Below are 62,952 nucleotides of genomic sequence, written 5' to 3'. Positions count from 1 at the left end.
CAGCAGGAACATTGGAGATCTGGTTATTATCAAAATACAGCATGAGTAAGGAGTGAGGCAGTCCCGTTGGTAGCTTTGTAAGTCGATTGAAGCTTAAGTCAAGATACAAAAGAGAATCCAGGCCTTTAAAAGCCCCAGAAATAGAATCTGCTTTCAGCTGGTTGTTCTGGAGGTGAATGACAGTCAGATTCACTAGACCCTCAAGTGCACCGGGATTGACTTTTGTGATCTTGTTGTGACTTAATTGCAGGTCATCCAGAGTTTTGGGGAGTGGTCCAACAGCTTCAGTCAAATTGTTGTAGTTAATGTGAAGTTTCTTCAGATGCTTTAGTTTAGAGAAGACTCTTCCCTTGATTTTTGAATTTTCCAAACGGTTGTGATCTAGTATCAGCCACTGTAGTTCTGTTACATTATCAAACGTGTTCTCTTCGATGCCCTCAATCATATTGTTTCGAAGATAAAGGTATTTTATTCCACTTGGTACAATCGGAATGGTTTTCAGTTTCAGATTGTCACAATACATGGCAGTAGGGTAACTTAAAGGACAATTACATTCTGGGGCACAGACTGCTGCTGACGGCCCAAAAGGATCATAACCATAATCGTCTGCAGGACCATATTCATATTGGCAAAAAATGCCACTAATCAGCAACAGGAAGATGGGTAGGGAGTTTAAAGACATCTTTGCAATGTGTCTTGTCCCTGTATGGTGAAAGGGAATAAAAAATTATAACATTAATTTTTTCTCCTTTTTGGCAATACTTGAAATTTTACCACATAAAGATTATAATTAAAACCTAATTAATTTGTTTCCTGTTTAAATCTATGAATTAAGAAAAAAATTATTAGTTTGTTAGCATTGCATTGTTATTACTATAAACTTAAAATTCCTGTCTTCTTATAATCTGCCTTTGTAATGAAAAATTGCAGGCCATTCAGCTGTTGTAAATAAAAGATTCCTTATATCTTGCTGCATTCATTATGTCACAACAAGGATGATAAAGTCCAAGTGTTTTAAACTTGACACAGAGGAGTTTTCAGTTTTGCTTAAGGCCATGTCCAGAGGCAGTTCTGCCATTTAAATTCTATCAACCAATCCTAGTATACTGAATTGCCTCATATCTAAATAACATGTGGCAATTTGACTGAAGTTTGAAAGATCCAGGGAAGTTACAAACTGGGGGAAATGATCCGCTGTATAGTGTGTGGTTAAGATGCCTGTATCTTAAAATATCTTCTTGTGGATCATGTCCATTAAAACATGGTCCACTACGTTTCATATTAACCTAAAGAGAAAACTAATAGAAATATACAGCATATTCTCCTGGGTGTGTCAGACAACTGGCGCTGCATATGTGTGCACGAGTATATCTAATATGGATCTGCAGTGGATCTGAAGTGACTGAATTTCAGGTAGTTCAAATGGTTTTGCAAATTCTATATATAACAATGTGTTGATTACATTGTATGACCTTTCTAAAACAATAGAACAATAAAGCACTGCCTTCACATAGTTGGGCTTCCAGTTCATGTACATTCAGTGTCCTTGGGGATGTTTTGCTGTGAACCAATATGAGTGGTGTCACCTTACTTTTTAAGGGCATACCTTTATTATCAGATACTCCACAAAATGCTGATATGTGAATACTATTATTTGCTTTTATTTCTTACTACCTAGATAGATGTTGTGTTGGAAAAGTGGGTCTAGCACTACTGAAGACAGTGAGCTTACTTTTATTTTCACCAGTAAAAGACAAGGCTCAGTACTCAACCACTGTTCAGAGAGTGAGATGATTAAGAAAACCCTTAGAACATTCTTGTTCTCAAGTAATTACAGAAAGTATGTGAAGCCTGTAAACAGACCACCAGACATTGATCTCAGATCTGGGCAATCTTCCAACAGAGTAAGTTAGTCTTGCTATTGGCATTGTCTAGTGTTACACTGAGTACATACATAGTGTTAAAATGCAAGGCCATAGCTAAAAAATCTTCTCTAATTCCAAATTTTCTTTATTAACTTGATAAAAGCCACATCACATTCTCTTCAGCTAATAATCTCAACTAAAGTACTTCTAGGAAGGGCCTATTTTTCTCATGCACTATTGCATGAAGATTTTTTTTTAAATCTTCTCATGTTATCTCTAGTCACCCACAAAGTCCCTCTGTTAGATATTAAGCTGCTGTCCACTGAATAAGGAGGATGATTGCATATCTTTTCCGTGATGTTGTTCCTATCACATTTACCTAATTACAAAGCCTAGCATAGTGCAATCTATGAAATATGAGTTATCAGTGTAATTTCCTTTGTCTGTTCTTCATTATTGCATGAGAACATGCAAACTCAACCTTCAGTCCCCTGCTGGTATAAATAAGTACAGCTTCTCCAAAATAAAAGACTCTGCAGTTCACAATTCAGCTCAAAATCTGGTCCTGTTTAGGTACTAAACATTAAGGATGGAGGATAAACTGCTTCTGTATTCAAAGTATAAGACAGAGTGTAATGAATTTCTTGGACTACACTCTTTGGCCTTACAGTGACATTTTTACACACCTGCATAATTTTATAATCTTACAGATAAAGTAGCATAAACATCCTATATGAAATCCAAATTCTATTGTTCTTATAGTTTCAAATTATATTGGCAATGCTAAATTTTATTACTGATATAATAGGCTGACAGTTCTTTTAAATAACATAACATGTTTAACAGCTCAGCAGAATCCTGGAAGTAATTTTAAAAGTTAGATAGCAAGTGTTTTGAATTATTTTATCAACAACATTTTAAAATGTAGGTGACAATTCTGTAGTGCAAGGGCATATGAGAGTGTGTGTGAAATAAAATAGCACAGTAAAGTACATATGTAGTGTAGTGAACTTTTTTTATTCATCCATTTCCCATTCACGTATCTAAATGTTTCTCTGTCAGGAGTGTAAACGATAAATAAATTGTGTACACATGCTTGTTTGTTACATTGAACTATATGAATCCAAAAGATAAAATCAGAATACATACTTAGACATTTATAACATAAGCATTCTTGAACTAATTGTCTGTGTTTATTCTAACCAGTTATGTTTTAAAATACCTGTGAAAATATTTGTGAAGTTGCTCAGGCAACTTGCCAAAACATACTAAATGGCAAATCCACGATTTTGGAGAAATGCTTACTACAGTAGAGTAGACTAACTATTCAAGCTCTTTTGGAGCTGGTCTATACTACCTTAATTCTAACATTGTTGTAAAACAAAATAGATATAAGCTTATCATTCAATCAGCCTTAAGCTAATATACCTTAATTCTGCAATATGACATCTTAGTTTGCAAAAGGTTTAGTTTTTAAAAAGTTTCAATAGTATATTTAAAATGCTCTTTTAAATTAACTAAAAATTTAAAAATATCTATAATTTCCTGTCATTGTTTACTTGGTTAATTATTTAAATATTAGGATACCTTGTCTTTTTGTAAAATGAAGAAAAATGATTTAACAAATGGAGTCTGTGCAGCTCTTACTAGTAGATTATGAATGAATAAATAAGCAGTGAGCAGTCTTACAGATTTCTTTGTACTGTACATCAACACTTTTTTTGAAGTAGAATAAAACAGACTGTAAAAAGTGCAACAATGGTGCACAAAATATGTGAGGTTGTTTTAAGGAAACTGAGAAAGCAAATCCACTAAGCAACTGCTGATTTGTGTTCAATTTACAAATTGGCAAACTTATCCTGACATGTTTTCACATTCCCATTACAGCTACACTTAAATAGCTGAACATTACAGTTAAAACATGCAGCAGCACTTACCTTACTGCCTTGAAGCTGCTTTCCTTAATTCCCAGAGCAGATGCAACAGGGGACTGTATCGACCAATATATGCTGTAAACAGTGTCAGGAGGCAAAAGTTTGCCAGATCCTCTGTGTTACAAGAGAGGGGAAAAAAAAAACCCTAGTCACGCTGTTCTCTGAAGCTGCTATGTCATCATGGTGATCTTGTGGTGTGGCATGTACAACAATGCAGCTTTCTAATGAAATGCAGGTGGATGCCATATTTTGTACAAGGACAACCCATCTGTTATTCCTGGGGGATGAGAGAATGATCGGTGTTTCACAAACCTGAGAAAGATAAACCCCTAGCCTTAGCCTTATACAAGGAATTTTTTTTATTATTTTAAAGGGAAAACATTTTCAGTTGTAAAAGAAATTACAAACAGACTTTTCTTTTCAAACTTACTTTATACTCCTAGACATGAGCTAACAAATAACACTGAGATCTCAATGCTTCTGTGCTTCTTCAGCCAAATGACTCATTCATTTTTCTGCTTTTTTCTTTAACTATCTTATGTCCACAGTAAAATATCCTTAAAAAAGATTTAGCGTAAGGAGCAGAACCAAGGCTGCAGGATTATTTTTGAATTACAACTTTTTTCACAACATTAAATACCGAGTTCAAAGTTTCTTCTGTAAAGCATTGGAATTTATTTGGTCTGGAGATTTTCTTTTGTGATTGAATGTATGTTTGTTTAAGAAAAACACATCCCAGGAATGATTTTTCAGCAGTTACTGTAAACTCACTTTATACATTTGTTCATTTTTGCACTTAGAGCTTTGTCCTGCTTTTCAGAATCTGGAACTACTCAGCTTTACGTTGTCTGTTTCTTATTCCATGGATGTAGTTCAAGAATGCATCTTAAGGCTTGGATGAGATGTTATTTTCACCAGGCAGTGCCAAAAAATAATGTACTAAGACAGTAACTCTTTAAAGCGGGTCTTAATGTTTCCATAAGAACCTTTCCTTACCTCTAAATGATGGATGTCTTCCCTTTTATGGGACACAAGCTCTTTCTTATAATGTTGGATGGAGACAAATATGAAATGTGTATATAGAAAGCATGAACAAGCTATTTTAAAGTGTCATTTGTGTTTAATTGTATTTTACTGTAATTTTTGTAGGTACAGATAAAGATTTTTAGTCTGCTTTGAACTGGCTATCATCATGAAAAGTCATGGCTGTGGATGCGGCTGGGCTGGAGAACCCTAGCAGCTTCCTGAAGAAGAGGAGCCTGGATGTGGGCAGCACCAAAATCTGCTGCTTATGCATCTGGGCCTCCATCCCAGTGCAGATTACTGGAAGCTGGGAAAGGCCTGGCATAGTTCACTGCCATTCATTGAGAACAGGGAAGATGCCAAATGATTGCAGACCTTTGTGCTTCTGCAATAACACAATTAGCAAACAAATTTGCTCAACATAGAGAACAAGTGCCCGTGCAGCCCACAGGGAGTGAATGTTACTCCTTTGATGTTCTGACATCACGTCTGTCCCCTTAGTGGAAGAGAACCGTTTACACATTAGGAAACACACTGATGACAGACCATAACCGCATTACTATTTGAACGATGCAAATAAGTGAAGGCGGAGCAGAGGGATTATGAGAGTGGATTAAGCTAAGTAGGTGAAGAAGTGTGCATGGCATCAGAAAGAGAAATGTAGAAGTGGACAAAGCTGTTGTTGTTCTGCATGTGGACAGAGACCAGATGGAATATCTCATGCATAGTGTGATACTTTTCTAAAAATCACTTCATTAGTTTCAGCTGAACAAGGGAAACCTAAATGGTAGCCTTGATTTCAAATGGGGCAACAAGCAGGAGCATTTAGCAAAATATCAATTGGAATAATAAAAAAAATTAATACAGAAAAAGATGCCATTTAAGACAATACTGAGGTTTGCTTTGTGGAAGGAGGTACAACAAGCTAAGCACTGGAACATAATATTTGTAAAGACAATTTTAAATTTCACAGGACAGGCACTAGTGGTTTCTCTGATTAAAGATGTGTTTTGAAGTGGAAGATCAATATAATAAAACATATTTTGAACTTTCAGTAATAGATGTAGTTTAACATTTGCAGTACATATAGAATTGCACATTGGTGACATATACAGGATAGTGGAGGCTTAATGTTCTTGGCACAGTTATATTTATGCATCAGTTGTTTATTGCATTGATTTCTGTGGGTCCAGTATACCTGCTTTTTCTCATTCTATTAACAGAAATACAAAACATGCATATCTTTGTAATTTGTAGAAAAATCTTATTAAATAAATGTGATGACATTTGCAATCAACATATGGTAAAAGCTTGGGTCACATAAAGTTCAGCTGAGACTTTTACATTCATATAGTTCCTGCCTTGCTGACTGTTTTAAATTAGCTATATGAATTGCACAGTCAGGATGAAGAAATCACATTCTTCCCAAGGATAAGGTATAAAACAATAGATATTCCCTTTTCTTTAATAAGTACTTTTCCATCTCTCCACTTTGTTATTTAATACTGTCTTTTCAGCATCATTTTATAAACTTTCCTAATCTTACTGTTTTGATTCATGAAGCAATCGCCTTGTAAACCTCTGTTTGGGAGAGCATGTAGGGACTAAGGCCCAGGAAATGGAGGTATGGCTTCTTCTGCAGCAAAGGGTGGGAAAGTGGTTGGGTGATTTCTTCCTTCCGGCCCTGTTTTATGGTTTTGGGGTTTTTTTTTGGTAGCTCCCAGAAGTCACTAAATGGCATGTGAACAGATTCTAGCTAATTTCCATGGAATACATTAAATAATGTGTAAATTCACAGATGACAACTAAGTTGAAAACCGGTTATCAATATGCTTCATATCTAACAATGCTAGGACATATTGATATTTCACCTTTACAGCAACTGTGCTCCTAACAAAGCCATCTCAGGTTTTTTTCTCCAGAATTAATGTTTTTCTTATATCTTTTTTTTTTTTTTTTTAATGGGAAATGTGATCAAGACTTATTCTCACTGATTTTCTTTGCCTTGTGACACATGAGCAGAAATGTTCCTTTTATTTGATTCAAAGCTCCTTTCTTGTTAATTCATATTTTCATGGCTGGAGATGGCCAAGAAGTCTGGTAGGCTGTAGTGAAACCAGAGCTGACTGCAAGTATATCACTGATGTTGGTGAGATCTAGCCTTCCAACATTGTTGAGACAGGTTCACTGTTTTATCTCTTCAGTCATCAGTGATATCCTCTCTGCCTTTTCTCTCCTGTAAAACTGTCTTCTTTATAACTTTTAAGCACTTCTGCATAAATGGAAACTCGTCCCAATCTGTTTGCTTTTAATCCCCTTTCTCAAAAGAAACTTCAAGTTATTAAAACTTAATAGGTATTATCTAAACCAACAGCTTCCTTTCAGTCTTAAACCTCTGTACACATCTGTAACACATCTAAGAGTAGAATATCTGGATCATAGAACTATATAGCCTCAGCAAAAGTGCTTGTGGAACTTTTCACATTGCCACAAGTAGTGAATTTTGAACTGATCACTCATAATTTAAATTAAATATTACTCTCAAGATGAAATGAGGGCTAGTTATTTAATTGGCTATTAGCCATTTTAATTGGCTACCTGTAACAAAAGGTAAAGAAAACTCCATTAAGGGAAAAAGTTATTCCATGGACACCATACAGGAAGCCACTTAACTATGAAGAGGTAGTGTAGTGTTTATGCATGATGTTTTCCATATCTTTAAACAGTGAACATATAGCCTATTAGCCTATATATGGTGAATAAATAAAGATACGATATTGACTCAAATCTCCAGTAGTAATTAGTTACATGTTTTTTGTGAAATCTTGCAGCAATTTAAAAATACTGAAGACTGACTCATATCAAATGAGTTCCACTAAAAACAATTCAGTTCCAGATTCTGAAGGCTGTAGGTGCTTATTATTTTTTCATCTGAGAACTTCCATTCCTCCAATTTGAAATTTTATTTGTTCAGCCTCTACTCTGCACTTACACGTTAAGTGGAAAGTGTTAGAGCACATACTATAAGCATTACAAAATTTGTGGTGATCCAAATGCTTTTTTTCCTTTCTCCTAAAAAGGAAATAACAGCTTTGGAAATTTACAAAAATGGTAATAGTGGTACAACCTATTAGCAGACCACAACAGATATTTTAGTTGAGCATGAATCTTTGTTTTTGTCATTCTGAAAAATTGCTCACTGTTTTTCTTCAAGCTTGACAGTGTACATATTCAAGTACTGTTAGCAACCTGTCCATTGCTTTTCCAAATGTTTTTGTACTATACTGTAGTTAATGTGGTTCAAATTGTCAATGGCAAAAATCCTGTGAGTTGATTCAAAACTTGATCAAAACTCTTTTATGATAAAAGCTGCAGAGATGAACGCAAGATGCTGTTTCTAAAACATATTCTAATATATGTATATATGGTACTTTGTGTTATAACATTTAAAATGTGCTGACCTAGGTATAAAAGAAAGTCAGGTGTCCCTGGAACATGAAGCAATTCAAATGATTCCTAATGTAAAGAATGTAATACCAACTCAAGGAGGTATCAAATTTGTGGGAAGGTTGTAGTTACAGGTAAAAATTATAGTAACAGCTGTGTACTTTAAACAGTACAGATAATTTATAGGAAAAGAAACAGGTGGATTTGGCCAACTTGGCTAGTTCACTGCCTATTATTTATATATATTAATGCTGTACCAGTGTGGACCTCCTTTGAAAATCGTTGGGTGGTAAACATCTCCTCCTAATCTAAGCATTAGCAATGTCTGTCTGCTTTAAAATCACTACACTTTGAGGTGAGAAGGGATGCTGCATCATTGATCTCAACCTGCTGTATAAGACAAACCATTTAAATTCACCCTGTTGCTGTGCTGAATTAAACAAAACACCTTATGGGTCCCTTTCAGCTTGAGATGTTTTATGTAGAAAGCAGCAGTCTGGTGTGCAACCACATACCTCTTAGCTTTGGACATGATGTCCAGACAACCAGCATGAAGCACTTGGGTTCTGCCACTTGATACAACCTTCTACTGGAATATATCCACTTGGTAATAAATTGTCTTTGCCATGAAGATGTGAGAGTTTGGGAACCACTTAATGTGCAGTTTTTTAAAGTACTGCTCACTGTCATTTTAAAAATGAAACATCTTGGAAATATCTACTGCTAGTACCTGAGACCCTGTTATCCACCAAGTCTGCAACCTTCTGAGCAAGTAAAGGCTTGTTAGGTAGTACCTATTAAATAATTAGTTATCTATTAGTATCTATTCTGCAACTGAGTTTTATTTTTGCCTTGTTACTAACACACAGAGAGACACTATTATACACACTTAATATCTCCTCATTCTTCATGTCTCATGCTTTTCTTTTTCACTTCCAGTGTATTTCACTTTTCTACTGAAACAAGCACTCTTATGGTTAAAAGTGGTCCTTTTGGTCCTAAAATCAGGGAGGAAAAGTTATTTGGTAGGATAATCTCTTAAATTCTTTTTAAGTATAGGTACTCTTATTTTTCTTCTAATTTTTTCCTCCCAGACAAATTTTCTCATCCTTTTCCTGTTTGGGACATTGAGCTCCTCTGAAATACTGGCTGGAAATATGCTTTTGACCATATTAAATGGTCAGCTTTGGCAACCACCAGATTCCAATCCAGTGATTAACTTGCCTTAATTCATCATAAGGAGGTCCAGAGAAGATTTACCTCATGTCGTATGCAATACCTTTTATCTTAGGAATTTTACAGTGTTGAGAAACTCTACTAATGCTTTATTATGAGCTGCATGGCACAGCTAGAAACATCTCACAACTTCCTCATTGGAAAAGCTATGTATTTCATAAGTTACTCCATCATATATCTCGTTAAGGTTACCTCCACTTCTCTGGGAAATGCAGGCCACCTTTTTTATAAATGGTCTCAGATGCTGTCTCTCACACTTTGGTCCTGAGAGACAGCAGACATGAATGTCTACATGTGTGTTAGAAGCCCAAGCATTCTTCATGGTCAATGAGGACCTTGTAAATAGTTATGGAGCTTGGAGAGTGATTCGACTCTCTAACACAGACATCGTAACAGTATTCTGTTACCTAAATGTAGGCATCTAGTATCATTTGAGATGCTCAAAGGTATCCAGATCATCTGTATAGTTTATGAGAAAATACTTACAGACTTGTCCCCTTTCCAAGTGACAGCTGATGACAAAGTACAATACTCCACACCGCTTAATGGCAAGGCATCTGCATTTAGACAATTGCCTGTTGTCAAAGGGCTTCAATCAGCTGGTGATGCAAAGGCATCTACTGCTGACATGACCTGGACTGTACAGCATATCCAAGAGGGTCTGGCGGCTACGAATCAGGATCTTGAGGAGACCTGTCCTGTCTTAAAGTAGTGTCAGAAGGACAGGCACATCTAAGTTATCTAGAATGACATTAAACACTTGTGTTTTGGTACCTGAATAGTGTCCTTGGAGCTTCAGTCCAGGAGATAGCCAGTTTCCTAAGTGAGGTAATATCCTCACTTTGTGTAAACTGTCTGAACAGTGTTTTTTCCAACAATTTTCCCTGTAGACTTTACTTAGCTGAGTATTCAATACAATGTCTGCAAAGAAATGGCACAAAAATAGAGCCAAGCAAAATGAGATGTACAAGCCTGGAGACAGTCATGATCTACTCCCCCACAGGTATTTTCCATTTTCATACCACCTCTAAAAATGACAATAATAAAAAAAGGAAAAATAGGGAATTTTTTGAAAGGTCAAATAAAAATTTGGAAGACAGTCTTCTTCTTCCATGAGATCATCACCAGAGTTCTTATGAACAGTTTTCTTTTGGTTTAGTCAAGCAAAGATTTTTCAATAGATTTCATATATAATTATGTAAGTTACAGACAAAAATAATTTAAGAGATTTTGTATCACAAGCTTTCATAAGCATATTTTGAATTGACACAAGAGTGCTTAAGGTCTAATTTGCTCTCCATCTCACCTGAGGGACAAGCTGTACCAACATTTCTCTCATCCTGTGTTGCTTAAGGAGAATACACCACTTGCAAAGTATTCTTGTTTTCCTCCCATAGTTTCTAAACCTCTGTCTACTTAGCCTGACTCTATTTCTTTACCTCTTTGTAATTTTTTTGGACTTCAGTAAGCACTGGAGTAAGTAATTGTAGTTGAATAATTAGGTATCTGTAGACTTATGCACATGTATGTCTGTTAAATGGCAAACTGATCTGGAGCAAAAACTGGAATGAAAATCTCTCTCTTTAGCTTCCCAGCAGTCTTTTTCGTGTTCTCTTAATATTTAAAATTACTTTGCTTATATATGTTATACTACAAAACAGAACAGCATTTTCAAAGATGCTGCATATTTTTGGAATAGCAATATGAAGGTAATCTAAGGGAAATTTCTTTCCTTCTCTCTTCAAATGATGGTTTGTAATTTCTTTTGGATTGTAGGTATGGAAATTAAAACTTTGCAATCAAATATTGTAACTCCTCCAAACTCTCAGCCAGATCAAAACTTCATGTTATCAGCTGTTTAAAGATACAAAAAGACAGAAATAAACTTTGCCATGAAGGGCTGAAGGAAGCATTACAGATGACTGAGAAGAAAATATTAGGAAAGTATTCAGATAGTCAGCAGGTAACAGCAATGCCAGTATTTGGGTATTGCTACCAAGACAGTGCACTGGAGGCAGCATCACACAAACCAAGACTCCCTGGCTCCCATCCATGAGCTGATTCACCAACTGGAGAGCCAAGGAGTGAACAACAAGACCCATTCACCTTTCAGTAGTCCCATATGGCCAGTGCAAAAATCTGATGGAGGTTGAGGTTAACAGTAGACTATCATGGCCTGAATGAAGTGATGCCATCACTGAGTGTGGTTGTACTAGGCATGTTAGAGTTCCAACATGAACAGGAGTCAAAGGCAGCCAAGTGGTATGCAACAATTGACATTACCAGTGTATTTCTTTTTATTCCTTTGGCAGCAGAGTGAAGGCCACTGTTTGCTTTCACATGGAGGGGCATCCAATACACCTGGAATTGACTATCCCAGGGGTGGAAGCACAGCCCTACCATTCATCATGGACTAATCCAAACTGCAGTGGGAAAGGCTGATGCCTTTGAACATCTACATTACATCAATGATATCATCATATGGGGCATCAAGGCAGAAGAAATGTTTAAAAATAGAAAAAGAGTAATTTGCATTCTTCTAAAGGCTGGTTTTGCCATAAAAAAAGCAAGGTCAAGGGATCTGCACAGAAGATTCAGTTCTTGGGAATAAAATGGCAGGACATATACCATCCTGTGCCTATGGATGTAGTCAAGAAATTAGCAATTATGTCTCCACCAGCTAACAAGAATGAAACACAAGCTGTCCTCAGTCTTGTGACTTTCTGGAGAATGCATAATCCAGCTTGTAGTCAGCATGTGACCCCTCTCTATCAAGCAACTTGAAAGAAGAATTATTTTGAGTGGGGCCTTGAGCAACAACAACCCTTTGAGCATAACACACAAGAAATAGCTTGGTAGGTGTTGGATCTGTCTTGGGAGGACCAGCTGTGAAAAATGTACTGCAGCTGGGGAGCATGGTCTCACCTGGAGCCTCTGGCAGCATAAGGGTGAGCTATCTGTAGCTCAATGGGCCCATGAAACACTGGAACATGTAGGGAGATGTGCCACATACTGATGGGTTCATCAGAAGAAACCCAAGGTTGGTGATTAGGGTTTTGGAGCCAGGGGTATCAAGGATCAGGAGCCCACTACACCCCAACAGGAAAAGAGATAATAGCAACATATGAGGGCGTTTGAGCTGTTTCAGAAGTTGTTGGTACAGAAACACAGCTCTTTTCGGCACCACAATTGTCCATGTTACACTGGATGTTCAAAGGAAAACATCCCCTCTACACATCACACAACATACATGGAGTAAGTGGTTAGCACTGATCACACAATGAGCTCAACTGGGGAAACCCAACCACCCAGGAATCCTGGAAGAGGTCACAGACTAGCCAGAAAGCAGAGGTTTTTCAGCACTGGGAGGAGGTAGCTCATGACAAGAGGCACCACCGTGTAATGAGTTATCAGAAGATAAAAGGTGTTATCCTTTGTTTACTGATGGATCCTCTCACGTGGTAGGAAACCATCGGAAGTGAAAAGTTGCTGTTTGTAGTCCCGTGTGACAAGTTGTGGAGGTCACTGAGTCAAGTCAGTTTGCAGAAGTGAAAACCATCCACCTAGCCTTAGACATTGCTGAACAAGAGAAGTGGCTAGTTCTCTATCTCTGTACTCACTCCTGACTGGTGGCTAAAGCCCTTTGGGGGTGGCTACAGCAGTGGAAGAACAATTGGCAGCACAGGGATAAATACATCTGGGCTGCTGCATTGTGGCAGGACATCTCTGCTGGTGTAGAAAACATGGCTCTAAAGATATGACATGTAGATGATCACATACCCAAAAGCCACACCACTGAAGAACATTAAAACTATGAACTGGTAGACAAGGCTGACAGAACTGCAGTAGTTCAGGTGGACCTGATCTGGGATTGTAACGGTGAGCTATTAGTAGCTTGATGGGCCCATGAAATACTGGGACATCTAGGGAGAAATGCAACACACTGATGGGCTCATGATCGAGGGGTGGACCTGACCATGGAGGCCATCACCCAGGTCACTCATAATGTGCTGCGATCAAGTGAGTCAAACGAAACCGGTGTTGGTGCCCAACAATCAAACATTCTGCTTCTCCTGCCTTGAGCACCCATCTTAACAGACTCCAGTCATAGCCTGTTGTTATGAACATTTGGAGGAGTAGAGGAATCCCATGGAATTATCTATCTGTTAAAAGACAGCAGATAGTAGTTAACGAGAATGTATAAATTCCTATTTTCCAGAAATAAGATCTGATTCCAAGCTTTAACAGAGTAATAATTTTAAGTGGAAAAGCTGGTTTCACATAGAACTGCTGACACAAACAGCTATAGCCGTACCGGTGAGCAACACTATAATTTAGGTCATGTTCCTATCCCATAGATAACTTCGATAATATGGCTAGCCAGTTGCGGTATAGCAAAATCCACTGCTCCTATTCCAATCTCATGAAAGCAGAATAAGCCCTTCTTTTTTCCAGACCTGAGCATCACACATTTGTAATAAATTTGCTCATGAACAGAAGGGTTTTACATTATGTTTTAGCAGTTAAATCCTTGCATTTATTATGGAACTTTTAGCACAGCAATAATTGAATATCGCTGCAAGTACCTGGTGTCAGAAAAAAATATAAACAAGGCAATCACATTAGAAAATCCACATCTTTTTTTTATTCCTGCTTTTCTCCTACCTTACTGAGGTTTACTCCTCTCCCTTTCTGGGACTTAGTAAAAGGAGGGTTCTGAGGCATGCAAATGTTGAATGAATTATGAATGAGCAAGGCTGGTTCTGAGCACAAGTGAGCAACATCCTCATGTGCCCAACATCCAGAACCATCAGAGGTTTGTGTTGTCTCAAATTAGTGGCTTTTCCAGGGAAGTCACGTGAGGGTCATACTTGCAAGCAAGTGGAGAACAGATGTGCAGGTGATAGCCCACAACATTCTGATTCAAAGCATTGGGAAAGGGAAGAAAACATTTGCTTTACCAATGAGCATGACATCCATCTCCCGAAAGCCACCACTAATGACTTGTCACATATTCACATGCCAAACTTTTTCAGAAATGTCTTGGAAAACAGCGTTTGGGCTCATAATTTGCTCATTGAACATTTTACTCCATGCCTACATGCCTCCCTCAGCCTAGTAAATGTCAACTTGTCTCTGTCTGAACTGCCTGTTAAGCTTGGATCCAAGAGTGTCCCCTGAGAACAACTCTGTGCCCTGAGCACACCAGCAGGCTCTGACTGCCCTGAGCAGCCTCATCCACATTCTCCAGACATGACGCTTCCTTCCATTGGCCCAGCAGCTGTATTTAAGCTGAACCTGCAGCCCTGGCTGTGTTGTGGGTATGCTGTGCCCAGTTTTGTACCTGTCATTATCTTACTGACTCTTATCTCAGCTTGACGTTGGGCCTGCCTCCTCAGTGGACATCTGTCACTGGATGGTTGGCCAGCCCTGGTTACAATCACCAGACTAGCTCTGCTCTTCTTCATTTGGTGATGTGGGACTGTGTATGAGGTTGCTGCCTTGTCTTGTGTAACAGCTGGCTCCCAGCTTGCCTTCTCTTGCACAGTATGGTCAGGGCAGCAAGAGCCTCCTGGCATACTCAGGGCCCTGGTACTGCATATGGCATCACAGAGTAGTTTGGGTTGGAAAGGACCTTAAAGATCATCTAGTCCAACACCCGTGCCATGAGCAGGGACATCTTTCACTAGATCAGGTTGCTCAAAGCTCTGTCCAACCTGATCTTAAACACTTCCAATGATAGGGCATCCACATCTTCGCTGGGAAACCTGTTCTTGTGTCTCACCAGACTTATAGTAAAGAATGTGTTTCTTATATCCAACATAAATCTACCTCTTTCAGTTTAAAACCGTTGTCCCTTGTCCAGTTACTGAAGGCCGTGGTTAAAAGTCTCTCTTCAACTTTTTTGTAAGACTCCTTTATATATTGAAAAGCTGCCATAAATTATCCCCAGAGCTTTCTCTTCTCCAGACTAAACAAACTCAATTCTCAACCTTTCTTCATAGGAGATATGTTCAAATCCTCTGACCGTTCTCATGGCTTTCCTCTGGACTCGCTATAAAAAGTCCATGTCTTTCTTGTGCTGGGGACTCCAGAACTGGATGCATAACTCCAGATGAGGGTTTCATAAGAGCTGAGTAGAGGGGGAGAATCACCTCCCTTGACCTGCTGGCCACAGGATTTTTTATGCAGCCTAGGATGTGACTGGCTTTCTGGGCTGCAAGCACATATTGCCAGCTCATATCCAATTTTTCATCCTCCAGTATCCCGAAGTCCTTCTCTGCAGGGTTGATCTCAGTCATTGATCTCCCAGTCTGTACTGATTCTGGCATTGCCTTGGCCTTCAGGAAGTCATGTACTTCACATATGTTCATGTACTACCACACATGCTCTCATACCAGCCCAGAAGCTGTCCATGAGGTAGCCAAGAGACTAGAAAGCTCTTTTATCTCCTCTCTCTCACTTGCACTGTGAGGGAGGTTGGAGGGGTGTGGAAAGCATCCTTGGCTTCCTCCTTTGCAGGGCAGAGCTTTGGTAAATGGGGCTTGTCTTCTCCAATTCCTATTCCTACTGCCTTTTTCAGCTCTGTAGGATAATCTAAAATAATTTTTAAGTTGGATTTTTCCACAGTGTGAGTACATTCCCATTGCCTAAGATGTAGGGAACACAGCAATCCTGTGGGTCAGAATTCTGACAAGGAAGTTCAAAGAAAATATTACCATTTCACAGTTATTTAGTCCTTTGACAGCAGTAAGGAGCCTAACTACTTAACTTTTTCCATAAAAATCCAATTATCTACATCTGTTGAACAGAAATTCACAGAATCTTCTCTATCTCCCTGTAACTCACACATCCAGTGGCTCCTACTATGTATCAAAAATGATTGGCATGTCTTTAAAGAACTTGGTGCTGGAAATGAGCAGTAAGGGATAGAAGAGAAAAAAATACCCAAAAGGTTAATCTTTTTGTTTAATTTTGGTGATGGCATGATGAAATATTAAATCGCCCGAGGTTTAGGATCCCTCAGTCGCTCCCCGTTAGCCAACACTTCAAAGGCAGTGCTTTGTTTCAAAACTTCATTGTAACTTACCACTTTCTCTTCCCACATTAGAATGATGTGTATGGACAAACCTCTGAAGGATTATTCTCAGAAGTGAATAAGCCTTTTGAAGCATTTCAGTTGTCTGGAGTTTCTAAGATAACCAAGCAATATTTAGAATGATTCTGCCTTTCATGTCAAGATTATTTTATGCATTTTGAAATTACTTTTTTTTTCCCCTGTATTCTGGAATTTGGTTTATTCTTTATAATATTTTGATTCTTACAAAGATTCAATACCTTGAAGTTAAAAGATGAAAGGGTTCATCAGCAGAATACTACGTGATTAACTTAATTGGTTCTGAGTTTTCCCATTGAAAGGGCTTTCTAACATGTATTTAGCAGCAGACACATGGTTCCTATTTTCCATGCCTTCATACTGGGATTTGAACACTTTCAGAAAGTTACTGTGTGGAGAAGCACTAGCCTAATTCATCTCAATTAAAGTCTTCATCTGGAAGCAATAATATAACTTTTTCAAACCTGAAGTTTGCAAAAATATTAGCAAAATCCTTAAGGCTTTTTCATGCAAATATAGTATTTCATTTAATATATTATTTGAAAAGGAATAAAAGGTGTAAGTATGATTTATCCTTAATTATATACTTCATTGCTGTTGAGTCAGTAACATAAAAAGCTGTGGAAAAAAGATTGATTTTTTCTTGATTTCATGTTAGATATTAAAAAAGAAAGAAATTGTATCCATTTATACAGAGTAAAGGAGTACATTTTCTACTGTGCATTCTGCCAAATGCTAGGTGCAACAAAAAATACCAATAGGAATTTGTGCATATAAGCAAAATATTATGCTATTTATCACCAGAAATAATAATGTGCAAATACTAATCTTCTCTCCATCTAGGTGTGAGCCAAAACTAGTACCTGGAACAATTCATTGGATGAAACTTTTCTGCATGGAAGTTTACACAGTTGTTTGTTTGTTTGTTTAAAAATTGCCTTTTTTATTTAGGCAGTGGATGGCATCTTGTGGTTAATTTCCTTCAAAATTGAGTGCCTGTCTGTAGCTTTTAGTTCCTCTGACTGAAAACATTGGAACTATTCATGTGGGTAAATGTTTGCAGATGCAGGGCCTACAATGTTTGTTATTTTCCAAAAACGTCTTCCCTGTGTTGCTTGCTGCAGTCATACATGTGGAGTCAAGACACATGGCCACCACTGCTTCTCAACACACTGCAGGTTCTCTGATTTTGTTATCAGTTCCCTTTATTTCTGTGTTTTTAATATTATATTATAATCTAAAAAGATGTGTCCATATATATATATATGATTAAGACAATATCATTTTTCATAGTTTTGTCCATTCTTTCTCCCACAGATTTAAGCCACAGTTTAAGCAGGCAGTAACAGAGCATTAACATTCTTCTGGTCTGCTGACTTAAGACACCCACATCGAGGTAATCTCCAAAGCTTTCAAGCAGCATAATGTACACACTGAGTAAGAGAACAGCCTGACAAAGCATTTTGAAGAAACCACATCTTTGTACCTCAGAAAGGGAAGTGTGGAGTTTAAGAGGCAGGGTAAGCAGCCCTTTGTAGTGCCTGCATCCAGACCAATCCTCAGGCACTTGTACCCTGGCAGCCCTAAGCTTCCAGAGCGGGAAGCAGGACAGGAGACCAAAGCCTGGCTTATGTCACTTTAAATGTATCCATTGATGAGTCTAGCTGTTTGAGTGTTTGTGTTGAGTTTAATTCAAACATTGAAACAGGTTCTGTGCCTTTTCAGGACATGCAGAGATACTTTGTTCTACTGCAGCTGCTGGAGCACCGTTAGGGTAATGTTTTATGCAAAAATTTATCAACTATTTTTAGTTCCACTACTTTAATATGAAGATGATGCACTTAATATTGAACATCTCACAGCCCATGTTTCCCCTTCAGTGTTATGCAAAGTTTTTACTAACATGCTCCTTCATTTCTTTTTATTGAGTAAACGACTTCCAACTAAATTAGCACTGACTTAACGCTTTCGGTGGGTTAAACTTTGGAATGGAAAAAAACCCCAGTAAACTACCTAGCAATAGCTTGGTAATGACCAAGAAAAATAAGGCCACCTCTTCTGGAAAAAACTAGAGATGTTGGCCAGTCCCTGTAACAAAACTGTCTTCGGAGCATGTGTACATTAAGAGAGAATGAGCAAAAACACATCCATGTGCAAAGCAAGAATATCTGACTGCGGACATACAAAAAGGCTATTGATTTCACAGCTATGCCCTCTGACCTTAAGAAAAAAAAAAAAGGGCAAAACATCAGAGTACGTGAATTTGTGTAGTCTCTTTTCACAAAGCCTCATAAACATCTTTCGTCCTTGTTTTCACAATTAGTGAACAGTAACTTTGTTCCTGTCCCTCAGTGACACTAGATGGCACTTCAGAGTAGTGGTGGGATCAGAAAGCCTTTTGTAATCTTTTCTAGTTATTTTGGATATGATATTATAGATGCATCAAATTAATGCTTGCATAGCACAAAAGCAATTTCTCATCTTTCTGTTAATTTGTATGTATGACTGCAAAGTAGATAATACTATCTGGTTTTGAAAAGTTAAAACCATAGAGAGAAAGGGATTGTAACAGTGGTTCATTAGTAGTCAAAAAGACAAGTTATGGGCCAAGGAACTATTGCCAGACATTGTGTTTAGATGATTTGAGAAACAGTTTCTGGAGGAAACTGAAAAAAAATCCCATAGGCCTGGAAATCAGAGCAACATCTTCATGCCATGGATTTCAGACTTGGCCTTTTCTTGGAAATGAAATTAGATTTGATGTCATTTATACATCAGCAATCAAGTATATGATGGCTGACCATAATCTGGTGTACTTTAGGAGAAACCAGCCAGCTCCCTTCTGACCTTAAAAAACAAGTTTATATGAAGGGGCTAACTGATTTGTAGTCAAATTTTGAACAAAAACATTCTTTATCAATATATGGTTTTGCTAGCATAAAATGTGTTTGTACTTTTGGAAAGCCTATACCTGAGGAATATCATTAATTAAAAAGGGAAAAAAAAAAAAAAAAGAGAGACAGTGAATGATACTACTAAAGTAAAATAATAAATTTACATTATTTCCATTGAACTGCAGTAAAATCATAAAGAAGCATTGCTTCTTCAAGACATCATTTCCAACTTATATAGCAATTCAGTAGAAAATAAAAGCTATTATTTTGTTTAGTTAAAAATCTTTTACAGGGTTAACATTTTAATTAACACTTTAATAAGATTCATGACTAGGGGAAAAATTATGCATTTAGATACCAAAAAGTAGCAGAAAATTTTGGACACAATTTTCCAAAGCTTTTTAAATAAGAAAATAGTAAGTCCAAACATTTACTCAAGCACGTTTGTAAGTAGTATGATGAATCATAGGTGAAATTAATTTTAGATGGCAGAAAATGCATTGCTGTCTGTAATTTTATTATTCTGTCTTCTTTATCACAAAAAAGATGGAATTTTTAAACTATTAGAAAATTATTTTTAAAAGTAAAGACAAGTACTATTATTTTAGTTTGGATTTTTCATCATTCTATATTCTGTGGAAAAAATAAGAAAACTCTGGATGTCAGTTAAATTTTTCTATCATTCTTGCAGTTGAGGATCTGTCACTACACATTTTTATTCTCATATCTCTGGTTTCCACCTGCTTGAATTTTCTGATTATTAGGATACATTTTTTTCAGGAGGGTCTACTCCCACACCTGAGCGTTTCTTTCTTTTTCTTTTTTTCTTTCTTACAGAAACCTCTTCCTGTTAAGTTGTATCTTTCTCTGCTAATTTGAACCATGTACACAAGGACCCTGTGGTGTTGTTTTAGCTAAGACAATGCCTTTGTAATCTATTGAAATTACAGTGCTTAGTTTTCTGCATGAAGTCTCTCTCTGACTAATAGCAGATATCCAATCAAGAACCAAAAGGAAAAAATCTAACTGATGATTTTCTGAAGGGTTTTCAGTCTAGTGACAGGATATCATGGACTGTTAGTTTTATTTTAAAATAAGACTCAGAAAATGTGAAACCGGGAAGAAAAAACAGATGCAAATGGGGGAAATCATTGGCTACTATATGAAGAAGATAGCTAACAAGAGTGCAAACATGCTTTTTCTGTGTAATAGCTTTAGTGATTCATAATAATTTCCAATTATTTACTACCTGAATACATGGTGGCTATAAAGAAAATATATTCATTTCCAAAAGAAATTCCTATGAGCATTAGGCATGAAAAATTTTCTTGAGGCAAAAGAATTTCATAAAACTTGCTCTTATTTTAACTACCACCATGAAAAATATGTTCATTTTTCAAGACTTAATAATAACTAAAGTTCTGACACACCATATTATGCTATCAAAACGGAAAATAAAGACAAACACTGTGGAGTTTGCCTGTATTACATTATTCTTTAATATAAATGACATATAAGTTTTACAAATTAGAGAGATTGACCTTGGAGTATTAAGAGGCTGCAGAAGACTCTTTTAAGGTGACATTTTTATTGAATATATGTTTAGCTTTCTAGATTGACAGTAGAAATGTGCAGCCTACCTTTGATGTGCTTGCTACCCACTGGTATGGGTTGAAGAATCCCAATTTGCAGAGGGCTTCAAATCACTCTAAGAAGATACTTCTGTGAATGATGTCCCAGCAACGTCCAACTAGGCCTTGCAGTTATTTCACTTCATATTTTGCTATACTTAACGATTTTGCTTATAATCTAAATTCCACAAATTCATCATATGGTGAGCCTGCATATCTCTATTTGACAATTGAAAATATTGTTTAAAAAGTAAAAACAGTAAAGGTTGCTGACAAATTTACAATGTAGAACAAGTGAACAATGAACTGCTATTATTTTTGGTTTAGATATATACACGGATTGATACCAACGACTAAACCCTAATACAATACTCTGCAAGGCAGTCTCACTGGAGTAATTAAAAATGTTCTTGTGACTAAGGTGAGAGATTTGGTCTAGAGAAATTTAGTCATTGAGCTCCAGACATAGGATACAGGTTTTGTACTGCAGACTACTCATTATTTTCTTCAATAGGATTATGTTATGCTAATCCTGAATAGCATTGCTCTAGAAGAATGGCAAACTTTAAAGAACTATGTGTACAATATGAATTTATTTTATCTTTCCCCAAATAATGACATTAGCAACAACTTTATTTGCCTCTGCTAAATAGATACATTCAGAATTAGCTTAGTGTTATAATGGATATTTTTAAACCTCCAGGGCTTGAAATAAATTTAAAGGAGGTAACTCTCACCATCTCAAGACTTAAGATGGTTTGAGAGTCTTTTTTCCCTCTACTATTTTTTGGTGTGTGTGTGTGGCTATAAAAATAACCTCAATCACTATCTTTTTTTATATCATAGATTGACAAATATTTACTCCGAATCTCATATACAGTGGAATCTGAAAGCCTGTAGCATTCAGCAAACTGAAAAATACCACAGAAAGCATGCTGTAAAAGAAGGCTGAAATAAGTCAGTTTAAAGCACAGTTGGCAATTTTTTTGATGGTATGCTTCATCTTGTACATCTGTAATGATTCTTTTATTCTACATCATTGGATCATCTTCACTTTAAAGTGAAGTTTCTGGTATTTAGCATTAATTGTTAGCAACAATTTTTTGAACAGGCCTATTACAACAGGTACTTTAGCTGAAACACAACCGAACCCCATCTTTAGACATCTATTTGTAATTTCCAATCTGTACTGCTGAGCGTTCATGGATACACCGGAAAGCAGAGGGCTGGATTTCCCAGTACTGCACGGGGTTGCTGAAGAGACTCACACCGGAATAGCTAGCTTTTTTGGTGTTGTAGCCAAGAGGGCAAAAGTCGTTGATACCAACTGAAGCAATTTTGTTGTTATGAAGATAGACCACCTGAAAAATACAGAAGTACAGAAGTGAGAAATAGAGCTACTGTGACAAATAAGATATATGATTTGATGTCAAATACTTGATATGTATCATACAATGTTATACAGATTAACAGTATATCCTTTTTCCAAAGACATGCTTGATCCTGCTTACTTTTTGAAATACCTAGAGTATACCCAATTAGAAACAAATTATACAGAAAGAGCAGGAACTGTGAAAGGCAATGGAATAACATTACTATAATTTGATCATATATAATTTGATCATACTATAACCAAAACAGGAGTCAAAGATGTGGAATTATGAATACAGTGCTGTGGTTCAGAAGCATGTACTATACATAAAGAATGTATTTTGTTTCAGTCGGTTTCTCTCCTGCTCTAATATTTTCAGTCTCATGAGTGCAACTGTACAGGACTCAGAGAAAAAGTAATCTAATGATTTAAAATAGCTGATGAATATTAATCTGCTCCAGAGTCACTTTTTCTGATGAATTTTCCCAAACTACATACAAGTGGTGATTTACATTTGGGAGTCTTCATTCTTTGGGAGCTTTCTCTCCCATAAAATCTTAATCCAAGTGAAGGCAGATTTTAATTGGTTCCAAGAGGCCATATTTCTAGCTATCCAGCCACACAGACCTAAAAAATACTGCTAATGTGAAATGCATATTGTCTCTTCACCCTTCTAAAGGCACAGCTTTGTGAGATACCAAGAAGAAGGTTCTTGGGAAAGGGTGCAAAGTGGCACTGAGTAGAATGAAAAAAAATTAAATAGAAGAAATGTTCTTTGGAAGCATCTTTTGGGTAAAGAGGAAATCAAAGTACACAAATAACCTCATACATCTTGCATCGTCTCAGATACTCAGAGATAATGAATGCACACTTCCAGATCTATGCACTTCCATAGCTATATCCACACAAAAATCAGAATAAGAGTCTTCCTGTTGTATGCAACTTTTCCATGCCTATTCAACAGTTTATGAAACTTGCATTGTTACCTTTTGCACAAACTCCGTATATGTTTCTGTCCAAGACTGAATAACTACACAATTGCCATTTGGAACCTTTCAACTATTACTCTCAGAGGCAGTATGATAAACATTACCTGGATATATTTGTGTTCACCCAGCCCACCAGGTACTCTGACAAGTTCATTGTTGTTCAAATGGAGCTCTCTCAGATGAGGTACATTGTTAAGAGAGCCATTTTCAACTGAAGAAATACTGTTGAAGCTGAGGCCCAATCTGAAAAAAACAAAAAAAAGCAAAACCAAAACAAAACAAACACAAACAAACAAAAAACCAAACACAAACAAACAAAAACAAACCAAAGAAGATGTTAAACTTGCCCACATAACCATCTTTCTTGGGTTGATTACTTCTTTACACTACTGTTGTAGAACTGACGAGGCTAATTTTCTGAATTATGTGCAAGGTACAGTCACCACGGATAACTAGTTTAGATAAATGAATTTAAATAACTTTGACGTCTGATGTGAACTATCATAATTATCATGATATCATTCAACTTGTGCCCATGTTACTGTATACTTCCATGAGCTATATGACTAATCACACTGTAAATACATACTGTGTACCTCCATCAACACCAGTCTAAAAGCTGAGTAAGAGTTTATTGTATGACTTCAGGAGCATTGGCTGTAACTTGCTTTGTCAAACTACATAACCCAGAGTGACCAGAACTGTTAAGTTTAAATCTTCCCCACATCATTCTAAGATACTCATGTAGTTAAGAGCCATGATACAGACTGAAAACAGAAGCTGAGTCATGCTTAATGATCTGTTCAGCAGACACAGAAATGAGTTGTATACGTTTCTCCTAGGTTCCAGTTCAGAGCTTTCATTACAAAATCATCCTTCCTGCTTTATATATCCACATTCTGGGTTTACTAGCCCAATTTATATCCAACTTGGAAAATCTGGTCCTGTCTGTGCATTTCTGTGTTAACCCTGTTTTGGTTTGCAATTACTGATCTACATAATTTTTTCAAGAGACTCTTATAGGTTACAATGCTCTGTGTTGCAGTAAGGAATTCAGTGGTAATTATGCAGGAGTTGTCATCAGTAGTGTTGTCTTTTGAGAAAAATTATTTTTATAAAGGAAGAATTTTAATTTAAAATTTATTAGAACAGAAGTCTTTTAGCATAGCGTACATCAAGATTTAGGAAAGCTTGGGGAAATCTGTCTAAATATATGCTCACTACATATGCAAGTCTACAAGCAGGTTTGTCACACCTAGGGAGACCAGCATGAAAAAAGCGGTTCTGACTTTCATACTGGTTTGTTGAATCACAAGTAACCCCTTTAAAAAAAAGGGATGTACAAGATCCAACCCTGCATTAGCTCATGCATGGAAAGCCTTTTAGGGAAAAAGTGAAAATGGAGGAGTCTGTAGAAAAGTGCATCTAACTCCCACAAACATCGAAATTATATGTAATTACATCTTATCTAAATGTTTTACAAACAAACTCTCAGTCACTCTGGTCTATGTTTACAAATGAAGTAAGTCAATATTAGTGTGTAAAATACAGGTTGATCAAGAGTGTTGTGAAAGAATAAGGTCTTTATCTGTCATCTTTTTCCCACAGGAGAAAAAAAAAAGTGAGGAATTTGAAAAATCACTCTTGCTTAACACATTGACATATTACTTACTTTTATATTAGTGAACACTTTATATTAGTGAACAGGTAACATTATTCCAGTGTTTTAGCTGATCTAAATTATGTTCTAAATCATTGCACAGCATCATCAAAAACACATCTAAAAATTGAAGAAATTCTCAAATATTTTTTCACCTTCCTTTGTCTCCAACATCCTTCCTGGCCCATTTCCATATTTTTTTAAACAATATTCATGCTGCTGAAAATCATTGTTGTTCTGGGCTTGATGCAATTTCACTGCATTCAACTAGATCTTTCCACTAAACTTTAATAGAATATAGACATTAGTGACATGAGTTGTGTAATGTGTATACCCTCCTGTGGACCTCCAGCCTGCATGTAATCAGCAGAGTCTTTGTTTGGTTTAAATTCATGAGATTTTTTTTTTTTTTTTCCAATGCAGCACTACATGAAGACTTTTGAAATACTTAAGAGTAATTTTACAAGGAAAACAAAAAACCAAAAAGGGTAAATATTGGCTGTCTGCTGGAACTCAAGAATACAAAAGAGAATGAGCAGTGGATCTACACCAAGCTCTTGCATGGAATACTTTACTGTTCAAAATACCTTAACAGAGCCAGAAAAACTACCTGGTTTTCAGTCTAACTGTGCTCTGGGGTAGCTATTAGACTGTTGAGCATGAGTTAACATGATTCAGGAGGAAAGTGGTCTGGCCCCATAATTATGTTCCTGAAGACTTGTGTAAATAAAAGCTGTTTTTTGATAGCTTGTTTCTGTGGCATAAGGAGGTCCATGCTGCCCCTTAGATTTATCCCATATGTTGTCCTGGAGCTCTCCCATACTCCCCTCCTTTCTTCATCTGCCTGCTCTGTTATGCCCAGTGCACTACTTTTTTGCCAATCTGTATTCTGCCTCACTTTTCAACTTTGCAAAAGAGGATTTCTGATTAGGCTTAGGTTGCCTGCTTAAGCACAGGCCAGAGAGCAATTTAAAATTTGGTGTCTCTTCTGAGCAGCTCCACATTTCCACACCACGATCAACAGAGTATCTTGCTTCTCCATACAGTACAACCCCAATAGAAGCAGCCCAATATTAGATATTTTTAGTAGTCCATCAGCACTTGCTGCATAAAACTTTATGTCTTAAGGACTTCCACTGCTATTGTCCATGTGATGTTGCCTGTAGTGTTTTCCAAGTGTGAGTGTGAAAAAGCAGAAAAACTCTGTCATCTGCAGGACACACTCCACACCTCCATCTTCCAGTAAAGTAAATTACCCTCCACCTGAGTAGTTATGATCTTGGTTTGGTTTTGGAAGTTTTCTTTATCATTTCTCTGGAGGATGTTACTAAGCCTCTATCATAAACAATAACTCCGTCATATTCCCCTCATCTATAATTACGGGTTGTTTTTTTTTTCATTAAAATTTAGGAACAGACTTTTTTTGAGCAGGGATTAATCTGTGACCAAATATGGACATCAGACATGAGCTGAAATGTCTTACTTTACAAGATCTAGAAAGCTGTTCTAAGCTTTCTAGAAACTGCCAGATTGAAAATGCATGTTAAGTTACTGTGTACTTCATTGCACTGAATTGCTGTTCAAGCTATTATAAACAGTGGCACTTAGTTCCTGTTGCTCAGTAACCTTTGCTTTCTGTTTTCTGTCTTCATTATGGCAAGCAGAATGATTAAAAAGAAGACCCAGGAATTAGATCAAGGAACCTGATTAAGTCTTTTACACCAATTACACTTCTATTTTCATACAAAAGTTTTAAAGTATGATACTATTCAAGTACCTTGTAGTAAAGGCCCATTTTACTATTTTAGCATGTTATCAAATGTGAACTAATTCACAAATAATTCCATATATAGCAGTCTGAAACTGCTCTTTGGAAATTCTCCTTACATTATTCTACAGTTAGAGAAACTTGTTCAACAACATATTCACAGATTAGCATGGTACAATCACTCTGAAAAAATTAAAATTTTCATTTATATTTTATAATTGCATTTTTCTGTCATATTCCTGTACGAATTGCAGACTTGTGCTTCTTAAGAAACAATGGAAACACTGTTGCAAGCAGTTTTTGTTCCCATGTGCTTTTTTTCCTCAGTTTCCAGTGAAAATTGCATGAGCAATGAGGTGTCCCAGGAAAACTGCATTAACTGAAGATGGAAAAACAATGAAAGAAGCATGACATAATTAAAAAATCTAATTGCTCTCTTTATCTTCTTTTTTTTTTTTTAATCAAAGAAATAATTGTCCTGGGCATACGTCACTCATAACTGAAAACAGCTGGAAAGTATTGTTAGGAAGAAAAAAGTGCTTTGTTCTCTTAAGTAATACACAAGTCCACAGAAGCTTTTCCTGATAAGTTATGTACTTTAATGATTATAACTCTCATGAATCCCAGAATGATGTTTTCTAATTGTGTGTGTGCTGGCTACAATTTCTACTAATATTTTATGTGAAAAGAAGAAATCGATTCTTACTTTGCCAAGTTGGTGAGTCCAGAAAGACCTTCAGCATCAATTTTGCTGATTTTGTTGCCATCAAGGTGAAGTTCAGTAAGGGATGGGGGAAGGCCTGAAAAAGACAAGACCATCAAATTACTTTTGATAAAACTGGATTATTATTTTTTTGAAGGACTTGTGTTATACTGAAGCTCTTTTACAGTAACAAAAACATTTTTATTACATATAGCCAAGAACAATTCACTAAATGAAAGAAGGAACTTTCACAATCAGGGAAAATGAAAACCGCTACTAAAAATATTCTGGCATGAAATAAGATGAAGCTCCTAAAATCATCATAGAGTAATTATTTCTTTAAAAATAGTTGAATTAAATTATTCTCAGATATGAATTCTAGACTTCATGATTATCTAAATAGGACATACCTAATAATGTAAGAGGGTCTTCATTTTAGCCAAACTATCTACATACGTAAATCTACAAATAATTGGCATCCAGATATTTAACAAATGACAGACACAGAAAATGAGATTAACAAGATGAGGTAAAATAATTTTAATGATATTTTAGGTAGGGAACATAGTAGTTTACAAATTCTGTTTATCAGGAAAAATTTGGAACCAAATATTTTAACTGTCAAAGGAATGTCCAAAACAGGAAATGTGAGAAGAAAGAAATAACAGCTACTATTAACCTTCAAAAAGTTTTTAGCTATTTCAAAATAATCATCTGGTTGAATTATGAATAAATTGAATATGATTTCCTCTGGATTGGAACCATTCTGTTTTGGTTTGTTCTAATAGGTTACATTGAAGCAAATATTTCTGTTTTGTATAGGAATAGTATTATTGACTTCAAACTCACAGACTTGCGGAGGGATGATTTTATGCTTGTAGAAGTCCAGTTAATTCTACATGAGTTTATCTCTGTGTAATGTTGATCAGGCTCACCAACCAGGGTTGGAAGGTGAAAACATTCTTCCACTTTATATTTCAGATATGAGACAAGAAAAGCAAAATAACACAAAATGTCTTACTTCTGACAGCGCACTTCTTGTGGAGTTTCTCATAATAGAAAACCAAAATTTTCCAAAGAAATAAAAGTCAATTGATCAAAAAATGAAGTAGTCAAGTAATGGATATTCTACAGGCTGACTCAAAAGGCTTCCATATTCATTTTTTTCCCAGATGACTAGAAGTCACTAAATTATATCTGTGTAAATCTCTGAAATATTAATTGAATTTCTTACCTTTTGGGATGCTAGTAATGTTGGTGTCAGCAATACGGATGTAGGAGAGCCTTTTCATCCCCTGAAAAGCTCCATTTTCAATGCCTGAACTCTTGATTGGATTGGTGCCCAGTTCTGCCAACAAAACATGGTCATGAGTTGTGCTGCATGTAGGTACCTATAGCCTTCAGGTCAAAGCTAAATTGGAGATACAATTTCCTGGAGCATTTCTTGGATTTCTACATAAAATCACTGACAACTAAAAGCAACATCTTGAAAAAATACTGAGTTGATTTTGTTATAATTACTCATGCTCGTACCTAAGACAATCACTTGATTGAGTCCATTAAAGACAGCTTTTCTCAACTTAGAGATGTCATTTTCATGAGCCCGTATCTCCTGAAGAGACTTTGGCATGTTTTCTGGGAGTTCCTTCAGGTGGTTCTTGGACAGGTAAAGTCTTTCCAGTTTCTTCAGAGGAGCAAAAGCCAATGGGCTTATTTTGCTGATTTTGTTGTTAACAAGGATCAATGCCTGTGGAGTAACAATGGAGATCACAGGTGATCATTAGGGAAATTACTTTAGGAATGAAACATTTTTAAATGATCAATCTTTTCTAGTGTCTTTTGATGGCCAGTCTGGTGAGCTGAAGAAAATGTAATGAAGTACTAAACGACATAGATTACAAACTTCTGAAACGGTGAAAGACAAACAAAAAGTGCATAACCAATACGAGTGTTATTTCATTGCTAAGGTATATGTAGCTTCTGCTGATATCCATACTTTATACCCAAGAATAAGTACAACCCTTCCATCTGAAAGCTGTGAAGAATAATATATTCAGATATAACTAACATTTTTGGGTTTATTTGGGGGTCTAATTTCCTTTTTTTTTTTTTTTAATTCTGAGGATACTTTTATACCTTACCCATCATCACAGAATCATGTTCACCATTTTTTCCTGAAAAGTAAATTTTATGACTCAATACAGCGAAAGCATGGGCTGGCTTAATAAAAATATGCATATCATCACTTCTTTCCTGTTAGTCTTATAGACTAGACTTCTTAGCTCTCTCTCTGATAATAACAACATTTTTTGTAGAGATCTGAGCTATTTTTTTGGTAAACATAACTTGGTATGGAAGAGGAGCAATTTGAAGCATAATACTCTAAGTCCTGTAGTTAGGGATTGTGGACCATATTCATTCTGCCTACTATATAAGTGTTCTCACAAAACTGTGATATCGAGACTCAGGGTATCTAATCAAGTTAGCTCTCTGTACAGTCAGGGGAGAAAGGACTCGGTGGAAGCTTTGTTACTTGTAATAAACAGTGTCTGAATGCCTCTGACATTTTACATTACTGCTAACTCCCTTATTGATTAACCAACCATGACATAGAAGGGAGAAGACCAATTACTGTCAGAACAGCTAATGGAAAGACTTTCAGATATGATACATATCCGAATGAATTTTATTCCATCTGTTTGCTACCTCCTTGTCAGATTTACAGTGCTGCATGTTTGTGCAGTGAATTAGGTAGAATGGGCTGTATAAATATAGATATCTATTTATATTTATTACTAGAGAATAGCTATAGAGCATCTTTGTTCACTAACTCCATTATACTATTTTCAGAAACAAAAGACAATTGCTGATAAACCACAAATTTTTACACTGCATATACTATAGTTAACATTCAGTACATTTTAATACACTTCTAATATTTTCAAAATAACACCGTAGTCTGTTTCTTGGAGGAAAATTGTGTGTCCAACTCCTTCCATGATCAGTTAAGTATCAAAACAGTGCCAAGAAGTGTATCAGCATCTGTGACAGCACCTCTCTATCAGGAAAAAGAAGTGAGAAGTTAGTTTAAAATCGTATTTGATGTGTGTTTTTCCCCAGTGGACTCCTCTTGCAGATCATCCTCAGGAAAGCAAGCAGTGTGTTCTGTACATGGTTTCACACATAAAGCCGAGCATATCTGGTTTTAATTTTGTATCCTAGCTAGCAATAACATATTTGCAAGGGGAGGTAGAAAAGGTCACTCACAGTTCAGGAGAGTATTTCCCTAACAATAAGCCTCTCCCAAAATAAATATATTGGTCAGTAGAAGCCATGAACCCAACTCTCTTTTACTTGAGCCTGAGCTGTAAGAACTGTGTGGTTTCCTGAGTCACCATTGCCAGAACAGTGATAGAGATGTAGTTTCTGCCCATAGTGCAATACAGCTACCTGCACAATATAAGGATATGGGAAAAAATCCATTTATTTTGAGAGATACAGCTTGAATTATGCAGCTGAGTCTCTTTCATTGTTTTTATCATCATAACTGAATAACTGAATGTGGTACTGCAAATTACTTTTCTTCTGGTTTTCCTTAATTTTATTATGGATTTCTTTCCATAAATCTCTAAGTCAAGATTCAATGAGTTTAGACTCATCAGCACTTGAAATTTTTATCCTGCATCCTGCTTTGCACTGCTTGGTCATTTATTTCAGCTGAAAGTCTGCCTTATCTATTTTTCTTTTTTATTTGATTTGTTTTAGCTTTGTTGTCTTATAGATAAAAAATGTTTGGGCTATGATTATCACAGTTGCTGATCTGATGTGAAATATTGCTTGCTGGAAATAGATAAGTACACATTCAGCCAGGCACTGCAATGTAAATATTCTCTGAGTAGTCTGAGTTGTTACAGCCCTTCAGAGAAAAAACTGATAGACCTCAACAAAATCAGAAATTATCTAGGTGTCTAGGATTAATCTGCTCTGCTTTGCCAATGCTTTCTCCAGAATATGATCATGTTATCTTGGGGAAACACGCAGAAAAGTTGTTTTATTCAAACATTCAGAAAGTCTCTCACTTAGAAATGATGGTATCTATCAAAGTTATGTTCAAAAATACTGATTTCACAGTGGGAACATATGTATGGTTGTATAAGATGGGAAAGTATCACCAGTCTGTAGTTTTCAATTTTTTTGTAGCAGAACATCATTTCCCCCTTGCACCTGGCTCTGCAAGAGGCTGCTCCTGGTATTCTAAACCTGCATTATTTTTCCACACTGTTGTGCAGCTGTAAAGAAAAAGTAAACCCACACATCAAAATTTGTGAGAAGTTTTACCGTCTCCCAGAGCAACAGCAAATGATGAGGATAACACACCAGCATAGCACCTGGCAAGCCATGCCCTTGGGTTCCTTTCTCACTTCACAATAACTCTATTATATGTAAGACTTAAAGAACTAAGTTACTGCCTTGGAGCAATGCTGTTTACTTTCCTCAGAATGTGCCCCGTATGGTTTGCAAGTAACAAAAGTTAAAAAAACCTCACAAAATAAAATAAAATGAGAAACGGGGGAATTTAGCGGTCAGTGAAAACAGGAACTAGAGGAGAAAAACCTAGGGAAAACATCTGCAGGCAGTGCTATTGAGGGAGGGATGTTAGGCAAAACCATGCCGCATGGAATAGCTAACCTGAATAAAGCCCAGATGGCATGATGGGGCAGTATATTCACCCTCTTAAAGGACATTGAAAAATTTTGTACAGGGCAAGAAGTACACGGAGGGAAAAATAAGGGTCAGCCTGAAAGTGCTGCAAGTGCTGGAACCTTTGGCCACAGACAGCACTTGCAATGTTGCTAAAATGAAATCAGTTGGCAGAAATCTGACAGCCTAGAACATAGATACAGGAATTGATAATTTTTTTCAAAAATCTATCTTCTTTCATGCTTCCCCTTTTAGTGGAGGGAAAAAGGTATTTTGCTGAAATTAAATGTACTCCCTTCTCTCCCTCCCAAAAGAGTTGAAGCATATCACCAATTCACAACACAAAAGGCTGAACACAAGAATACATAGCTTTCAGCATCACCTAGTATGGGTGCCAAGGTATGTAGCCATAGGTAAGAAAGAATGCAGGAAAGAAAGAGAAAATACAGATGCACAAATAGATCAAGTATTAAAGACATCACTTAGCCAAGCTTAGAGGGTTCAGTGCCATTTCCTATGAATAAGAGAAAAATCATTTTCCAACCTCATTTTCCTGAGACAAAGACTTTTTCCCTTGTCATATACGTCATGTAAACACTGCACTGTAAACATCAACTCTGTTATAGTACCTCACTGTGGTAATACCTTTGGACCACCTTATCATGACCAGCAGTTTAATCAGTGTTCAGGAAGGAAAAAAAAATTCCAAGCTTTGTTTCAAAGATGGCTTATTTTTTATTGAAACACCTCTGGTATTAGTGTAGCCAGGGGGAAAAAAAAAAATCACTGTCCGACAGGAATAGATGCTGGCTTTGTTGAAGTCAGTGGGAGTCTAGCCATTTAGCTCCCTCTGGCCTGGTTTGTACCTCAAATATTTATTCCCAAAACAAAAAGGAGGATTCACAATTCAGGAAAATTTTAGAACACATGTTGGCAGGCTTTTGTCAAAATACACCCTGACAAACCACAGAGGGAGCATGTGGCAATTATGTAGGAACTAGCACAGGGTTCTTCTTGGGGTTGTCAAGACTTACAGGTTTTGACCTGTCTAAGGGTGAGGAGCAGGGTATTGTATTTTTCTTTAATGCCATTTAATTGTGTGGGAATCTCGGGGCATTGTTCTGAGAGGTTTTTATCCCTACCTCTGTTCTTCATTGTTTACAATAGTTAAAAGCTATTGCCAAAATCAGAAGTGAACTGTAAAATGACCCGCAAATCGTTATCATCCATGATACATCTGTTTTGCCAGCTGGGGATGGTGCTCTTACCTAACATCAAACCTTTACTGATGCATGCATCCTTCGGGGTTCAAACTGAAAAGTTAATCTGCTGACCCAATGGAATTTCTTTCATTTCCTGGGTTATGTATTAACTTATTACCTGTTTTTTATTACAGTTCTGCTATGAACAGTAATGCCTAAAGAATTGTAATCTCAGGAGTCAGGCATCCAAATAAAAATAACAATAAATTTTGTCCTTTTGGTTTGCCTTATGTTTTTACTTTTTAAGTCATAGTCATAACCTGGACATAGTCAAGATTTTCTGTCAAATTATTAGGAGTGAATGTACACTTAGGAAAAAAAAAGAAAAAAGCAACAAAAAAGAACACAAAAAAAAATAACTTGGCTTTCTTCTCTCATTGTGTTATACCAGGTGACAGAATTCTACAGAATGAATATTCATTTCAAAAATAATTAACAAAAACAAACAAACAAAAAAACCAAACCAAAAAAAAAAAAAAACATAAACATTGGTAAACTTGAAGGAACCAAGAGCTCCTGAACCCAAGGAGGTCTCTGAACAGAATACCAGGTGTTATATCTCCTGAAGGGCCCATGATCTACAGTTAAGGCAGGAAAAGGATAAAGGCATAAAAGCCCATGATGGTGCAATTGTTCTTTATTTGTTGTTACTTAAATTCCTTGTTAGGGTTTGGTAGTAACCCTACCAAACGTAGGATCAAGTGAACATAGCTAAGAAAGGCGAGGGAAAAGAGATGACATGGGAACAATAAGGAAGAGATGAATGAACTGTGAGGGGAGGAGATGGCAAGCATTGAAACAACAGCCTGTCAGTATAAACGAAAGATGACTGTGGAAAGCAGTTGGATCACATCCACAGTACCTTGTGGATTAACCCCGCAAAGCCAAAGGGCCTGCTGCAGATTTAGTTTGCATGGTGTTTGAGCTCTCACTGATACGTCTTGTGATGACCAGGGAGCACCTGGCTCAACATTTTCCTGCCCCAACAAAAAAGAATCCTAATGCTCCAGAGTTCTAGCAGATCTTTCAGTCCTGTCTACTGAGGCAAGAATTTTGGCCATTCTTTTTATTCCAGTGTACTAGTTTATTAGTGTATTCTATAGAATTTCCTTTCTCCCTTAGCTTATATGCTGACTCTCTCCAGAATTTTAAGAACTTTCTTTTGTTTTCTTCACACAAAAAGATCTTTATCCTATGCACGTGAAAGATATTTTGTATGGATGTGGTGTGTTGCACGCTGGTTTCAGTGGGAAATCTCATTGTATGTTAAGCGTAACGCAAAGGAGAGTCTGAGGAAATGACAAGTCTCTAAGGGAGTGCTGCATTTCAGAAATATAAACATTATTGTATCCCTCAGAATATTTATTAGAAACCTACAGCTGCACCAAGTGTAAAAAAAAAAAAAAATCAAAATATATCTCTCAGTCCTGTAAAGAATGTCTGCCACTGGTGATAGTGGGAATTGAGTTCAGAGGTAGAAAATGGACAGAGGTATCTGTATTTAGTTTTTTACAGTATGCCTGTGGTTACTGATTCTTCATTCCATGATTTGCAGAGGATTATGTTTACTCAACTCCTCTTTTAATTATGCCTGGGAAAAGGGAACTGAGGCTGTAATGAGTCATCAGAAGATTGTGTTCTTTCATGAATATTGTTTTTATGTTAGGAGCTTTTCTATATCCCTGGATGATGGTGTTATTTTCTTCAGTTATTCTGGGCTCTTGTCCTTTCATAGGGAGGCTTCTTTAGATTAAAAAAATAAAAGACTGCATGGAAGATTTCTAATGCACTGCATTATTTTTCCACTTGATATCATTACAAGGAGTGTTTCAGTTCATTTGCCCACACATTTAGTGTTGATAGTCCCTTGGTGTGGGTATTGTCATAACCTTAATTCCCAAGTTTAAATCTTGTGTCTCTTTCTTACAGGACTTTTCTTTTGGTATAAATACAACCGGTTTTAGCACCGTTGTATGCACAACCACAGTCAGCAGTGTTCAGCCAGCTTAAATTAAGCAACGTTACATTTGATTTCAGGTCAATAGTGCATTCATCTTATTTTGCTGTACTAACACTGTGCCACTGAAAAATTCCTGTTGGAAAAGCATACAGTCACTGGGCTGTTGTTTGTGCTGTTCTTATAGTGATCTAATACACAGTGGTTTCTTTTACCTCTTTTTCCAAGTGCAAGGTGTTATGCTGGTTTTCTTTGGCTTTGCCACACAGCATGCAACTCTGTGTGCTGTTTTTGTAGACTCCTCCTTCGCTCTGCATGAGAGCTTACTCATGTAGTATTTTGGATTCCTTATTGTGTCCATGGGGTCAAAGTACTGTATTCTATCCAGAAGTGTCAGTCTGCTTGGAAAATTCTGATGGTTTCATAGAAGATTTTTTTTCCTGGCTTTTCCAATAGTGCCTTTCAAATTGTTTTGACACAGGTCTAAATCATAAGCAAGTTTTATATGTAATATCAGGCAGTTTTCTGAAACCGCAAAACTCAGTCCTCAATCCTATGAAAAAACTCTTCAATTTTTACTCTATTCTCCAAATCATCTGATAAAAAATGTGTTTTATCTTTTATTTTTAAATAGTGTGAAGGATCACTGAGTTTTTATAGTACAACTTTAATAGTTTAGCCACTTTTTCCTGGATAAATATAAAACTATTAAAACATCAAGTGCACCAAAACTGTTGGCATTGGTGTTTTCTGGTAGGCATCTATTATCTGCAGATAAATATTCCCTTAGTTGCATCCTTTTCTAATTGTTTGCCATATTTCCACAGCTGCAAATTTTGACTGCTGTTTTACCTATTCAGGAGAATTTTCTGATACAAACAATATTTTTGTAGTACTAATTTCTCTTTCATTTCTATTTACATATATTGTGCACTCAGAGCATAAGCTGTTACATTTGTGCTGAAAGAGAAGCCACAGGGAAGTTACAGGTAGATCCTTTCTTTTCTCCTTATCTCATCTGGGTTTTGGTACAAGTTGAACTTCAGGTTCAACCCAACTTGTTCATGAAAATCTCTTCTAAAACTATGAAACTTATGGTTGGTTATATCTGTAGGAATTAGAAAGGAATTTTAAAGGAATATTTAAAAGGAATATACTGAATACTGTGCATTTTTTCCAAGATCTCTGAAAACTGGGATTTAAGGAATTGTTCCCTTAAGTGCTCACTTCATGCAAAAGGTTAACTGCAGTTGTTGATAATCTTAGATTTTGGAAGAATAACATTTATAGTTCATGTAAATATTCCTGGTTTTGTAGACTATAAGGAGATTTTGGAAAGTCTAAGAAGCCTAGAAACTTTTGAACATCAGACTGTCAAGTATAACCCTAACACCGCCATGTTTATCAGGAAATATGATTAAAAATCATATACATTATATATATATACACACATACATGTATCACACACAGCACACACACATCTCCTTAAAACAAATGTGACCATGGAGCTGTGTCAACAACAAAGCTTTTGGGTTATATTTATCTAAAAAGAATATTCCCCTTTCACTATGACTCTGAAGAATATTTTATTGCAAGATGGGGAATGGGAATCATCTCCAGATCTTACACAAGAAGCATGATGCCTGCTGAGCATAAAGATGGTGACTAGTTACATGAATGTACTGCATGATTAACCTATCATTTTGGGGAGAAGATGAGAGGATTACTTTTTGTTCCTGAGTAAATCCAGGAAAACTGTATTGTTTTGAAGGTATTTGTTCAAGCTTATGTTACTGTTGTCAATGTTATGTTCGATTTACACTACTCCCTAAGTATGTACTGGGTACTTTTGGGAGTAAGAAAAAAACCAAATCTCCTTCCTGAAGAGTTAGATATTTAATTCACTATTCACTCATATCTGCTGTAATAAAAAGAAAGAAAAAAAATCCATAGATATAACCTCAATGATATTACATAGTTCATAACAGCTTAACTCACAGCAGGATGTATAACAAAGACCTGAGCTGAGTGCCAAGAAGCCAGAAGTCACTAGGGGCAGTGCTTTTCATCTCTAATGCCATGCTCTAACTCATTTCTTGTAGTGTCATGATGAAAGATTATGAAATGATTAATTTCACTGAGAAGACTTTTCCCTTTTTCAACACCTTGAAAATGATTATCACTGAAAACACAAGACTTCTCTCCCAGGAGGAAGAAAACCAGAACAAGTGGGCAGGAATTAGGGTGTCAAATCTGTTCAGTAGCCAAGCAGAGGAATCGAAAAAAAAATTCTGGGACACAAGTCATATAATTCTAAAATCAAGTCTGATGAAATGTGATGCAGAAACACCTATCTCTATTTGTTGACTGCAGTGGTCATCTCTGTAACTAGCTCAGGTACACACACCTATGCTAAAATTAGATGACATGAACCTCACCATGGTTTACTCATGTAGCTCCCTCCATTATAGACAAACTGCCATTATGCATATTCCTAGAAGTTTTTTAAAACTTTTATTCTGATGTTATATTGAAAAAAATATAATAAGAGGGAATTTGGAAGCAATTAAGATAAATGTTTATAGGATTTTTTTTTTCCAAGTATGAGTGGCTGAATGCCTATTCTTGTTTGAAACAGTGCTTGTTTGGGTTATTTCAGTGGCATCAGGAATTGATAAAAAGTGGGAATTGTCTTCTTGGTTGTGAATGAAAACAACAGAATTGAAAAAGGCTGTGAAGATCCAGGAAAGCAAAGCCAAGTAGTTTATACTGGTTACAATCAAAAAGGATCAAATGGAATAATGCACATAATAAATTGAGTTGGTTAAAGGATAGAAAAATAATATTTTCAGAAATATGCCTGATTTGGGGTATTACTTTCAAATACAGAAAAGTAATAGTCTATTTCTGATGTGGAAAGAAAGAGATATTGAAACAGAATTGAGGTAAGACTATGAGGTATGAACCTTTAAGATGTTGATAAAAAGTATAGAAATAAGAGAGGAGGACCTCAGACAGAAACAAAAATTTGGAGGAAGGTACTTGTCTGCTGGAAACTTGGACAAGAAAAGTAGAACCAGAAAAAAAGGGCAGTCACAGAAACCAGGGAAGGAAAATATTTCAGCAAAGAGGAAAACACACAGCAGTGCTGGGAGAGACTGGTAGGTAAAGGCAGTTGAGGATGGAGTTTTTCTAGGAGACGGTTATTGCAAAAACACAATTTCATTGCAATGCAAGGGGAAGAAGATTGATTAGAAAAGATTCTTGAACTAAAATCAGTAGAGAAAAACTGCTTGTAAACATGGTACATACAAATCTTTGTGAGCTCAGAGGTGGGAGGGGACGGAGTACAGTAATAAGTGAGTGAGGTGGAGAAGTTGAGAGGGATGTTTCTTAAATAGAAATAGCCAAGTGACTGTGCCAAAGGGACTGAAAACATAAGTAAATAGGTGAGAGAACTCAGAGACTGAATGGAGAGGAGTCAGGTATGAAGGGAGTTTCTTTTCCTGCTTTTTTTTGATGAGAAACTTCTGTGGTATGAGAAGAGAGTTTTCACGAGAGGAATGGAAAAGGCAATAAACAAGCTGGGCTAGTTGATGAAGATCACAGTGTGTTTCATCAGTTTCCCTTAAAATCCTGAGTACCAGGCCAAAACCACCAAGTGTTTTTTTTGGGTTTTGTTTTTTGTTTTTTTGGTTTTTTTTTTTTTTTTGGCAAATGCTGGTTCATTCATACACTTACATGAAGATTCCTCAAGTTCTTGAAATCTCCATCTTTAATTTCAGTGATTTTGTTGTTCTGTAAGTCCAGCAGAGTTGTGTCGGGAGGAAGGTCTTTTGGCACTTTTTCCAGGCCTAGGGACAGTGAAAAGAATAAAGAACTGACTTTGAAAGAAACTTTAAACAGAGGTCAGTGCTTTTCTTAGCAGCATTTACCTTTCAGTAAACACCATTTCTAGAACTCATTTCCTGAAAAAGCTTATGAAGACTTATCTGAAAGTACTTCTGGCTCCAACTAGTCAAAGGGAGTTTTATTTTGCTATGTCAAATCAAAATTTATTCATGCACATCTTCATTATGCTGTTTTCTGAGAATATACCTAAGTTTTAGCTGGAAGCAAAGGATCGAGTTTGGTAAAATTATTTCTAACACACTTAATTCCACTGAATATTGTGAACAAAAATTGCTTTCAGAAAGTGGCATGGTATTTATTAATTTCAGTGTGTGTTAGTTTTTGTAGACAGAGAAGATTTCCTGCCATTTAAAAGGTATTAGGCTTTTTTGAAAGAAGTACGATAGGTAATTATAATAATTTCCAGAAAAAATACTGTTTGTTTGACAGCAACTCAATAACTTGCAGTAAAGTCCACCTTAAAAAAAAAAAAAAAAGCATCCACTTTTCTTTCATCTGAAACTATGTCCAAGATTTCTGGAGAACAAATCTTTTGGTTTCACTACAACTGCCAAAAGAACATCAGACAGTTTAAATTAAAGACTCTCTTTGGGACTATTTTCTGAATAGCTGATATGTAAGTCTGATGAAGTAATGGAAATGAAACTATTTAGTGTTAAATAACTCTTGCTTTACCCAGTTTTTCTTTCATACTGTGACTTGGAATAGACCAAATCTTTTATAGTCATTCTGATTTACCACAAAATTAAAATGTTCTTTCCTAAATAATCTGGGTTTTTCAGGGGGGTTCGGGGTTTATTGTTTGGGGTGTGTTTTTGTATTTTTTTTTTTAACAGAATGTGAAATGCTAAATGAATAGTTGGTAGGAAAAATTTATAGACACTAATAATGTCTCTATATGGGCATCTAACAGAAGTGGACTTCTCTGAACAGAATTATCTTTTTACCAGTAAAGTTTTTAAAAAATATTTCTAAAGCTATATTTGAACTCTACTGAGAAAGGTCTCTCTGCAAGTATCTCCAGTGTCTCCCCGGTATGATGGTGGACTGCATGATACTGTTCTCAGATAAAAGATATAGAGGTTGTGAAGTTTCCATCCTTGGAGATATTCAAAAGTTGACTGGACACAGCCCTAAACAACCTGACCTAGTTGACCTTGCTTTAGCAGGGGGTTGGATTAGATGATCTTAAGAGGTCATCTCCAAATTCAACAATTCTGTGATGTTTAATGTTCACCAAAAATGTGTTTTCACACCTGGAATGTAGGTTTCTCTATCAAAATCTAATGTTAAGTAAACCCCCTTCTCTTTCAATCCTTTTTAGAAAAGAAATATATATAGAGAGAGTAAAAAAATAGTTGGATCTTATTTGGAAGGATTATGGCAAACCATGAAAAGAAGTATATGTTTGATACTATATTTAATCTTTTTAACCTACATAAAGAGTACTATTCTATAGTTACTACTATAAACTTTACCATAAACCCTAGAGAGGCCACAGTGATGTGTACTGGAGCTTTTATCAACATGCTAAGAATTCACTACTGAGTTGTCCATATTCTTGAAAATATCTGCATGCAGATGAGGCCTCCCATCTGTCTCTTCATGCCTGGCCTGAATCTTCCAAAGTGTTGAGCATCTCACAGATCCCACTGGTGTCTGTTACTGATGTTTGGTGCTTAGCAAATTCTGGGAACAAGACTGATATTTTAGTTATCTAAATATGGGTGCAAGAGACCTAAACTTTTGAAAAGTGCTTACTTCTCTTAATTTTACTTTTGAATTGATAATATTAGTCTGTACATAACATATTCTTTTGTCCTACAATTACAGAATTTTGGTTTCTGAATTAAAACAAACAAACAAAAAATATCCTAGCCACTCTTTCAAATTTATTTTGCCACCCACAAGTTCTCTAACATTAGCTAAAAATCTATTAAAATATTTGGCTCTTTATTTATTAAAACTGAGTAAAATACAGATTAAACCAGCAGAGTTTTAATCACATCAGCATTCAGATTTTTTAAAAAGCACAATCATCCAGCCTGGAATGAACTACTAAAAGCTTCTATTTCACATAAACCAACAACAGCCAAAGCTAACATCTCATCCTGTTTACCTTTCTGATATTCAGTGCATGAATGTGTGATACAGCGTGAGATTCTTCATACAACCTTTCCTCATTCAGGCATGGACTTCATTTTTACTGAAAGCAGTAGCAAAACCCTCATTACTTTCAGAAGTTTAGGACTAGATTTCCAAATATATAAAAATGTGATACCATATAATTTGTATGTTGGTTGTCTTTGGACAGTTTCTGTCCTCAACAGACAGGAAAGAATGATGTCAGCAACTAAAAATTCTTTCCCAAAAAGCACTACTTTTTCAAGATCATAATTTTGTTATAAGAAGTTCTTACAGTCCAGCAGCTTTTATCACATTCTTCACATTAAATATATAAAAAAAAGTTAAATTATTCATATTCAAAGTGATATTACTCTGTTCTGTTTGTCAGCATATTTATATTAGTAGACTGGTATATGTAAAAAACTGCTTATGGCAGAAAGAAGGGCACATGAGAACTATACAGCTGTCCTTTATGTGATGCCCTTGGAAGAGGCTTTGTAAAAAAATCTTGGATTGCCACTAAAGGGATAACTTGCCAAAGACCAAACTCCAAACTAAATTTTTCAACTGTACATTTCAAGCTTCACATGTCAGCTTCTAAAAAGTCAAGTGTTATTCCTGAATAAGGTAGAACAGATAATTTCTGAGAGCATTGAAGTTAAACTTTAAATGTTTCATATTTCACCAATAAGACAAATTTAATAGTCAGATATCTATTCGTGAAAAGTGATTTGTAAAAGCTTCCCACCTTGTACTAAAAACAAACTAGGATGTACAATACAATTATTAGCTTTGAATGCAAAGAAAATAATATCCATTCTTTAAAGTGTTACACTTGTCTTATTACCTATCTCATGTATATTCTGTTATGCATTTCCTGCAGCTATTTTTAAAAATTTTTGGAAAACAGCTACAGAAATTATACTTTTTTCTTGAGTTTTCTGAGTTTGAAGAGCAAAGTACTAAGGAGTACAGGACACACCTTGAGTGCTGGAGAAACATTGCATTGTCATTAAGCAGTTTAGTACATCCTCCAGCTGAAAGCTACATCAACTGGACCTCTCCAGTGGAGGAAGAGTTTATAAAGGGGTGGACCTGGACACTGCCTTGTAAAATCAGCAGCTTAATAAATCAGGACTAAAGTGTGTTTGAGGTGTGGACTGGATCCAAGTGTTTCATCACTTGTCACATCTACATTCACCCGGAGAGCTATGCCTCAGTTTGCAAGTACAGTTCCCTATACAGGTAGATGTATGTCCAGATACATACATGTAGGAGTAACATTGGTGTACTGAAAACTAGTCCCTGTACTGGAGATTTCCTGCCTGGAGAACAAAACTTCAAACCTTTCAGGTCAGGACAGGTCAACAGACATCCAGTTCAGATGAATGGGAGAGCCTGAACTAAGATGGCAGTATTTGAATCAAATAGAGAAAATTGTAATCCCAATAGAAGCTGAAATGGATTTTGGCTCCTGGGATAGAATTGCTGTTTACCAGGAGGATTTTTTGATTCCTCTGTTGGGAGACTCAGAAGTTTAGAGACGAACTGTGGGCTGTCCTTACTACTCAGAACTGAGAATCTCAGGTGATGCCATATTCTTCTGAAGTTGTACAGTATGACTGCATGCCCACCTACAAAGGCTTTCCAGCGAAATTTATGCAACTGAAAGGGGAACTAGTGTTTGAAAATATCAATTGAGTCACCTCTCCATCATTTTAAAAACAGTTTACACAAGTATTCCAGCTGTTGGGTGTGATTTTTTTATACATTAATGCTTGCTTCTTAAAAAGCATATGAAAATCTCTCATAGTAGTCTGATTTTTTTATGTAAATAATCAGTGCTACACGGTTTGGTACTCAGTTCCCTGGAAATATTTCAGGTCCTTGGTTCCTAAGATTAACTTATAACTGATTAAAGATTCAGATTCTTATGCTTTTCCGACCGTATGTGAAACTGAAAATACACATCTCTGTCTTTATTTTAGTTGAATGAAACTAAAAGTCAGTTATTATTTAAGTTGGTACATACACAAAAAATTGACTTACAAATAAATAGAAGTGGTGCAGCTCTACCCTTCCAAAATTTTTGTTTACACTGAAATTAAGAACTGAAATATTTTGAACTATAAGGGATTAAATAAAACAATTCATTGATCCTTAGTCATAAAGACTGTTTTGATTTGCACTAAGATATTTCACTAAAATATGAGAAAACGTGATCTCCTTATGAAGCTGAGCAGCCATCAGTTCTTGCAGCACAGGTCAGAACAGTGTTATTCTCTGCAGATTTCTGTAAGTGGAAATTTTCTTCTGTTCTACATTATCAACCTGTCGCATTCAACTATTCCTACCTGTGTACTTACATGTGTGCAAAAATGCGCGCATATGAAAACACATAAAGAGCAGAATATGCCATAGAACCACAAAATGAAAAAAGTGTGAAAGTAAGCTTGAAATCTTTTCTTCCATTACTCAGGATCAGCTGCATTTTTATTATCCCTGGCAGAAGTTTTCCTAAATTTTTCTTGCACTAGTCGGTACACCACAGATTTTTGGAATAACAAACACAATGAAAGTGTATTCATCAAAATCCAGCAGAGCTGGATCATCAACAGATTTCATTTATGCAGAAAACAAGGGCCCACAATCACTTTTGGAAGCACTGAAAGGCTCATTTACAGTCACCTAGAAGATGTTTGGTGGGAAGACCTTAATAGGACCAGGAATCTCTCTTTAGTGGGAGGATGGAGAAGAAAGTTACATTGCAGAAATCAGGATTATCTCTGTGGCGTCCTATCTATGTGGAGTCTAGTTTTTTCTCATAATTTCTTAAGCAAATTACAGTGTTTAGCTGTTTAGTCATGATTGCCTCACCTACTAGAAAAGGAAAAAGGCTGATGGGTCTGGAAATTTTATGAGACCAGAAATTAGGCAGAGAAGAGCCAAGGCTGGCATACTTCAGCCCTTATCCAGTCCCTGAAGGGAACAGCAATCAGTGGCTAGCCATCTCCCCTAGCACTGCACCAGCCCAACAAGCATATGCTGCCATTTAGCCAGCCAAACAGGTGAAGGAGGTGTAGCAAGGATTTGGGAATAGTGAGGACTAAGGGACGTTAGAGGGTTTGGTATACAAGGCCTTATTACTTTTGAAGCTGAGGGAATAGCCTGCTCAGCTACAGGACCTGTGATCAAGCGGCTGTGGAATTAACCCGCAAAAGGAGAAGGGTGGCTTTTGGACCCTCCTTGTTATGAAGGGGTTTCAGTCCCCTGCTCCAATTTCTCAGAAGTGAGAGCCACAAGTTAGTCTGCAACTTGGCGTGGAGCCACGTTTCTGCTGAAGCCATACGGCTATGCAGAAAAGGAATGCGAGATTTATGGGGCCAGCGAGGGAGACTAAGCAAATGGGAGTCTGAGCCTGTAGCCCAGAGATGAGGACACTTCCCTGAGAATTGCATCCTTGCCACACTGAGAACACATAGTCAAAATAAAAAAAATGTGAATAAGTGCCAATTATAAACAACTCTAACAACGCAACAGGGCTTGTGGTTTGATTTTTTTTGTTTGTTTGTCTGTTTGGGGTATTTTGGGTTTTCTTCCTCCACCTATCGATTTTACAGCAAGCAGTGATAGGGCTTATTCCTCTGAATAAACCTTCCCTTCCCCAGCTGGAGAGAAGGGGCCAAAAGGCAGAGAGCCATCTGAACGCTGCAGCTCAGATACATGTGTTATTACATTGCAACACTCACGATTATTATCACAGGGGCCATAAAATGGGGCTCTTTTCAAGACTCCTTCAGTTTCCACAAACAGCTGCTGCCAGCTGAGGAATTTGGGCTGAGCTAGATGTAATTCCCAACCATGATCATCAGCGGCTTCTTTCCCGGCGGAGGCCACCTCTCCAGCAGCTGCCTGTGTATGCTCTGCATGCTCTCCCCTGCTCCCAGCTCAGCTCTGTGCATCCCACTGACCATCCCACTGACAGGCAGCAACCATCCCGGGAGTCAATGCCCTCAGTAATGTCTTGAGTGGACTCTGGGGCAAATGAGGCAAGTTTACAGGGTTAGGATACTTAGTCATGGAAAATAACAGGACTCAAGAACTGCTTTCTGGAAGGCTGGTGAGGAGCTTAACACAGCTTTGAATGCTTTCACTTGGAGAAGTTCACTGGTGATTTCCCAGGCTATGTGCTTCAGTATTTACTGGAAATTTTTTTCTCTATTGCGTGGGATTTGTAAATAGGGGTAATTTTATTATTTGCATCCTACCATCGATAAAATAAGAAACAATTGTGATTCTCTACAGAGAAGTATCTGCAGCCTCCTTCTCCCTCTCACTTTCAAAGTAAAAGCTTGTTCTCCACATCCCTTCACTTGCTATGAAATCACCAGTAATCTTTTTTCTTTTTTCTCAGAGGTATAAAAATCAGTGTCTGTTGGAATGCATGAGACTCTTCAAATACACCTTCTTAAATGTGACTCACAACCATTTTTCAGATGTTTTTTCTGTTCTTCAGTCTATAGTACTCATCTTCCATTAAGCTCCATTTTGGACTTATTTTTATCACAGATTATTATTTTTGTATACCTCTGAGCCTTCCCATAGGAAAGAACAAGAAAATTAACTCCATTCCCTGCTGAGGTGGCCTATCACAACAGTAGACCTACTGGCATGTTACTAAATTGGGTTTTTTTTCAAACATTTACAACATTGCTTCCCAGAACAGAGTGAGGAACATGGAAAAATAGAAACAAATTGATGCATTATGTTCAAATGCATCATTCTCCATTATGATAGTACTAATAACTATAAAGGCCTTAGCAAAAGTTTAAAAATGAATGCATTGCTTTAACTGTTCTTTTCCATTTCCACCCACTCTGTTTAGTGAACACATATTTCAAAGCATAACGGATATTGCAAGCTACATATGTTATGAATTATTTTTCAGTGCTAGTCACATTTTTGGTACAGATAGATTCAGTCTCCTGGCTCCAAAACCTAATACTTAAGAGTAATGTTATAGTCTTGAAACTAAAAGTCAAGCAACTTCTATTTCTGTGTTCTTTGTATCTGACTTTTAATTTCAATGGTCTGGAAGGTGTATGCCTTCTCAAGAAGCACTGAAGTATTTTAGAAAGGCAGAAAAATATTCTGAAATAATCACGAGACCAGGGATTAAGATACTCAGTAAAAAAAAAATCATCAAATATTATGAGTTTTCTAAGCTCCTAGAATTGCAAGCTTTACATTTCCCACTGTCATAGTTACAGACATAAAATATCCCATCAGAGAAAGGCAAATGTCCTGTGTGATTCATACAGCCTGACAGCACCATGCGTAATGGCTTCAATCAAAGTGGATGCAATACAGTTGTACTATGTATGAGTACTCAGGCATTAAGGTGAAACATTTATTTCTTTTGAGTATTTACAGTATTCAGAAGAGAGCATTTCAGTGACTCAGAAAAGTGAGCATTATCTAGCAAATTATATTTTGAATGATCCTTTGGAGTATAATAATTTGATGTTTGCTTGGTTTGCAGTTTAAGCAGCAGGCAACAGATGACAATTTAAGGATAGCTCCCTCAATCTTTACTTTGGGATTTACCAGAATTAGCACTAACATAACGTAGTACCCATAAAGAGTCATCTGGGGATTGGGGGTGGGAGGGGGGATCTTCTCTGGTTTCAAGTAAACTTATCCCTTCCTGTTCTGACCACATGGTCATTGCACAGCCCTAGTTTTATTCTGACCTGAGGGCAGAGATATGTTCCTGGTTATTTTGGATTCTTCTAAACATAACATGGCCATTTTTCATAAATGTTGTAGGATTGTTTTCAACCTACTTTCATGCAAGCAAACAATGGAAAGAGTTGCTGTGACTGTGTCTGGAGATAGCGAGTAACATTTAAATAAATGTTGGGAGAGAATTTCCTGACTGAGTCAGGGAGTCTGCAAACCTGTTAGTTCCCTCTTTCTACTAGATGATGGTGTATATATCCTTGTAAGTCTTAAACATTTTTGCTTTGTTACTTATGTATTTTATTAGTCATTTAGTGGTAGTGGTAAAGGATCAGTACAACCTTCCCAATTTGACGGTGAGGAAATCATAGCTGAAGACCTAATTGAATTTATGGAACAAAATAGCATCAGAGCTGAATGATAATACAGCTTTTGTCCTGTAAGGCTAACTCACATGCCTTTGCTCCTACAACACTTAAGTACAGATATTCAGCAAAGAGTTTGATTATTGCACCACTACAAACACTCTTCTTCCATGTCAGCCTAAAATATTAATTAATTGAGAGCCTGTTAATTTACTGAGGCCTACACTGGCACAGTAGAAGGGAAAACAGGCACTCCAGCACAGAAACAGAAGTCATCCTAGGCTTTCACATTTTTGATGGTGCAGCAGGTGCAGGCAGAAACTGGTTCTGGGATGACTGCTTTCACATTTCTGTTGTGCTGATGTATTACAGAACCAGACTGCAGCCTCATTTACACTTGCACATGTTTTAAATGCTGTAGAATTCCTATAAATAATCTGTCCATTTGGAGGTTTGCCATTAAATCCTTAAAGTTGTCATGAAATTAGGTGGGCAGAAAAAGCTTCTTGTTATCCCTGCTTTTTAGAATATATTTATAGCATTCCTTTTCTCATTGAAATTAAAACTGCCAGCATCCTTTCCTTAACAGGTTTTTGTAGCAATTCAAAGTACTCCATATGGATCCCAGGAAACAAATACAAAGCTGGTATGGGATGTTCTCTTGGGTGCCCTCTCACTTAAGAGCACACATGCAAAGAGCACACAAATTCTTTAAATACTGTTTTTCACCTTTTTAATTCCCTATTTACTGCCTAAGAAATTTGCAGTAGAGTTGCTCATATAGTAACTGCTAACAATAGGGTCATTTGTACAGAGCTGTTCAAGCCCTATAACTGATCCCATAAGTTGAAAACTACAATTCAATCCCCCAGCCCCTCCAAGAAAACCCATGCAGGCATGGTCCCTGGTCTTAAAGTCCCTTTGTGTCTGTGTTCACTGTTTCCATCTTTTTCCTTGCAGAGAAGCCAGTGAGCAAGTTCTACTCCATCTATCTACTTTGCTTTCATAGTGTAAAGGAAAATAATGCTCTGTGTGAATGAGCCTTTAAAAACAATAAAATCAAAGAGACTTAGAATTCCAGCAATTGTCAATATTGTTTATCAGGGCAGGCATGTAAACCCAGAGAAATAAGTTTTAAAAATAATTGCAATGAGGACAGATTGTTAACTTTAGGATAAGATACAAGTATATTTAGAACAATTTTTTTTTTTTTTTCTGTAACCTGATTATCTTCTTTTGTCCTACTTCCTTTTAATCACATGACAGGTAAGGACATGGGTAAAGCAAAATACAGACCAGCATGTCCCAAGTTGATAAGGAGGAGACTCTCAAATCTGGGTTAGAGAGAGATGTGTTGAAAACTCTGCTTAAAACTAGAATCTTTTCTAAATATCATAGAATCATAGAATGGTTAGCGTTGGAAGGGGCCTTAAAGATCATCTAGTTCCAACCCCCCTGCCATGGGCAGGGACACCTTCCACTAGACCAGGTTGCTCAAAGCCTCATCCAGCCTGGCCTTGAAGACAGCCAGGGATGGGGCATCCACGACATCTCTGGGCAACCTGTTCCAGTGCCTCACCACCCTCTCTGTGAAGAACTTCTTCCTGTGTCCTAATCTAAACCTCCCCACTTTCAATTTAAACCCGTTACCCCTTGTCCTGTCTCTACAGACCCTTATAAAAGTCCTATCCCAGCATCCTTGTAGGCCCCCTTCAGGTACTGGAAGGCTGCTAACTGGAGTCTGTGAGCAGTTTCCCTGAGTAGCTGGAGGTTAGTATTGGCAGTTCCTTGCTGTTATCATTGGTGGCTTCACATAGGACCTAAATTCCTAGGTCTCCTCCCTGTTGGCAGTGGGTTCTCAGGGAACATTGGGAAGGAGTCTTTGGACTCTTTAGGTCCTCCTAAGACCTGCCTGGGAAACTTTCACAGCTGACTAGCACAGGCTTTATGTTGTGAAAACATGGATAGATTTTAAATAGTTCTGTGTTTACCAAGTAATACACCTTATAAAGGTGTTAAGAACATAACACCTCTAGATGTCCATAACACTAGTTGGTGACAGCAGTGATTATGTAGTATGTTTTAAGCACTGTAATCACCTGTAATGACTTATAATAATAGACTCACATTTAACCAGCTATCTATTACCTATTTATTTGTGCACTGGGAAATTTTAGAAATTAAACCTTGTCACAGTGCAAACCAGAAAACAGTTACTTCTTGTAACACTTGGACTTGGCAGTCAGGATTTCTATTCCTGCCACTAGGCTTTCTTAAAAGGTATTTCCTAGTGTGAAGCAAGCAAATAAATTTAAACAAACAAACAAACAAAAACAAACCACACAGGGTTGGTAACTGTTACCCTAATAAACAGCTAATAAAGAAGCCATGCATTTAGAGTGGGTTAATTTTCACCTAGAATCATGTTTATCAGTTGGAACTGGTATATCAGCAATTCAGCTTGTGATGCAACAAAGCCTGTCTTTTACTTTTACACTGGCAAAAGCTAAGGAACTTTTGGTAATATAAAGCAGTCTACATGCAGACCAATATATTTTTTTTTTTGACAACATTTCAAGAATGTTTTCTAATAATTGGATTCTTGCACTAATCATTTTTCAGGATGTACTGAGCACAGGGCTTTAGTTCATGTTTTCTTTAACTTCTAAGGTATCCCAAAAAATCGTATGTAAGCATAATATATACAAAAATTTTAATAATCCATGGCAAATTTATTACAAAATAAAGCTGGTAAACCTACTTTATTTTTTCCATGCTTTAATTTTATCACACATAACTTCATTAATCTAAAAGGAAGTTGTATAGCCTCAAGTGGTCATTGAGGCCTTGTGTTGGCAGTTTAATTCTCCAAGAGTGAAGTATCCTTTCTGTCACTGACATCCCCCTTAGACAGAATGAACTGTCCCATGGAGTGGCTGCCTAACTCTCCCCATGGCTGTGAAAGGAACCCAGATGACTCTTAGGTAAACAACATCACCCGAGATCACTCCTATATTACAGTTAATACATACACTTAATATAGATCCTCCAATCTGATCTCCAACATGTTAGAGTATTACAATTCACTCCATTAGCATGTGGAACACCCAATGACTTGGATTCGATAGCGGCACAAGTTATGTTTGTCTGAAGAATGTTTTCCAAATAGGCATTTAGTCTACAGTTTTAAGGACATGGTGTTGTGAAGCAGAGGCTACTGTCAGTATAAGTGACAATGTGTTTTCCCATATTTCATGGTTCCATTTTTATTGATCATATTTTTGTTAAACAATCCAGTTCAATGAAGTCAGGACATTCCATGAGATTCTCAGCTTCTATTAAACATAAAAAGAATAAGTCCCTAGTTCTTAATATTAGAAGGAAACAATGCATAAAACATGGAATAACTTGTTCTAAAGACTCAGCATTTAAAATGTAAATTAAAAAAAACCCAAAAAACCCACATTTTTTATTTTAAAATTATTTGTTAATGTGTGCCCAATTAAGGATCCATGGTTTCTCTTATTACATCTTTAGAAACCTGTAAGATTTTGAGCCAAACATTTAACTTTAAAAATTATGGTTTTGAAAAGTTGGTAAACATTCAAATTATGGCAGGTATTCCAAAACTAAGTACACAATAGTAAGTAATCCTATCTGTTTTCTTGAACTCAGAAAATGACTGAGACTGATCACCAACAAGGTACATATTATTTTTCTTTAAAAAAAGATTTTATGTTGACAGCAAAGTTCAAATCAATATATATCCCAAAGGAGATAATTTCCTTTATAACGAGAAGTTCCCAAATGGAGTCTTGATCAGAAAATGGGTGTTCAGATGTTTCTGGAAGATTTTACACAACATGATAAATTCTATTTTTCAACAAATAAATTAGTTGTTTTCACATTACCATGGTTCAGGTGTTGAAGAGCCATTGATTAATACAGTTTAGACACTATGTGTTCAGATAAACTGCCTCATGCTACCGGATCCATGGAATAAGGCTTTACATATATGTGAGCTTTTCACCCACTCATCTCAAAACAGTTTTCAAACACACACTCCAACACCCTATTAAAGCTGAGCTTTAATATCCACTTTTTGCTGGTGGAGAAACCCAGTATTTCTGAGCTGTGAGTAAAATTCCAATGTAAGCAATAATAATGATTGAACACTTTTTACTGACAACCATCTCTCACACACCTTTTGGAGACCACAAAACTTCCATGATGCTCAAGGCAAGAGGTCTAGAGGGACCTCCCTACATCCTGTGAAGTCTCCAAGGAAGGCGATCTCATTGCATCCCGCAGAACACAAACACTGCTGACTTTGCAAGGGGCTGCCAGACTTATCTGAAGGTGAAAGAAAGCTCTGACCAGCACCTCCGAATGCGCGTATGGACTATTCTGCATCCGCTGCAGGGCTGAGTAATCACACATGCAGCCTCCTGCCTACCAGGACGCTTTAGGAGGAACCTTTCCTTGAGACTCCCTTTGGGAGGATTAGACTTTAGATGGAAGAAAGGTTAATCCTTCCTAGAGTTTTTATGAGGTATGCTTGCCTGGCCAACTGACTGAACATCTTCCCTGTATTTATGATTTTAAAACATGAAGAGCTGCCTCTGACCAGCCATATCAGCAACTACCCACCTAATAAGGAAGGTGTTTGCGATTTCTGTGGAAAGTCTGGCTATAACAGAGTAATGTCTTACACTGAGACATGATTAAAAAGTGAACCTGCAGCTCTTTTTTAGCAACAGGACGTAGATTTGGAAAAGGCAGCACCTTTATAAAGATACCATGTTAGCCTTCCTTGAGCCTGTTGCACAAAGGTAGTACACCGCATAGAAGGTAGACACATGGAGATCTGCTCTCGATCTGTCAATAACCGCAGCTCAGAGTGAATTATTTTTTGGAGTGTGAGAAGATGGCGTTTTCCTTCCTGCTAACTCAGCTCTTGGCTTGGAGGCAAAATAAGTTAATCGAGAGGTATGTGCTTAGGAATATGTGACCAAAGCTTAAAAGTACAAGAACACTAAAAAATTCAGCTGACAAGAGTGTAATTGGACCACTGGGCATTTTTTTCACTGTTTCTATTAAATTTGGAGTTTTTAATTATTATTCCCATCCAGAGCTCATGAGACAAGGGGCAAACCTGATCTCTGGACCCAGGATGTTATTTCTCCTGTGGTTTATTCACATGACTCTGCCAGATAGTTGGATTTTTCCTTATGAATCAGGAGTTTACAAATAGCAAATGTCTATTTGGTCACAAAAAGAAGCATGCTGAGAAAGATGAGACCTCTCCATAAGTAGCCCGCGTTAGGGTCCTCCAGCTGCCTTGTTCTGACAGGACCTCTGAGACCAGGGGCTCGTGGCTGCAAAGAGCCCTCCTTCCATGCCAGAGAGTGTGTGAAAGAAAGGATCCTGATCCAGATTGCAACTTTTCTTTGTGGGACTTAAATTAGTAAATTCTTAATATATTCCTGGGAGGAGTCTTGTTATGGCCTGCAGGTTTTCTTCAATTAGTGCCCATGGGACTAGATGACTAAATTTGATAATTTTGGAGGATGGAGGTAGCTAATTTTGTTAAGTCAGAAATGCCCGGAGCTAGGCAGGCCAGAAGCCATGGTTTACAGGGAGGTGGAACTGTCATTGCTGGTTTCATGGCTTCCGTGGGCACACTGCCTTCCTGATCACTGTGCCCCAAGCACTCTTCATCTCACAGCCCAGAAGCACTCTAAGTCACCCTGGCAGGACCTTCACAGTTTGCAACAAAATTTGGATCTCTTAGGGTCAGCTCCTGGCTTTCCCCATCAGTAGGTAAATCTGGCCTTGTCTGAGCCTGACTCACACAGAAACAGATTGAAGGCCAGAGGAGTGGAGAGCAAGGGGCAGATTTGCCTGCAAGCAGGCAGCATGCACAGCTGTCCTGTCCCTGCTTGTAGGGACAACCATTAACCTGCACCCTGGTGAGCATCCCATTTGGGCCATGACCCGTAAGGGGCTCTCGTAGCCATATGTGACAAGGATGGATGAAAGTGAATGCCAAGGCTGAAGAACGCTGAATTATTATTACTTCCTTGAACTTTGCCAGGGAAATATTATTTATTTTTCAAGGCTACACGTTTCAAGCCCAGGGAGATCTCTCTTTTTTTGTGTCCAGAGACTGGATGTTATCAGTCCAGACACTTCAAAAGCATAGTCTCTTCTTTGCAGAGTCTGCAGCATGTGAGTTTAAACCAAGCTCAAAACATATGCCTTATCACCCCTCTTGAAATTATCTGGGAAACATAGACCTGGGGATTTAATTGATGTATTTCTGGGTCTCCTTGACAGTATAAGACTTTATTAACCCAGAAGCAACTGTAGGCAGTGAACTGCAGTGCAACCCTTTGGAAACCATGTGTGTGTGAAGGAGAACTGAATGAACAGGGGAGCAGGAACAGCAACAAAGGGGCCTTGTGTGAATATCTCTACTTTTTTACCAAGAGAAAGCTCCTTACATTTTCCAGAATTGAAGCAGACAGGGAACAAGTTCTCAAAATAACTTAAATTCCATCAGCATTAACAACTGTAACAACAATAAAAGCTTAAGACTTTCATGGCATGTGGGGCAATCTCCTCCCCCTTCCTCACCCCATGTTTATTACTATCTGGTACCTAAATAGCAAAAAAAAAACCCAAAACCTCTTTCATCAGGGACATTACTGTGAAAGTTTTATGAATGCATGGGTAGGTTAGTCCATGTTAATTTGTGAGCTTGCTTGGCTTGCATAGTTCCTTGGGTCTTGGCCAAACATATCTGTTGCATAATTATGTGACTTGCTTTAATAAATTCATAGAGGTTTCTAGTTCTAGGTGTAACTAATGTTTTCCTACTCCCTTTCTCTAATAATATAACACCCACCACAATGAGACCCAGATCCTAATTTGTGGATCTGTGCTATGATTTACAGTAATTATCAAAGCAAATGCTATAACACAGGAAAATAGAAACGCTCAGTTATACATTTAAACAGCTGAGAAGAATATTTTAAAAAAATAAACTCCCTAAAATCATGAGAAGTAATTTTTCTGTCCACTGAATAAATTCCCTGATTTTCTTGTGAGCAAAACCAACTTTAATTGATTTTCTGCACTGCACACTGACTTAGATTGAATAATACTGGCTTAAACCAAAAACAGTCTCACCGAATTCAACTTCATTACTTAAGATTTCTGCATGGGAAAGTCAAATACAATGATGGCAGGCATGGCTTCACATCCTGCTGGTCTGACTGCTCAGACAAGCCCTTGTACGTGAGGGAGTAAGGGGAGATTGTGAGAAAGGTTCTCATGGTTTCAGCTTAAACAGTGTCTAAGAAAGATATTTAATAGGGAGTTCCAAAATGTGTTCATTGTTTTGGAGTGTTTCCAAGCTCTTTCCTCCAAAGAGCTGGTTATTCCATGCTCATGTATTCCTATGGAAATGAGATTATTTCTATGCTGAGGTACTAGACAGTGTGATTAAGGGTGTTGGAGCTTGGACCATGCAATTTAGAACCTTTTAAAATGTTTCCATCCCCACCTCTGAACTTAGCAAATTTATTTAACATACATTTGAAGGAATAGCCTTGAAAAGTTATTTTCTCTGTAACAGAAATCTATGGTCTGTCAAAGAACAAATGAAAGGCAGATAAACAAAATATAAATTAAAAAATGAAATGTTCTTTGGTCACAACAAATGTCTATATTGTCAGGGCTTTATGGCCTACTTCACATAGTACATTCTAGATAACAGTAATTGTAGCACATTTCTTTGCCAAAATCAGTTACGGAGTGGCAGTGTGTAGCAGCCTCACTATCTTAGCTGCAAACCCATGGCTAGGATGTAAGTATATACCCTACAAAGATACTCTTGGGCTTACCTAGGTCAGAGCACTGCACCACACGAAGATGGCACTGGCAGCGGAAGGGGCACACTGGTCCAAATCCAGATATGACAGGATCGTCTGTTGGAGGCATATCAGCCGACCCTTCATCCTCCAGCATAAAGTCAAAGAGGCCCTGCTGGTGGAACGGCTTGGCCAAGCATGCTGGCAGCAGTAGGACGAAGAGAAGAGCCAGCCTCATGGCTTAGTTCATCGACTCCGGGCAGAACCTAGGGATCAAAACAGGAGATCTATAACAAAAGTAGCATTTTCCCATAACTGCACCACAGTGCCTGCTGAAGGAGGTCCAGCATATCCACCAATTGCATAACTGTTCCTTTCAATAAATGAAAACTGAATGGTGAAAATAGGACAGTTATGTGATAGGAGTCTGGTAACTGGTGGGTTTTTTTTTTCTTTTTACAGAGCAGTTTAAAGGCAACAGTAAACACATCTGTTTGCATATTTAGAGTAATATTTATTAAGAACAGGCAGCACTGTCAACTTTGTTATGCAGAACAGTCAACACAATAAGCCACATTTTCCATGTGTCTGTTTTCTGCCAACGTAACAGTCTATTTGATTTCATTAGCATTTGTTTCACAGCAATGAGTTTGTCCCCTGGGGATGAACCTGAGGTTCCCAAACTCACTGTAACGCAGTATTTCATGTCTTAAGAAATATTTTTTGAAGTGCCAGTTTGCTGTGTGTTTTAAATTACAGCCTAGTAAAACTGACTGAGAAAGAGTAGGATCTAGTGACAGGGTGGAGAGAGGTGGGGGATCCTTACTTGTTTAAAACAGCTATACTTCTCTGCCAGTTTAAACAACACAATAAAATGGAATACAGTGTTGTGTTATATTGGATATTCTTGGCTTTCTTTCCAAATTTTTGGCTAGGAGATTTTATGATATAAACAATGCACCCTGGAAATCCTCTGCTTTGCACTGCATAAGTATTTGAATTGATGCTTGTAGTATTGTCAGCACACTTTCTAATGGGACTTCAGGGCCTCATTCTGCAGACTTTCACGCTCATGAGCAACTTTACGCAAGTATATATTCCCATAGATATTAATAAGAACTGCCTGACTACATGTTCTCATGACCTAGGCCTAAGTGCGTTTCAAAACAATGTACATTGTGATACCTATGTTGTTGTGTGCTAAATAGAAATTAAAAAACAGCTGTTTGCAGGTTTTGTATCAAGGCTGTATAGATCAGCTAATATTCTGGAAAATATTTTTTTTACTATTTATTTTATATAAGGAAGCTTATCTTTTACAAGATTTCATGGATCTAAAGATAACCCACAAAAAAAATATGAAGAAACCTGTTCTCAACTTGCCAAGTGACAGCAAGGCAAATGTCATTTATTTAGGAGCCTTTTCTTAAAAAGGATGGCATAGTCCTGAATAAAAATTTTGTTCTTTATAATAAAAGCAAAAATGTCCACTTGCTTCTTCAGGTCAACAAGTTCCTAAATGCCTTGTCTGGGTTCTAGCTGGGATAAACTTTTTTCTAGCAGAAGTTATCTAACAGTCAGGGGAGTGGTATGGCATTTCTTAGCTCAGTATTGACTAATGGAAGGATAAAAAACTGGGCAAGAGGCAGAGTAGGACTCTCTCCCCCTGTACATTGAGATATGAAACCTACCAGGTAGATGACTAACATGGGCAGCAGATGTTAGGTGAAAGCAGTATACTGAGGCCTCTCTTTCTAGTATACGACATCCAGGTACTCTAAGAGCAGTGGTTAGTATAAAAAAGTGAAATAAACAAAAAACACAGGCCTGGAATTAGATACAATCTATATTGTTCCTGGATTTGAATTCTCTTATGAATTTTTACTGACAGATGCCACTAATGCCATCCTGCAGAAAACTCTGGGGCTTGGATTTGAGGTTACCTTATAATACATGCTAGTGTTTTAAAATCATAGCTTACATTTCTGTCACCTACCTATCAGGAAGACAGATATCTAACATATTCAGATGTCCCAAAGAATTCAAAGTCACTTCAAATGGAATAAAAAAACATTTCTGTTGCTTCTTTAAGAGACACAGTTGGTTTCTTAGTTGGACCAGTAAGTGTTTTCTTTTCCTGGAGCAAACATATTACCTACTGCAAGCACTGAGGGGTTTCACAGACCCCAGTGTCAGCTGGAGGGTCAGAGCATTTTAGCATGCCCTGTTAGCCCAACTCAGTGCTGTACAAACTCGTGTCATGTAGCAGGGCCAGGATGTGGCCCCGTGTGGGCCATCCTCCTGTCCTCCCTCCTGCCCTGGCCCCCCACTGACACGGTCTGTGTCCCTTCCCCAGCAACACCCCCATGATGCACGCAAAGTACATGAGTAAGGATGTCACAGCAAAGTGGTGTTAATACACACTGGTGAGTTCTTATCCCAGTGTAATCTAAAACGACATTTTTTAAATAATCATTATTATGTATGAATTATTGTAAAATAACAATGCAATTTATTAATAGTCTGAAATGTGAAGAAAAATTTGCTAAATCATCACCATCGATCATAATAAGCTGTCTTGTTAAAATGATCAATAAAGTATTACCCCAGTACAAATTATTTTTCAGAATGTACATTAACATCAACAAAAATAGGGAGTGCTGCACAGCAACCCTGGCAGGGCACCGGCTATCAGTACTTTTTAAAGAGATTCTCCAGCATTTTTTATGTATTTTTAATTTTTTAAAAACACTTTAAAATATTTAAAATTGCTTGTATTCCCCCCAGGGTCCCTGCTGAAACACCATCCCTCTCAAAAATGCACTATCAGTATCTTGTCCTGGAGTTAAATTACTACCCCAAAAAAAAAAAAAAAATACCCAATGCAAAGCTACATTGGAAATGTCTTCACACTTTACTTCTTGTTCACATCAATATTGGTGACTTCACTTATCTCAGTTACACCCAGTAGTAGGCCTTTTCCTTTGCTCCCTGTTTTGTCAAATCTATTATAAAATAAGAGCTGTGCATAAAGGAAAACCATAGGACAACAAAGGGTATCAAGGATCTAATCTGAGGACACAACAAAGAAAATAGCAGTCACAAACTACATATTAATCAGGAAATAGGAATAGATATGTGTCTACATATCTTTATTCATATACATATTTGCACTGCAGACACACATATCTGTTCCTATTGTTTGCATGTGTAAATAAACACACAGACAAAAAATATATACAAAACTGTACTAGTAAGAAATATTTACACTTCACAAATAAAACAGAGAGGGAAAAAAATTCTGAATTCTTAAAGGTCTGTGACACAATATTTATGTCTGTAGGACATAACTGTTTAAACTTGCTTTAATTATATGTTTACAATGAGGAAGACTTTTCCACAAACAGAGGAAACTATACCATAGACTTGGCCACATTTCAGTTTAAAATACCACTGGCAATATGCTTCATCAGTTCACGTCACCACTGTACCGGTGGTCTTCTTGTCAGTTTACCTTAATACTGTTTTAAATATTAGTTCCCCTACTGTCAGAAATCTCCCAAAACGACACAAAAGACAAGTTAAACAATATGTGCAATTAAAAAAAAAAACAATCCCCTACATTATATGTGTTACTCGTTTTGTGTTAGAAGTGCAAACATAAGAGTTGGAAGTTTTAAAGAGATTAAAACTCTGTTAACAGGGGTTTCAACTCCCGGAATTTTATTTTCTACCATTTCATTCATAGAAACCTTCTTTAAATGTGAGTCCCTTGTTTGTACACTATAACACAGCACTTTCTAACACTACAATGGCATACAGTGAGCCCGTTTAACTACTATGTTTTTTTTTTTTTCATTTAAACTGAAACTATATTCATTACTGTTTGGAATATATAAAAAGAATCCGAATGAAAAAGAAATCACAGAGTGCAGTTTAAAACAGAAATGTAACTCACACATTTTTTACACTCACTGCATCACCGATTCTAAACACTGGATTGCAAACAGAGAGTATACTGCTGCAAAAGTTTACAGTAAGGAAGAAGAAAGGACTATAGCAGTGCTTATACAAATCAAAACAAGAGACAGAACAGTCAAATAAACAGTAGGAAATCTGCGCAGTCCTTGAGAATGCATTCTCATGTTCCCAAGAAACAAAAATGCTGGATACAAAACTTAACATTGCTAAACATTTAGTAGGATTTTCCTTGCTTCTCTTAAAATTCAACTAGTTCTTGCCGTAGACTCGCCTGAAGTTTTATTAGTGCAACATAGTTCAGGAGAATTACTGAAAACCGTACCTTTTAATCCAGGGATTTGCAACAGGAGCTCTCAAAGCTGAGATGTAATTAAACTAAATATTCAACCCAGGCAAAAGGCTTTGCAGGTGTGGAAAGGAGGAGGGGGTAAGTTCAGCTCAGTGACTGTCACTTGGTAGAAAACCCTCCTGCTTCTATTCCATAGCACAGTTAAAAAATAAGGTTTCTCTCAATGAACACAATCCAGGCTGACACCCACATTAGATCATATGGTAATGATATGTCTCCTGTATTGTAGCCAGAAACTTTATCAGCTCTTTTGCTTTCTTTTCCTCTTTTTTCTTTTTCATTTGCTTTATTTCTTTTTCATCTGTTTAGAATCCCAAACAACTTGTACACTGTAATTCATCTTACTTTTTTTATTTATGTCCCTAAAACTTATATTTAGGAAACTTTTCTTGGGTTTAACCATGTTGGGTTTTTTTTTCTGGTTCATTGCTAAGAAAAATGTTTGGCTGTTCCTCTTGTTTATATTATTTGTAATTCAAGGAAATGATAAAAAATTACTTTTAGAGCTAGTCAAAGTGGAGATTAGTATCAGAAAAAAGGGGTAGCTTTAGGTAAAACTATTTAAACAAATATCAACCTGCCTTTCCTTATGCTGTAATCATTGTCAAACCAAGCAGTATATAGTGTAATATACTATTATCCTGTGTAACAATAGAGTTTTTATGAATTTTTTCAAATTGCAACAGTTTTTTGATATATGAAAATCATGTTTTCATTAGTAGAATCATTCTAACATTTGTGGTTCAAACTGCTTTATATAAACTTTGCCTTTAAATTTTTCTTTTTTTTTTTTTTTTTTTTTTTTTTTTTACTGCTTTCTCACCAGGACAGCAAAGCAGAGGGGAAATTAACAGCATTTTTGGGGTGGGTTTGGTTTTTTTGTTGGTTGTTGATTTTTTTTTTTTAAGAGACAGTGGAGCTTTTCTAAAACATGAAAGGAAAAACGTATCTGTTCAGATTTATTTTTTATTTTATTAATTTCTGGTTTGATGCAAATATCAATGGAAGCTAAAATGCAGTTTCTCTGTTCCTATGAAATTTTAAAAGTCTAGCAAACTGAAAAGAGAACAAATACAATAATTGCTATTTATTTAGTAATCCAAACACATTGTGAACATGTGTATCTTCCCTATGCTGTTAGCTGTCCTCTCTAAATACTGGAGGCTTGTGTCTGTGTTTTGACTTGTATCCATTTATTTCTGCCCCCAGGCTAAGACCAGGTGCAAATCTGAAATTAAAGCCTGTAAAATGTGAAATGATGTTTAAAATAAGTGTGAATTTTTAGAAACACAATAAGCTCTTGAAATTTTAGCTGTTCTCATTTAATTTCAAGAAAAGTCATTAAAACAACTCTTATAATTGTTCTCCTTTGGTGGAAGAAGACATGGTAGAATAATTGACTGCTGGTTTTGGTCAGTGTAGCACAAAGGTGTAATCAGGCATCTTACATTATAGCTTCTTTATACAGTTCACTGTAAAAGTTGGGGATAGTTTATTCACCCCTCATCCCTGATCTAACTTCTTTCCCCTGACTCTCCACTGGATTCAGGACTGCTAACGACTTTTGTTGTGACAGTTTTCTACATATGATTAGTGGTGTGCCAAGCTTTCATGCTTACAACAAAGCCTTATCTTTGTCCAGAAGTGTCGCCATGAGGCTTGCCGAAATCTTGGCTTCATCTTAGTAATGTCAGTTATTTGAACCTTGGTCACCAGCTGCATCTGGTGTTTAAAAACATTTCAAAGCAAGATTTTGATGAGGAACAGGTCAGGGTAAACTTCTTGTCAGTTTGCTTCACAAAACCCATTTGTATCCCTTCACAGTAAAATCGTAATATCTTTGTTCTGATATCTGTTATGGGGTTGAAAGGTGTTATAATTTAGTAGCTCAGCCATCTCTTTGGAGTCACAGGAGTGGACGGATATTGTGTTAGGCATTAGGGGGGCTCTAACAAAAACATGAAGATCAAGGTGGGAAGAGGTGGAGTACAGGGGATCTGCCAGGTGGACTGGGTGGTCCCAGTGTGCTTGTAGAGGAACTACTGCTCATAAGAGGAGAATTTTTCTACTTTTTCTGTAGTATCGTCCATCCCAAGAAGCTCAGAGGGGAGCTTTAGGAATGCTACCACCTTTAGGAATTATGAAAGCACTTACATTGCCTGTTGATACCCAGAGGTGGAAGGGGTATGTGTTAGGCATCCAAGTCCTCCTGAAATGTGAAGTGAATTATGTGGGGGACTGAGCAACTGAATGGCAGAGAACTTACGACACTGAATATTGGTGCAGTAATCTGTTAATTGTATTGAGTCATTTGTGTGCTTTTATGGGTATCTGGGACCCTTTCTGATACAAGTATTCCGTTAACCCCACTCTTTGTCCCTTGCTGTATCACTCAGAAGATAAACAACTTTTTTCTTAAAAAAACAACCCAACAACAATATTAACTCATTATGTAATTTTAAGACCTGTGACCATAGACAAGCCTAGCATCAGTAAGTGTCCTTGTCAGTCTAACCTACTTTGACTATAGTAAGCTATATATAAAAAAAAACCTGGTTAGAACAATCTTAGTTTCTACATGATTTTATTATTCCAATTTAACAAATTTACAGGCCTATATGCTCCTCCAAATACTGATTCCCAGCAAGTTGCAGGCAACTGCATGTAAATGTTATTTATATAACAGACTTTTTATTAAATTTTGATGGATAGCATCTGGTTTATTTGCTCACAGCTTATTTTGTGGACCTTTCAAAGGGCAGTGGTGGGAGAGAAGACAGTAATCCTGCCTGCCTGCTGTTGACTGCTCTGCCAGGGTCTGGTGGAAGTCTCCACTGGAAGGAGATGAGCAGCTGCCCTGTACAGAGCAAACATACCCTGGGGGAAGAGCTCCTGAAGCGGGGCGGGCTGGGAGAGAGGCACATCCAGCAGGCACCAGGCGCTGCCAGTACAGGTTACAGACTCCTCTGAAGAACAGAAACCCAACATAATCTGCCCCTGGGGGTGGAGAGAAAGGCTGTTCTTTAGGAAGCCGGGGGGG

General features: G+C 37.0%; 2 protein-coding genes across 2 annotated transcripts in view; both read right to left on the bottom strand.

Moving 5' to 3' along the window:
* LUM (lumican) overlaps nt 1-3,918 on the bottom strand; it is a 7,738-nt gene extending 3,820 nt beyond the window's left edge. The window contains 3 exon segments of the mRNA XM_010157169.1: nt 1-2; nt 5-702; nt 3,803-3,918. The exon segment at nt 1-2 is cut by the window's left edge and continues 209 nt beyond it. Coding sequence (XP_010155471.1) covers nt 1-2; nt 5-682 — 680 coding nt within the window. The 5' untranslated portion in view covers nt 683-702; nt 3,803-3,918.
* Nucleotides 3,919-20,990: 17,072 nt separating this feature from the next.
* On the bottom strand, nt 20,991-60,051 carry DCN (decorin). Its single transcript, XM_010157157.1, has 8 exons — nt 59,886-60,051; nt 55,616-55,848; nt 39,301-39,413; nt 29,173-29,386; nt 28,874-28,987; nt 27,643-27,736; nt 23,613-23,751; nt 20,991-22,508 (listed from the first exon to the last, which is right to left on the bottom strand). The coding sequence occupies exons 2-8, from the start codon at nt 55,818-55,820 to the stop codon at nt 22,314-22,316; spliced, it is 1,074 nt and encodes a 357-aa protein (XP_010155459.1). The 5' UTR covers nt 55,821-55,848; nt 59,886-60,051; the 3' UTR covers nt 20,991-22,313.
* Nucleotides 60,052-62,952: the final 2,901 nt, after the last annotated feature.

The sequence above is a fragment of the Eurypyga helias genome, unplaced genomic scaffold (genome assembly GCF_000690775.1).
Source record: "Eurypyga helias isolate BGI_N326 unplaced genomic scaffold, ASM69077v1 scaffold12280, whole genome shotgun sequence".
Taxonomy (NCBI): Eukaryota; Metazoa; Chordata; class Aves; order Eurypygiformes; family Eurypygidae; genus Eurypyga; species Eurypyga helias.
The sequence above is the reverse complement of the archived record's forward strand: the minus strand, read 5'-3'. Positions and strand labels throughout refer to the sequence as shown.

Bases quoted from the DNA above. Each gene is read 5' to 3' on its own strand.
- DCN (XM_010157157.1), bottom strand. From the start codon at position 55,820: ATGAGGCTGGCTCTTCTCTTCGTCCTACTGCTGCCAGCATGCTTGGCC. The intron at 27,737-28,873 runs GTAAGAAATTCA...TGTCTTTTTCAG, and splicing joins CATTACTAGCATCCCAAAAG to GCCTTCCCCCATCCCTTACT. The intron at 22,509-23,612 runs GTAATGTTTATC...TGTATTTTTCAG, and splicing joins GTGAACACAAATATATCCAG to GTGGTCTATCTTCATAACAA.